The sequence below is a fragment of the Tursiops truncatus genome, chromosome 4 (assembly GCF_011762595.2).
Source record: "Tursiops truncatus isolate mTurTru1 chromosome 4, mTurTru1.mat.Y, whole genome shotgun sequence".
In the NCBI taxonomy this organism is placed as follows: domain Eukaryota; kingdom Metazoa; phylum Chordata; class Mammalia; order Artiodactyla; family Delphinidae; genus Tursiops; species Tursiops truncatus.
The window spans coordinates 69,508,495-69,580,583 of NC_047037.1; the positions used below are offsets into that span (position 1 = coordinate 69,508,495).

Sequence of the window (72,089 nt, forward strand, 5' to 3'; positions counted from 1 at the left end):
TCGTGTACATTGAGGGCAGCCAGCCATATACATTAAACCCAGAACCCACAGAGCATCTCATAAATCAGAACCCTGGCAGAAAACAGTAATGTGTGTCCAGTCTCAGAGCAGGAGGGGCTTTAATGATGGAATGACCATGTTGTTCTCATTTCAGAACCATTACAGTGGCTTACTGAAGGCTGTTGATAGAAGTCATTTCTGGGGACAGGAGGCAATCTGAAATGTGTGGCTTAGGGGCTGAGACACCATCATTTCTCGCATATGTTAATAGCTTCAGGAACAATGAGACAGAACATTTAAAATCTGGATGGTCTCAGGAATGCCTTAAAACCCCCTAAAACTGAATAAACATCAACCTCCCTGGTGTCCTGCTGCTTCCCACAGTGAACACTGTGACTGGCACGGAAAAACTCACAAGACAATACATTTTAAGCCACTAAAAAATCACGAGGCTTCACAGCAAATCTATTTCAAAAATTAAACATGTTGGGCTTCCCTGGTGGCGCAGTGGTTGAGAGTCCGCCTGCCAATGCAGGGGACACGGGTTCATGCCCCGGTCCGGGGAGATCCCACATGCTGCGGAGCGGCTGGGCCCATGAGCCATGGCCGCTGAGCCTGCGCGTCCGGAGCCTGTGCTCCGCAACAGAAGAGGCCACAACAGTAAGAAGCCCGCGTAACGCAAAAAAAAAAAAAAAAAATTAAACATGCTGAGTTTATATACTCTACAAAAGAAAGGGACACAGAAAAACAGCTAGAAATGTTGCAAGATGACGGTTAACATGAGTTGAAGCAACTTTAAAGGGAGCCGGGCTGTCTGATAATGGGAAGCCATGACTGGGGTAGGAGGGTGGGCAGAGCACATGACCCAGAGTGGGGACCTTGAAGCTGTGCTTCCGGGTCAGCTGATGAGCCCCCGAAGGCTTCCGAGAAGCGGCTTCGCTGGCCTTCGTTCCCAGCAAGTTCACCAAAAGTCAAGGGTAGGGTTCAGTCACATTCAACGTCCACCAAAGACAAGATGCAATGGAATGAACGTAGGTTTTGGAAACTGCAAACCAGCTCAGTTTCCCAGATGGGGTCCTCGTCAGGTTGGATAACCTCTCTGAGATTCATTCTTGTAGTCAAGTGAGAAGAGCCACTGAGGGGAATCAGGAGCTCCAAGTGATGCTCCCGGAGCATTTCTTCAAGACTGCCACCTCTCTCCTCATTTCTTAACTCCTGGTCCCTGTGAATGGGACCTTATTTAGAAGTAGGGTCTTTGCAGATGTTATCAACTTACGTTTCTCTTTTTAGAAAGACCCTCACTAGTCATTGGATTAGGACACCCCCCAATCTTTTCCAACCTCATCTTAACTTAAGGTGGACCCTAATTCAATATGACTGGTGTCCTTATAAGAAGAGAAAAAGGGCATGGGAAGACAGGGAGAATGCCAGGTGTGACAGAGACAGAGACTGCGGTGCCACAGGGCAAGTCAAAGATTGCCGGCCACCACCAGAAGTTCAGAAGAGCCAAGGAAGGCATCAACCCAGAGCCTTGGAGGGCACGTGGCCCTTGTTTTCAATCTCCTAGCCTCTAGAACTGGGAGAGAATAATGCCTGTTGTTTAAGCCATCAGTCTGTGGAACGCCGCACTGCAGCCACAGGAAACTGATACTGACCTCGGTGCTCCTCTTTGCTAACTTTATACTTGCTAAAACATTTACCCCAAACTGCGGAATGAAACACCCCCTGTAATAAGGTTTATGCTTCTATGTTTTATTTCTAAAAAGGTTTGTTATCGTTTGAACAGCTTCTCCTGAAATCCTCCTAAACTGCTTACAATCCGTCTTTGCTGTTGATGCTTCCGGAGCCACTGTAAGCAAGACATCTGTCTGGTCCTCCTGGGAAATAAATATTCTTGAACCAGAGGAAGAGGAAGCAGCATTCTGCAGAAGGGGTGAGCTGTGACAGATTAATGACACACTTTTGAGGGGCCTAAAGTGATTTGTCACTGCCCCCCTCCTTTAGCCTGGCAGAGAGTGGGTCCACAGAGCTTTCTTCCAGCTCCGTTCACCAACAGAAACTCAATCTACCTTGCCTGGTCCCTGCACTAAGCGGTGAGCACCTTGAGTCCATGGAATGAGCTGGGAACAGGAGTCCAGGACTCTGGGATCGGTTCCTGCTCTCACCACTCACCAGCCCTCCCAGACTTTCTTCATCTGTAAAATGGGTGTCCCACCTCCACCGCCCAGGGTGGTCCTGGGCAACATTGACGATATCGTGGAAGTGTATGGAAAATCGTGAAGTCCTGTGCAAAGACAAGGCGGTGAAATCATTATCACTCTCATCCTCCACCAGTTGTCAACGCCTATGGGGGCAGGGATCCTCCAAGCGGACCAGGAAGACTGGATCAAAGTGTCCAGTTGGTGAAAGAAGAGTCAGCTGTAGGGTCTGATCCTCTGGTATTAGCTACCCAGGGGGAGAGCGGTGAGATGAGCTCTCCTGGTGGGTGATAAAATGAGTCTACGAAGGGAGGAAGCAGGATGTATAAAGCCCAGGAGCCTGATCTGTTTCTAAGATCAAACAGAGCAGCATTGTACCGGGGTGTGGAGCTGATGTCAGCGTCTAGAATGCTGGTCGGAATCGCCCTGGTTACGCAGCTGGACCGGAATAAGGCAAGTCTGTATCTGAACTCATTAATTTTTACAACCAACTGAACTGTTCTGCCTTTTTTTGGGGAGCGGGGGGGCGGTGCGAGGGCATTGTGAGAGGCGGTGCAGGGGGAGAACAAGGGAAGGAAAGGAAAAGGGAGGGGTTAGTATGTATGGAACAAGGGGCTTCCCACCAGCAGACACTGTCTCATTATCCCCAGCAAAGCCCAGCTTCAACCCTCCAGCCCCCTGGACCATTAGGCAGAGCCTCTGCAGCAGGTCCTGCCCGAGGAGGGAGAGAAATGGCCAATGAAACGTAAGGATAATTAGAGAGGCACAAGCCGCTCGTTGGAGTTCAAGTTATGTCAATGTTTCCATTATATGCCTCACTTTTTGGGGGGTTTATAACATAGCTATAAAAGCTCACGCCAGCTGAGAATTTGGCAGGCCAGGTCGCAGCAAAGGAGGGACTGTTTTTTAATTCAACTCAGCTGCTCGTAACTTGGGGTGGGAGAGCACACTGTACATAACTCAAAGGGGCTGGTTGAAAGTACTGAGTACTGTACTGTTTTGCTCTCTGATCACCCCCTCCTCCTCCTGTCATTCCTTTGTGCTATCTCAAAAGGAACAACCTTATGGAAATGTACCCCGAGAAGCTTCCTGAGCCAGGAATCTACCTGCCCCTCTCCAAGTGTCAGCTAATCTGGCTTTGCTCCATTCCTAAGAAGCATGAAGGTCCACCCTTTCCAGAAAACGTGCAAACCATTTCACCCAAACCTCTACACAGAAGACGGTCGAGCCTCTGCAAGGGAGCTGTCTGGTACCAGAGCTTTTCCAGACAAATCTCAGTATTTGGGGTGGCCCTTTCCTACTGTAGAACAAGACCTGACCTGGTGGATAAGTATTACTCCCATCTCATAGATAGGCTTTTTGCCCTCTCGGGCACAGAGTGAAGAGAGCTTTCTCCACATTTTAGCCCATGGTCTCCTAAATACTTAATAAGGACAATCAGAAGCCAGGTGGCTGACAGCAGAGGTACAAGTAAAGCTCAGAATGGATAGGAACTTACCAATCCCTTCTTCCTTAATAGATGAGAAGACAGCACATCTGATTGATTCCTTACATTGTTATTGACAGTAACACTAAAGAAATGATGATGTGAGGTCAAAATCTCCAACAAGAAAATAGTAATAAGATGCAAGCAAGAGCATATATGTGCATATGCACATAACCATGTTAACGTATAATAGTAATAAAAAAATTAAACCACACGTGTACATGTTCTCATAACTATATTAACAAATATTTCTATGAACAATAGGCATATTTCATCAATATACACTGGCTTTGCTCTCCATTGTAAATCAATCCCCAGCCCCTAATGCTATGAAAGTGCTTTTGTAAACTGTGGATAAGTGACTGTATAAATGGATGACATCGTAAAAAAAAAAAAAAAAAAAAAAAAAAAAAAAAAATGGATGACATCGTTATCACTGTAGCACACATAACGTTCAATAAAAATTTGCCAAATGCATGAGTAAACTACTTAAGGTAATGTAACTGAGCTAAATAACAATATTTCTTCATATACTAAAGAAAATATTGTTAGCAATTGTAGTTAATTTAAGTTCCATCATATATACCCAGCTCTAATCTAAGAGCTAGTAATAAATGGGATTCCAGTCTTCCCTAGGGGTTCAGAGGGCTATGGGCCCATTGTCTCAACCAGGCAATGGGGGAATAAACATATGTGTCAGTGTGACTTGGAGGCTGGTCTCTTCAATACATTTGCACTAACCTTGACAGCTTGAGGTAGTAGAGCTGGGAGGGCCCAAGTATGATGAATGGGTGGGTGGGTTAAGAAGATATATCAAAGTCAGAGATGCAGGCTGGTTTACATAGTAGTCGGCATCCAATTGTGTTTTCTGGAAGATTACTAGTATTGCTCTATAATTTTTGTTTGAATAGAACTTCAAGGTCTTCAAAAATTTAGAAGTATAACTGAAGCCTATGTCTCAAAGTTAGGATACATTGACATATATACACTAATATGTATAAAATAGATAACTAATAAGAACCTGCTGTATAAAAAAAATAAAATGGGGCTTCCCTGGTGGCACAGTGCTTGAGAGTCCGCCTGCCGATGCAGGGGACACAGGTTCGTGCCCCGGTCCGGGAAGATCCCACATGCCGCGGAGTGGCTGGGCCCGTGAGCCATGGCCGCTGAGCCTGCGCGTCCGGAGCCTGTGCTCCGCAACGGGAGAGCCCACAACAGTGAGAGGCCCGCGTACCGGAAAAAATAAAAAAATTTAAAAAATAATAAAATAAAATGAAATTCAAAAAAATAAAAATAAATAAAAGTAAAAATCTTAGGACAGAAAAAAAATAAGAGTTAGGACACAAAGCTAATTTGAACTGCTTCTTTCTGTAAGGAACAAAATCTGAACAAAAGTAAGATTGTCCATTACAAAAAAGATCAAGTTCAAACGTTATATATAGTACATCTATATGTAAATGTGGAAGGAATTAATTATTTAGATAATTAATAAATAACAATCAGAAGTCAGATGGCTGAGAGCAGAGGCACAAGTAAAGCTCAGAACAGATAGGGAATTATCAATTTTTTCTTCCTTAATAGAAGGAAAAACAGAAATTTATTTATTTTTATTTATTTATATTAGTAGGAAGAAATAATTAGAATGGTTGAGCTATAGGTCAGTGGGAAAATGCCAAGAACTTTTAATCAGGAAGCTTGAGTTGGAATCTAAGCTCTACCACTATATATTATGTCATCTTCATTTTTCTGAACTTCAGTGTCTTCATCTATAAAAGAAGTCAATATTAATTATGCCATCAGAGAACTAGAACAGATTGTATCAGTCAGGAGTGTGTTTGGCTGCAAGTAACAAAAGAAGAGATTATGGTGACTTCAACAAATGAAAATGTATTTTTCTCACCGAGAACAAGTTGAGGTAGGAATCCAGGGCATGCAGCTCAATGATGCCTTTGGGATCCAGGCTCTTCCTGTATCTCTGCCCTAACGTCCTTGCCATGTTGGTTCTCTTCCTCGTGCTTGTCGTCTCTTGGTCCCAAGATGACTAGTGTAACTGCAGCAGTATATACACATTCAGGAAGAAGGTGCAAGGGGCAGAAGCCCTTCTCTTTGTGAGTTGTTGTCAGTTGATTCACCCTTACACCTCTTGAGACACTACATGGTACATTCAGATCAATCAATGGTCAAGGGAACTGAGATTACCGTGATTGGTTTAGACCCATCATCATCATCATCTTCTGGCACTGAGGTAGAAGCCTAACACTGAAATCAAAGAATCTTTCTATACTACCAGAACAACTCAGGGCTCTGTCAGCAGGGATGAGGGGATAGCTCTTGGGTAAGCAACTAACAGGGTCTACGCCAGGGCAAAACAAGATAAGGTCGGAGTTCTCAAAGTGCACTCCCCACATCAGCAGCATGTGGGAATGTGTTAGAAATGCAAATTCTCAGCCCCCCCGCCCCCACCAAACCTACTGAATCAGAAACTCTGGGGTGGGACCCAGCAATCCGTGATTTCACACAACCTGTAGGTGATTCTGATGACTGCTCTGGTTTGGGAACCACTGGGATAAAAATTGAGAAAAAAACTTAGCAACCAAGCTTGAGGACTCAGTGATCTTACTGAAATGTGTTGTTCATCAGAGCCTTCCTCTGGGAAGGGGAGGGGAAAAAGAGGAAGGGAAGGGAGGGAAAGAGAAGAGGCTAATCCTTATTGAGTACCTACTAAAGATGGACAAATGCCCTTGGTGGACATTTCACCTATGTCTTTTCACTTAATCTGCACAAACCCCATTTTCCCAGATGAGAAAACTGAGTGTCAGAAAGGTTAAATAACTTGTCCACAGTTATTCATCTGACACAGCTCAAATTCAGTGTGGTCTGATTCCCAGACAGCGCACTTCCAATTGTTACACCAAAAAGGGAGCAATCCCAGTAAACTTAGAATGACTCAATTTGTAAAAATGTGATTTAAACGTAAACTTATTGTTCCTTTGCTGGGTGTTCAGAACCCTCTGCAGTTTTACCCTCATCTATCTTCCATCCTTACCTTCACTACAGCACCCCCTCCCCCACTCCCATATGCACATCCTGGGTCAGAGCCACACCCGACTCCGACTCCGACTCCTCCTCATCTCTTGGGCAGGCCCTGTAGCCTCAAGGCTTCAACTAAACTCCTACTCCCTGGAGTGCCCTCCCTTCCCTTTTCTGCCTGTTGAACTTTATTCTTCTGTAAATTATTAACAACTAAAATTGGCCCTCTTGGAGTGTTCATGATATAAAGCATTCAATAATTGTCTGTGTAAAAAAATGAATGCAAGAATGCCTAGTTTTAATTCTTACTCTACCAAGAGGCGTAGCCAAGTTTTCCTTTCTAACACCACGGCATTTTGCTTGCATTTATAATTTCCCAATCTGTTTCATGATGAGATGATATATCTGCCCCTGTCTCCCAACAAACGTGTGAACTCCCAAAGACAAGGCAAGGTTGCACTCATCTGACTACCCTCCACAGCACCCAGTACAGGGTCTGATACTTAGTAAGGACTCAAAAATGACATACATAGACTTGAACTATATAACATGAAATGTATATGTGCACTTCCAAGAACTAGACTTTTCAATTAGTTGATGAAACCTACCATTTGTAATAAATAAAAGCCTATTTCATACTAATGCTGTCGATGTGGGAGCAAAGCTTTCCTTTGGATCGTTCTAGTGGATTTTACTTGCCCAGTGCTTAGCTAATCCAATTCTGAGAATACAGAGTCACTGCTGGATGTTGAAATGGAGCCATTTTGGGAAGCTGAGGGGAAAACCTCCCAGTAGGAGCTATTTACGCACCTGCTGGATTGCCTATAATAAACGATACTGGCCAACTCACAGCACAATCTCTTCGTTCACCCTGTACTCTGACCATGCCTTCCATGACTGAATTTATTGGGTGACTTCCAAGAAGGTTTGGAAATTAAACATATTTTGCAGCCTCCAAAAAGTACCAAGGGACAACTTTAAAAGTGACACTGAGCCATGGATAATTACATTTCTTTAAAAAAAAGTCTTTAAAAGAACACCTTTTTACAATAAATGTTGGGGGAATGGAGAGCAAGGGTTGGAAGGAGGGATCAGAGAGAAAATGTGAACATGGTTAATACAATCTGGCACTTTCTAAGCAGATAATACCACAGATTAAAAGAAATCTTATAAATAGCAAAGAAGGCAGTAATGACATATTTAATCACTCTATCACTCTCTTTTGTCTCCTCAGGTATTCTTCAGCATTTTCTGGACATTCATTCCAAATAACTAACCAACAAAGATTTATGGAATATCTTCCATACCGTGGACCCAGCCTATAAGAAGCAAAAAGAGGAAGAACATCAAGAGAATGGTTGCCATTTCTTACATTTTTTTTAGCTTTTAAGAACTTAAAAATGCTTTTAAATACTGTCCTTGATCTCATTCAATCCAAGGTATTACTCTTGTTTCGCAGATAAGTAAACTGAAGAGCATATGACCAGGATCCCATGGTTTACAAGTGACTAAGTTGGGGACTCAAGTTCTCTTATATCTCTGTTCCTCTGCCTACAAAGACTAAGGTTGTTTTTAATAAATTTATAGCATACGGTATATGCTCTCACAATATGAAAAATGTTAAACAATGTCTTTTACAGACTCCTGGGTAAAAAGGCATTGGAACTAATTGTTTAACGTCTTGCACACCAGATCTCCTCTGAAAGGACCCAGAGAAGAATTAAAAAAGAAGAAGCTTTGCAGGGAGGGAGGACCAGCACAGGAAAGCGTGCCTTCCGCAAGGTGGCAAGCCTGGGGCCATCCTGTTCAACGTGGTGCAGGTGGGCCCGGAGGAAGGAAGGCACTGAAAGCCATCTCACACCTCTGCTTCCTGAGAAACAGCAGGGGCTCCAGGAAGTAGGCGGCAGAGAGACTGAGACCCCACCAAACCTGACTGCCCTCCCCACTCCAGTGGTGAAGCTTTGAGGGCCAGAGGCAATGATGAAAAGGGTGATGCTCAGAGGAGGCAGAAAGTTATGAGTGAGTTAAGGAAACTTAAAAAGCAATAGCTAATTAAATTTTTCATTAAGAACAATAAAGAGTAGAATGGGCACAGCAAAAAGTCAAAATCGGAGGTACAGAAGAGAAACTCTACCATGGAATGAGGAGGAAAAAGACAAACTGATTGAAATAACAAGAGAAAAAATTGTTGGGTTTAAAGAACAGATAATACAGAAAATATAGATAAGAGATGTTCCTGGGGAAAACAAAAGAGAACAGAATAAACAAAACAAAATAACCAAAAATATAAGAGAAGAAAACTTTCCTGAGCTGATATAACCATAAGGATCAGAGTCAGCTGCCTGTGACAGAAATGAAGTTTAGCAACATTAAACTTCAAGGGAGTCTGGAAAATATGGGTTTTATTCCAAGCAGCTATGTGCCCATATGAAAATCAAGAATTAGTTTACTAAGAAGGAAAATGTGCATTTGGGGGAACCGCTACCAACCTCTGCCATAATTGAATAAAACTATATACTTCAGATCAAAAGATCCCACTGAGTACCTGGCAAATTACCTCAAAGATTTCAACTACTAGATATACTCAAGTTCAGAAGCGATAGAAGAATTTACAATTATCCAGGCAGATAGCCTCAGATAGCCCTATAACATTAAAGATCAGATGACAATACAGAAATATCTATAGTTTTGGGTACAAAAGATTGCCAGTTAAGACTTCTAAGCTCATCCAACTTGTCATTCATGTCTGAAAGAACTATAAGAAAATTTCTAGCTACTCAGAGACTCCTAAGTATATCACTCATATCCTTCTTGAGAAAAGTACTTAAGGTACACTCCAGCCAACTGAGAGATGAATCAAAACAAAGAATGGAGAAGTTCTGATGAAATGGAACTCATGTTGATTACTAAAACCATTTAAATATATCATCTAAATAATTTTAAAGCATGATTGTAAAAGAGTTTTTAAAGTACAAAACAATAATTGAAAGAGAAAATAATGTTAAAAAATAACATCTGGTATATATTTGTCAAAATTCAATGAAAATACACTTAAGATTTGTGTATTTCATTGTTTGTAAATTTTACCTCAAAGGGGTAAAAAAACTGCAAGCAAATATTAAATTCTAGTTAATAATATTCATGCTGAAATATTTAGAGTGAAGTATACTGATTTCTTCAATTTACTTTGAAATGCATTTTAAAAAAAGATGAGTTGGTGAATGGACAGAAGGATGGATAGATACATGACAAAGCAAGGAAAGTAAAATGGCAATAGTAGAAACTAGAGGCTGGGAGCACAAGCGTTCACTGTAAAATCTTTTCAACTTTTTTGTATGTTTGCATATTATCATAAAACAAAACACTGGGGGGCAAAAAGTACTATCTGAGTCTAAAATCCCAGATTAAATAAATAGAACAGGAAACTGAGTAAAGCAGGGAAGGGGGAAATAAAAGTGTGTTTATTTCATAACCTTACATAGGAAACAGTTGATAGGTAGAATTTTTTTTAATTATTAATTAGGAAAATAAAGTCCATATGTTTTTAAATTTTTCAGTGCAATCCAAATGGAATTTTGCAATAGGGCTTATATATTCCATCTCACTAGCAAAAAAAGGAAAACAAAGAAAAGAAAAAAAACCCCAAAATCAGAAAGCATAAGCAACTTTACTTACGTCAAATAAAAACTAACAGAGTAATTATGATAATACATGTAAATGACTTAAATTCCAATATTTGAAAAACTAAACCTATCCATATGCTATCCCAAGATATATACCTAAAACAAAGAAAGAAAAGTATCAGATTAAAGAAAGATAAACTAGCAAATACATCACACTCACAAATGTACAATCTATAAAAAAACCAGGATCACAATGTTTTTTATCCAAGTAGAATTAAAAGTGAAAAGCTTAAGTGAAATTTAGGTAAATATTGACAAAGCGAACATAAAGAAAACATAACTGTTATGAACCATTATATGCCACATAATATAGAATTTTAAAAAAATACAGCAAGAATTCTCAGAGATTCAGGGGGAAATCGATAGAAATCTAATAGTAATGGGAAACTTTCAGATAATGTCTTTGACAGTTCATACATGTGTATGCAGTACACATACAACAATATAATAGTCAAGAAGCACCCCAGGTGTGTTTCAATCAGTGCAAAGTTGATCAGGACAGTAACTCTGCTTGTTCTAGAGGGTGAATTGTTCCTAATGAAAGCGTATGTATGTGAACTTATTTGGCATCATACGACATGGATTTATACACGTAATTGGCTGACGCTATCAACAAACCCCATCTGCACACGTGCTGCTCACAAACCATTCTCCACCACATGTGAGATCCAACCAGGCCCATGAACTATAAAATCTAGAGACGTTTCATTATCGATTTAGAGGAAGAAGAAATAGCATGAGCTATAAGAACTGGAAAAGATTTCTTGTAACTATTAATATTGAGATATTTCAAAGCAACGGGTCCTAGTAGAAGATCAGATGACAGAATAAGGAGGTTTCAAATCTTCCAAGTCAGCTTTCATTCCCTAAGGCCAGATCCTCCTTCCACAAACAGAAATGAGGAAGATGGGAAGAGCAGTGAAGTTAAGGGAAAGATGATGGGTGTCCATGAGGACATTTTGAATTTGTTATAATGACAAGATAGCCCACTGGAGAAGCTTTGCAGACTGATGAAAATGCAGAACGGGATCTGGATTGGAGAGTGACCATCACAAAAGTGAATTAAAGCCACACAGTGCAAGTTACTTAGGAAGAGGATATAGGATTAGCAAAGCCTGCTAAAGCCAGGCAATGAGACACTTAAGTCCAGACAGAGAAGTCTGTGCATGACATGGTAGGCAATGTAAAGCCAGCCAAGGTTTTGAATCAGGGAAGTTGTTGTAATAGGAAATTCCAGTTTCTAAGCCTAATTTCACCTCCCTACGTGTCTCTCAGCTGATGCTTCTTCTGCCCTATGGGATAACACAGAATGCATCTGCTGCCGCGACAGCAGATGACACGTGACAATAGAGAGAAAAGCAGAAATAACATTTAGCTTTTGTGCGGTTCACAGGACTAGCAGGAAAAGCCTTTGGAGAAGGCACAACGCACTCTGAGAAAACCACATTAATCATCAACCCAGGAAACTGGAACACTCTACAAAACCATTGCTATAGATTCAATATTTACACAAAATCTGGAGGTTGAAGTTCTTGTCACTACAGGGAAGGAAAACAGGAAAAGCTGCCAGAAAGAGAACCCACTTGCAACCTGGACTCCCCAAATCCATCCTCAAGGGCAACATTCTCGTTTTACAGAGAAGGAAATGATTGCCAAAAGACAATGTGGCTTGACCAATAACATGTCTATGTACTTCGCTCTTCCCAATGGCCGTGCCCATTCTGAGTTGAGGAGACCGTAGCCTCAAGGGCACCATGACCTGCCCAATGTCACACAGCAAGTAAACATCCAAGCTAATAGTCCAACTCAGTCTGTCCTGCTACTCAGCCAGACAGAAAGAGAGAAAATTATCTGTGTTGTGTCTAAGGAAACAAACCCATTCAGAGCTCATTTGGTCTGTATTTTGGAAAGATGAAAACCCGTGGTTGATGGAGGAATCTGCATACACCCAACTGGGTTTGGGGTGAAGTCACTGGGACCCTCTTTACAATTTCTACCAAAAAAGTGAGCATCTGTGGACTTCCTGCAGGGGAACTACCCAGGGGCCTTACTACAGGCTGGTTTGGCTGGAGCCCAGCCCAGATTTCCTGGACCAGAATCTCAAGGTAGTGCCCTGGAACGTGAATTCCTAACGAGCCTCCCCAGTGGATCTTACACAAACCGAAGAACAAGAGCCACTGGGGTTTACATTCTTGACCAAAGAACACGGCAAGAGTGAAACCGGATCTTGTCCCCAAGCCTGGGGTCAGACTGAACAGGGATCATTGTCTTACCTTCAGTCCCAGGTCCTCACAGGCCCTTTGCGCCGCTGTTCACTGTTCAACTCAGCCCAGCCCAGCCCAGAATTAGTCCTTCTGAAGGATGTCCCTCTGCCATTTTAATTTCCCGAGCCTGTCATATAAGCAGCTCTTCTCTCCTAATGAGGTAATTGGTGCAATAATACCACGGGGAAGGTGGCCCTGGCGTGCGGCTCAATGAAGAGAGGTGTATTAAATGATTTACGTTTCTTTCTTTAGCTGCCGCACTAGTTCTAGACTTGCTAAGTAATAAAATGTTGTTAATGAGCCAGAGTATGGGGCTCATTTGATTCTATACTGTAGCTTTCTAAGTAATTGACGCATTGTTCTTCCCTACCCTATTGTCCAATTTTTCTTTTCCCGATGCCGGAAGCAGAGAGACAGAGACAGAGAAACGGAGAGAGGAAACCACTCAAGTGTCAGATGGCAAAAGGGAGAACATACGTAAAGACTGATTCTCAGCTAGATTGTGACAGACCGACATCGAGAATGCACCTGAAAAGTTATCTCTTAACATAGGGAGTTCTATCCCTCTGGGAGCCCTGGTCCGGAGGGTCTGGTTGCAGTGTTTCCCGTTCTGTGAGCTCTGCTGTTCTCTGGAGGAGCCGAGGGGACACCTTAGTTGGGATCGTCTAGCCGTGTTACGCACAGTGTCGTCCATTGACCAGCATCAGCACCATCGCCTGAGAGCTGTTTGGAAATGCTGACTTCCGTGTCCCACCCCAAAGCTACTGAACCAGAATCTGGATTCAACAAGACCCTCAAATGATCCTTATGCCCTTTGAAATTTGAGAAGCAGTGGTCTAGATCTTTCCAGTATCAACGAGAACTTCCCAGGCCTCCCTCAGAGAGATCCACCCAATAGAAACAAGCCCACGCCCACCCCAGTGGCAGCATTGCTCTTTTCTTAAATGTGGGACGCTACTCATGGGAGAAAAACCTTTTTTTTTTTTTTTTTTTTTTTGAGAAAAAACAAAACAAAGAAACCTAAAAGACCATGAAAGAGTTTCTGGACTTGAAAAGCCCATATTTCATCCCATAACCACTGATCTGTCCGGCATCATACCCAATGGCTACAGCTCCACTCTGCTAAGCCACAGCTGAACGAAAGGCCAGAGGGAAAACATTCTCTCTGACACGGGAGAGCCAGGAACGCCAATACAGAGACAAACCTTCTCACCTCACAAAACGACAGCGGCTGGGAGCAGGAAGGGGCCTTAGACGTCGTTTCCCACCCTTTCACCCCGCAGAACAAGTAACTGAGGCCCACGGGGGACAAGCGATTTGTTCAAGCAACCCAGGCCTGTTAGTGGCAGAGCTGGCCAGGATGGGGCCCGGGTTTCTTGTCTCAGGTTCTCTTTCCATGGTACCAGGAGCCCTTGGGAAATCTGTGCAAGGACTATCTCCAGGCCAGCTTGCAAAGGCCATTTGCACCACGCGAAACTGTATTCTTCTAAAGCAAATGTATCATTACTCCGTTGTAACCACTGCTGTGGAGAGGCAATCCCGAGGAACCAGTCTGGCGGCTGGTCTCAGAATATTAGGCAGAAAGTGAGAACGTAAGCCATTCTCAAAAATTTGAACTGAATTCAACAGATGAGGAAATGGAACCAACTTTCTTTTGACTTTTTCTTTTTCATTCATTCTCCCCCCACCCCGAGGCCCACACCCCGACCCCCCCTGGCAACCACCCATCTGTTCTCTCTGTTCCTACGTATTTGGTTTTTTAAGATTCCACGCATAAGCGAGATCGTACAGTATTTGCCTTTCTCTGTCTGACTTACTTCACTTCACTCTCTTGTTCCTAACAGGCTGTTCCGTTCTACCTTTGGCCCTTTCACAGTTATCTGTGTGAAAAGACTGGTACCACCAACCCATGGGGATATCTCCACAACGGACCGATGGCTTGGTTGTTCAAAGTCACCATTAAAAAAAACAATGGTGAAAAAAATCTTCAAATGCACACAAAACCGACTTGAGGACCAAGACATAATCACATAAATGTCCTTTAAAACCAAAGTCTCAACCGGCAACCCCATAACCTCGTAGACCCCAAGAAACTCAGATCCAAAAGGACCAAGTCACCGCAGTGGAAAAATCCACGTGAGAAGACCTATGGTGAAGAGAGCGCTTCCCAAACGCCGCTGAACCAACCTCAGTCCTCCAAGCCCTCTTCTTCCGCCACCTCCAGAAGCCAAACCATATGCCAGTCTCCGCCTCGCCTCCTGTCCCTCTAATCCCTAAACTGTCAAACGTCAGCCTCCTGCTTATTCTCTCCGTGAAAGTGACATTTCTAAATCCGGGGCTCCTGTAATCGATCCCCTCTTCTTTTGTGGGTTTTTTTCTTTTTGGTCTTTCTAGTTTTTTCTTTTGGTCCTGAGCACCCTGCCATTTTCCTAACATGGAGCCAAGGGGGTGCGGGGGAGAGAAGAAGCCAAGGCCCCTTCCCTGCAGGGATGTGAGTGACTGCTGTGTTTCCATGGCTCGCCTTCCACTGTTCTCCGTGACCCCTGCAGACTCCCCTTATGAGTGAATGTCCCGGAATGTCTCTTTATTAGGTGTCTGGAGAAGTAAAGCTGTCGTGATGCCAGCGCCCCCTCACTGAGGACTTTATTAGTTTTTTAATTTTCTGTCTGGGTGCTCCTGCGGCATCAAACTTTCCACAGCTGTTAGGAGCTATTAAGCAGCCTCATCGGGCCCTTTCCCCACCCCCATCCCCCTTCTTAATAACATGAGATATTTCTGGACATGCCACATGGAGCCTTTAAAAGAAAGATACTTTGTCTCTCGGATGAGAAATTGTTGGGGGTCTGGGTGGGGAGAGGATGCGCTGGCCTAAGAAAAGCTCCTTGTCTTGTCTCATCCGCATCCCGGCTTAGGGCAGGGCTGTTCAGGCGATGTGGGGAACCGACTTGGGCGGGGCCCGGGGGGTGGCGGTGTGAGGTGGGTGCAGAAGTGAGAACCCACTCTCTCAGCCTTTCTGCCCAGCGAGTAGGGAGCCAGAGGGGAGCTCTGACTGTTTTCAGAGCTGACTTGGCGTCCAGCCCAGAGCTTGATGCCTGGTTCAAAGCGTTCCCTTAAGTCTTAGAATGAGTGGACATTCTAAGACCTGCAGGGAAGAATAAAACAGAACGACTTGCAAACTTTCCCCTTGTAGGCACACAGCTGTGGCTCTGGACAAGAGGCCAGGACTATTGCTCGTGACCACCCCCCCCAGAAGGAAATCATGATCCCCACCATCCCCACGCTCTGCTCCTTGCCAGCACCCCTGAGTTGCCCCCAAGCCGGCCATCCACAAGACACCCTGTGTGTAAATCCAAAGATGGGAATACGCGCACCCACACTGACTCGCGCAAGTATGCACACGCATGCACAGAGCGATGCATTATTAGACCAAGCAAACTGGCCCTTTCCCACCACACTCATGGATCGGGAAGGTTATGACCACTTGGTGGGCAGAGGACAGACTAAGGGGCTGGAGAGCCCAGAGAATTCTCAGCATCCCTCCCGGCTCCAGGCTGCCCGGCAATTTGCTTTCCCGTGGCCGCCTTTAAGCCTCCCTTTGAGAAGACCTTATTTGCAGGGTGAATGTGAAAGCCTAGAGAGAAGAAAACCCTTTGGTGATGCCCGCCTCAGGAACAATTTTGCTTCTGAGAGCAAGTTGGTATTTGGGGTTAATCCCTCTGTGGAAACACTGGGTTGAAAGCCCAGAGGAGGTCAGGGGTCTGATTACAGCTTCTGTTTACATATAAACTTCCTGGTCCTAAGAGACAATAGCAAGGGTGGGGGAGGGGAGAGGGGAAGAAAAGAAAGAAACGGAGAATTTTTTTAATTAAATGGCCTTCTCTCTTAAAAATAAAGTCAACAAAATGAGGTGGAGCTTGTGTAATCAAGGTTTGATTTTAATGTCTAGGTACAAATATTTCTTTCAAGTTTTTCAGTCAGGATTTACATAATAGGGTTGAAGCATCTTTTGAAAAAAATTTGAAATGTGATACCGATATATATGCATATATTTATGTGCATAAATATATTTAAAAAAAATAAGACAGTAACCTTAGTCAGTTATCTCCTGAGAACCAGCGGGCCAGTTTTGCTGTGTTTTTGAGAGTGGGCTCTGATTTGATTTTTGTTTAGTTTGGTTTGGTTTGGTCAAGGAAAGTCATGAAGACTCTACAACAGACGAACGAGCTGAAACTGTGGTATTTAGGCCAATTAAAAACTGCTATAAACAGACACATACTAGGAAAGCCTAGATGACAGTATTAAAGCCACATAACCTCATTCTTTCAAGAGTTAAGGAGAAAACAATGCTTCCTCCACATGCTCAAAAACAGGCAAAGAAAACTATGCCCTTGGTGGGAGAAAGGGGGTGGGGGGAAAGGAAAAAAGGGCCAAAATGGTCACCAAAAAAGAGTGGATCTTATTTTTAAGATCCATAACTTGAGCAATTTTTTAAAGGATTAAATTTAAAATCAAAATAGTTACTTTTTTTTTTTTTTTTCTTTTGAGAAAGAGGCAAGGGTTTAAGAGTCTGTCCCGGACAACTAAGAACATGAAGCAAAAATCCATGAAGAAACCCTATCGCCTGGGACATTTACAACCAGATGAAACTCAGGTATGTAGGATTTAAATCCAACAACATCCCCTAATAAAAAAGAAATCCCAAATACTTGATCACTAGTTCCCTCTTGTATTTCTAACTGGTGAGATTTTTTGGAGGCTTTTGCAAATTTTAAAGATGTTTCTCACTTTTTACTTTATCAAATAAAAAGAAAGCATTTCTTCAGTAAATCCTCATCTTTCCACTTTGAGTCTCCACGTAAAGAATTTTGGAAAGCCAGACTCTACCACTCTGAAAATGAATTTGTCAACAAAAATATTTTTCAAAAAGCGAACAAAAGTTGACATCAAATCTTATAGGCCATTAATTGCCCCTCCAAAAGAATCAAGAAAATTTCTAATTCTTTCATTTTTCTCCATAAGTTCTGTGATCGCCCTAATTCATCAGCTACTGGGTTCCTGCCCTGTGTGCTTGGCCTTTTTCCTTTTATTCCTCTCATCCCCTAAATAAGAATGGTTTCTTGGTATTTTCTAACACGAATTCCTTCAGAGCATCTGACAGCAGGAAGGTGGCTGTTTCAGTAGCAGGAATAAAGAGGAGACAAGGGAAGGAGGAGAGAGAATGACACAGACAAACAGTCCAGAGACAGACCAGCAGACGCAGAGTCCAAAAGTTCATGGGCTGAGGCAGTCCAGAAATGCCACGACTGAAGGCCTGCATTGTGAAGGGACACCTAACACAAAAGGTCTGCGTTTCTTAGGGGCCCTGATTTTCTGTCGCTCTCCCTTGCAGAACCACTTTGGAGAAGGTGAGGCATTTTGCCAGGCTGAATATGGTGGTTGAATAAAGGGGAAAGAATTCGGGACCCACTGGCAAATATCAAAGGTTGTCAGAGAGCAAGTGGTGAGTCAAAGGGTGACATCAGACTGTGTTATGGGCAGAAGCCGAAGTAAGTCTAACAATAGCTGCCCTTTGGAGTCCAGAAGGCCAGTGGCTGGGCTCTGGACCCTGTAGTGGACTTACAGCCAGGGTGACCATATAATTCAGCCCTCAAACAGGGCACTTTGGAGAGTAAAAGTCGGGAGTCTATCTGAATTATGCTGGGGCAACGCATATAAAACGGACTGCTTGGGCTTCCCTGGTGGCGCAGTGGTTGAGAGTCCGCCTGCCGATGCAGGGGACACGGGTTCGTGCCCCGGTCTGCAAAGATCCCACGTGCCGCGGAGCGGCTGGGCCCGTGAGTCATGGCCGCTGGCGTCCGGAGCCTGTGCTCCGCAACGGGAGAGACCACAACAGTGAGAGGCCTGCGTACCGCAAAAAAAAAAAAAAAAAAAGACTGCTCCAGGCAAACTGGGGTGTTGCTGACCCTAATTAGAATCTCTCCAAAATCTAGGAGATAAAGTTTAGCTGCTCTCAGAATCTTCTCCACAAAGTTCAGCCCCCAGCTGAGTTCCTTTTCCCCAGAGGGAAAGCCTCTACGGTAACAAAGAAAGGGGCATGAGGAAGCGCCTTAGCCAAGTAAGTGTGGAAAATGGACTGTTCATATTCTTAACCACTCTGGGAGACTCACAGTATATATACAGTCATCCCGCATGATTGGTGTGGGATTGGTTCTAGGACCCCTGTGGATCCCCAAACCCAGGGATGCTCAACTCCTCCATATAAAATGGCATAGTAGGGCTTCCCTGGTGGTGCAGTGGTTAAGAATCTGCCTTCTAATGCAGGGGACATGGGTTTGAGTCCTGGTCCGGGAAGATCCCACATGCCGTGGAGCAACTAAGCCTGTGCGCCACAACTACTGAGCCTGCACCTAGAGTCCGTGCTCCGTAACGAGAGAAGCCACCACAATGAGAAGCTCGCTCAGCACAGCGAAGAGTAGCCCCCGCTCGCCACAACTAGAGAAAGCCCATGAGCAGCAATGAAGACCCAACGCAGCCAAAAAAAAAAAAAAAAAAGGCATAGTTCAATCCACCCTCCACTGGCTACAGAGGGCCAACTGTATTAGCACGTTGGAGATCTCGAGAAGGCCTGAAGTGAACTAAACTACTTAGCATTCTTCAACCCAGAGTCTTCCCAAAGGTTTTGGACCACCATGAGATCTTTTGTCTGCTGAACAGCTAGAACATTCAGGCAAACACTGCTCTAAACCTTGGGAGGCAAAGTATAGAGGGAAGGGCCAGGAGGACAGGCCTTCTTCTCCGGGAGATGGAAGCTGGCAGAGTCCCTGGGAGCTGCCAGGGCTCCTGAGGATGACACAAGCACATGTTCAGCTGGGTGATGTCATGCAAGAACTTCCCCCGGTTGCAGCCAAAAGGCCTGCAAAAACAGGTCTGAAGCCATCCCATGCCGTGAGCAGGAAGCCTTTGAGTTCACATGAATGTAGGCAGGCCTCCCCAGCCCACACAATCCTTTTCCTCAGACAGCCACGGGGACTGCATTGGATGTGAAGGAAATGGTGAGTCCAACCCAAACTCAGCTGAGACACAGAGAACTTCTGTTTTCCTGTAAGCGTTCCTCTGCGGGGCGGGGTGGGGGTGGGGGGCCGAGGCTACACCTTATCCATCCCACCATGTCTCTGGCCTGTGTGTCCTGGGGGGAGTGCCTGAGGGAGCTTTGGGGATGCAGCCCCAGTCAGGGGCCACCGTCAACAAGAGGATGAATTCTGGGAAGGGAGGTGATAGGTGACCACAGAGGTTGGGAAGCAAGCCAGAGGCAGCCTGAGCACCAGGGGAGGCACTGTCGCTGGACGTGGCGGGCAGTATGGACGTGCGGTCCGTGAGGCAGAGGCTGCCTGTCTTGTGGATGCTCCACGGTTCTCACCTGGATTATCCCAGAATCCTCCGAGGTCATCTGCTTGTGGCCAGTCTCCCACTACTCATGTTTGTCTTTCATTCTGCAGCCGGAAATACACACACTCACAGAGGCCTCTCTGAGCATCTCGCAGTGAGTTGGTGGGCAGGAAAACCCTCCTGAAAGGTCGTGGTGATTGGGGTGGGGGGCAGAGATCAATATGACTCCCATCACCAATATCCCAACTTCTTCACGTGGCGCCCAAGGTCCTTCATGAGCCCCCTCTAAGACACCTCCCCAATCTCCCACCCCGGCTTCCACCCGCGTCCACTACCTCTACTTACACCCAGCTGCTCTCTGATCCCTAAACATACAGCTCTTCTCATAATCCCTTGCTTTTCCTAATGCTGTTCCTTGCCCACAGAATCCTTGTCTTCCCAGCAAGATTTTCCTCAGGTACTTTAAGACCCACCTGAGATTTCATCTCTTTAGCTGAACAGCCTTCCCCTCTCTGCCCCTACACCATCTCCACTCAAGCAGAATTCAAGCCTTCCCCCTCGGTGCACCCACAGCACCTGGTCTGGCCCTCACCGTGGCCTAGGGGAGTCTCCTTGGCTGGACTCTGAGTGCCCGAGGGCAGGAAGCTGTCACACCAGTTCCTTTGTCCCCGTGCAGACCCCCAACACCTGTTGCACAGTCGTCAATAATGCCCAGTTGATGTGGGGTCATGCACCAACAAACAGAGCTCTGTGGACTCACATTCAAGACTCAGACAGTTTTCCTCAGCCTTTAACATTTTAAATTTGAAAATAAAAGGCACCAGACACCTGCCTTGATGTCGGAATCGGAAAAGAATGATCAAAATGATGAAAATGTGGAAATGGACGAGGACTTCACAAGCATGGCTGAGCAAAAGGATGTCTGCTGGAGATTAGCATCCTGTCAATTCAGTTCCCAAGAGAAACAATAGTCTGAATGGCTAAAGCCCTTTTAAAGGGAACTAAAGCCCACTCATCTTAACCTCCGCCCCAAATGCATGATCTCCATGAGTCCTTCAGGAAGCAGGTGTAAACACCTTTGCAGACAAGTACCTTCAGCTCAGAGGGGCTTCTAAGATGGAAGAAATATGGGGCATGGGGAGGCAGCAAGGGCTGAAGAGAGAAAAAAGGAAATCAAGGAGAAAGACGGTATCTGGGAGGTGAGAAGAGGACCAGAAGGCTTGACAATAAAAACACAGAGCTTCATGGAACCCATAGTCCTGTCAGAGGAGAAGGGATCCCGTCTAAGGACTAACTGTGGCCCAAGGACCCAGAAAACAGAAGCGGGAGGCGAGAAGTGCTCGTCATCGGGACGTGGAGCTGAATAAGCAAGCCTGCATTTTTGCAGTTCTCTGGTTAATTTCAAGCCATAAAAATATGGTCCGAGACTCTGTAAAAATATTCCTAAAACATTCCACATGCTTCTCAAGGCGGAGGGTAATTGTTATGAACAAATCTCCACAAATTCTAGCACCAAGAGCAACAAAATGAGAATAAAGAAGGAAGAAGAAACATGAAAAAGGGGGCTAGTCAGAACGCAGAACGACAATGCGGGCATCCTCCCCTCCCAGCAAAACCAGAGGGCAGTGGAACTTTACAGCACCTCGAAGGCCTACTGTGATGGAGAAAGGTCCAGCAATATAGTCCTAAAGGATATTCTCATCATGGAGAAAGCTCTGGAGCACTGCTGAGTGAACTTCCTGTAGGTCGGATCATAACTTTGCAAACTCAGTCCTTGAGATCTAGGACTTGGAGGGACATCAGCTAGGTCAACCCCACTGTGTCTCTGAGACCCTTCCACGTGGGCTGCTTCATGAGGTGAGTCGGTTTCTGCTTCACCACATTTAGGTATCTTGACTTATAGAAAGTTCTGACTTATAATGAGCCAAAGCTTGGAGAGTAGGGGAGGAGGAGGAAAGGTTGGGAGCTAACAGAGCCGGCTACCCTTCCCCAGGATGGGTCCTCAGGTATATGAAGGCAAGTTTCATGCTCCTCACTAAGCATCCCTTCACTTTCTGTGACACAAGTTTTATGTCACTCCCCTGAGGACATGCTCTAGCTGGAACCGAGTGCAGAACCCTGGGGGCCAGACCTCACTCCTGTCTACCATTGTGCAGCCATTAGTAGACTCTTCTGGTACAACAACAGCTATACCTTAATGCACAAAGAACAAGGGTGCCACTCCCTCCCCCCAAAAAAAGAATTGGCTGAAAAGTTTCTGTTGTTCCTGCCAAAAAATCTATGGTGAGCATATCAGAGCCAGCATAGCTGCCATTGGGCTATAGCATCACCCCCCTTTCCTCCTCCCTCTCTTCCTCTCCTTTTTGGTCCTTATGAGCTGAGATTTAGCCTTGTCGGGGCCTCCACTTCCCCCTCCCAAAGTAACCTTCATTCTGAAGGTGCCCTGCACTCCAATATGTACCCCTAACATAAAAGAGTTCCCAAAAGTACCACGGAAGACTGAGAGGCACTAAGAAAACCTGCATTACCCCCTTTAGTAAAATGAGAGCCCAACCCACTGAAGCTGGAAATGGAGGGAGGCTTCCAGACAGAACAGGCATGGCTAATCCCATAGCCTCCAACACCGGCTTCCTGAGACTGTCTTTCCTCTTGGAGCTCCTTGCTGGCCTCTCAGGTCAGGAATCGAGCCACTTCTCTTAATAAAATCAAACTCCAGCCCTCCAAGCTGGCCATGGTCAGAGACTCAAAAAAACAGGAGGGGGCTTCCCGGGTGGCGCAGTGGTTGAGAGTCTGCCTGCTGATGCAGGGGACACGGGTTCGTGCCCCGGTCCGGGAAGATCCCACATGCCGTGGAGCGGCTGGGCCCGTGAGCCATGGCCGCTGAGCCTGCGCGTCCGGAGCCTGTGCTCCACAACGGGAGAGGCCACAGCAGTGAGAGGCCCGCGTACCGCAAAAAAAAAAAAAAACCAGGAGGATCACTAGGAACCAGGGCAGGAAGATTCACCTGCAGGAGAAGAAATGGCTCTTTGCTTTCAGGCAGCACTGGCTGCTTAGTGACCATTTTTATATTCATCATCCCGTCTGGTTCTCAGCCGAATCCAGGGATACAGGTAGGGCAGGAGTTATATTAATTTTCCAGATGAGGAAACTGAGGCCTAGAGGAGAGAAAGTGATCTTTCCAAATAGACAACACATAAGAGAAAGAGTTGATTCTAGAACCGAGGTCTCTAGTCTCTGATGGTCACAGATGTACTGATACACTAACAGGCTTCACATGTCTCCATCTTAAGCACCTTATGCATACAGCAGCAGCCCAGTGAAAAGTTCTAAAAGTTGACTTTCTGAGGACCTAATGGGGCTCAAATCAAGCAGCTTCCGTCCTGCAGCTCTAGCCCTCAACCCACGATGGCGCAGTGATATCCTTTGAAATAAATGCTATCTGTGAGGGGCCCAAAGGAACACACAGCCACACCCTGGGGCACTGCAGGCCCCGCTGAGTCAGGAGGAGCATTCCCACGGGTGACCACAGCCAGCTCTAGGCTGTTGCCCTGGGAGACCAGAGAATCAGCAAGCAAAGAGCTGCCCGCCCTGCTCAGCCTCTCTGGGGCAATAGCTTAGCCCCAAAGCTGGCAAGCGCCCACCACTTGGGTGTGACTCGGCTGGGAGCCCGGCCCTGCAAGCCCGTTCAGGCCTCAGTTCCTGGTAACATGCTCATGCTTCGCCCTCTTGCATATGGGAGAAGAGTCATTAATCTGGCAGAAGCCCAACTCAGCAGCTGATTGGAATAGGCAACAGCACAAATGTTCACCAGACCAACCTTTCTTCCATGAGGTTATTCAAATGTGAGTTTTAAAGCTACTATTTTAAAGGACTGAATATCAGGTTCATATGATGTGTCTCTTCTCTAAATGAGCACATTTTCTTATTCACAACAGGAATACATTTAGTGCTCTTCTAACTAGCAACCTGGAAAGACACTCCTGTAGATGTTATTCAGCGAGTATTTCCCAGGCGTGCAGTCGCACAAACACGCAATGAGGGGATGGCCACGTGCAAAGTGGGATGTAAACATACCAGCGTACTAACTTCCTCAGTTCAAATCCCACTTCACCTATGTAATAGCTTTGTGACCCTGGACACGTTACTCAACTTCTCTGTGCCTCAGTTTTCTTATCTGCAAAATGGGGATGCTAGCACCTAGCACACAGATTTATGTGAATTAAATAAGATGGTCATACCTAAAGCACTTAAAACAGTGCTCTGAATATAGTAAGCCCTTGATAAATATTAGCCTTTATTATAGGGATGGTTTTACTTAATCCTTTCACCCAAAGAGATGGGAACTGTTACTACCCTTACGAGGCAAGTTTCCCAAGGTCATACTGCTAATAAGAGGCAAACTCAACACCCTAAACAGGTTTATCTGGATCCAACCCCATGTTCTTATACACTGCACTGAACAGCACAAATGCCTCCCAAGAACTCATGGTCTAATAAGACATCAGGGGATTAGTATTTGTTTTGTGCTATTTAAGTACCAGACACTTTGTTGGCGCTTTACGTACATTAACCTAAGTAAACAAATAACCCTGGTTCAAATCAAAATGTGTTTAGGGCCTCACCAAGTGCCACTGAAAGTCAGGGGATGGCAAGTGTCACACGGCCAGTCTCTCCAGGCCCCTTGTCTCTCCTCTGCCCCATGACGTCTCTATGGCAACCTCCTGGCTCCCAGAAGTGGCTCCTGCAGGCAGCCATAGCTTTTTTCCTTTGCACTCTTCTGATTTCACCAAATATCAGACTTGTAAGAACGAGCTACACACAAATCAGAGTTTATTCAGATTTCATCCCCCCAACCCCAGCCCCCCCCAGATTTCCAACTGTTTGGGGTCAGCTGTATTTTGGTTCTATCCTGAACAACCAGTATGGACTGAAAAATTGTTTTTTTCTTGCCCATCTCATGGGGGCAACTCAATGGGTAAAACAAACTATAACTCTAGGCACTGAACGTAAATAATATTAGTCAGGGTATTAAGTACTCAGAAGAGATAAGAGATTTCAAGGAAAAGTTGCCTTCACTAAAACCTAAACACATGGATTTGAACAACCATATTTAATATGAAGACTGAAGAAATCCATTTGAATGCTTCTATATAAAAATTGGGGAGACAATAAAGTGTAAAGAAGTTTGAAATGTTCTTTTTTGCATAATATAAACCTGCATGTTCAGCCTTATTCAATTTTGTTTCATATATATATATATATATATATATATATATATATATATATATATGCATACACACAGGAGCCTACACACCAAAAGCAAGAAATCCAACAAGATGTTAATAGCGGTTACCTCCGGAGCATGGGTTAATGGTAACTTTATTTCCTTCTTTATACATTTCTGTATTTTACAAGTTGTACAGTAAGTCCCATACATGGGAACCTTCTAGTTGCGAACTTTCGAAGATGCGAACGTGCATTCCATCAACGTCAGGTGTGAGTGAAATTGCAGCTTGCCCTCCATCCCCTATTGCTGACGATCCTTCAGCCCTACCACCTCCTACCTCCTTTCCCTCCTCCCATCAGTAACTCTCCTTGCCTGTTCACTGATGCCAGCCCCTGTATGCCAGCTGTTGTACTGGACTAATGTACTTTTCAAAGTACTGTACTGTAAGATTAAAAACGTTTTCTTTATTTTTTGTGTTTGTTTGTATGTATTATTTGTGTGAAAAGTATTATAAACCTGTTAGAGTATAGTACTATATAGCCAGTTGTGTTAGTTGGGTACCTAGGCTAACTTCGTTGGACTTACGAACAAATTGGACTTAAGAACGTGCTCTCAGAACAGAACTCGTTCATATGTAGGAGACTTACTGTATATAGTGAGGCTATGTTATTTTTATAATGTAGAAAGATACCAAAATGATTATTTCAGTTTTAAATTTGTGCAAAGGAAAACAGATATGTTCATATTAGCAATTAGTATTTTAAACTATGAGAAAGTCTAAGAAGTCAACTGTAATAGGAAAAGTAATAATTAAGAAAAACCAAGAAATAAGTTAATGAATATGAAGACAGAGTAGTATACAATTTATATTTATAAACTAACTCAGATTTTGCAACAAAGTACTAATGATACATGCTAACAAACTCTGGCCATTTGTATCCATTTACAAAAGGTATAATACTTGCAAATTTATCTCTAGTTTGAAGCAATGGTGTTTTATCTTGAGGAAGGGGAGTCATAGGTCCATTTGAGAATCAAAGAAGAGCTGCAAACAATAAACCTTTCCCCATAATGAGGATAGAAACACACACACACACACACACCCCGCGAAGTTTGGCGTATACATTTCGAAGCTTCCTGGTCCCTGAAGCTCATCTACCTCTTCCCCCAGAGCCCATGAAACATAGGTCAAGAAGCTCTGCTTTAAGAATTTTCCTTTCCCAATCCCCCCCAAGATTTCTATTAAGAATAATTTCAAGTACAGAAAAAAGTTGAAAGAATAGAGCAATGAACATTCACATACCTCCCACGTAGACTTAGCAATTCTTAACATTTTTGTGATATCAGGTTTATCTACATTTTCACCGAAATATTGGAAACTGTCAACATTAGTAACACCCCCATAAATACTTCAGTATGTGCTTTTTAAGAATAAAGACGTTCTGGGGCTTCCCTGTTGGCGCAGTGGTTGAGAGTCCACCTGCCGATGCAGGGGATACGGGTTCCTACCCCGGTCCGGGAAGATCCCACATGCCGCGGAGCAGCTGGGCCCGTGAGCCATGGCCGCTGAGCCTGCGCGTCCGGAGCTTGTGCTCCGCGGTGGGAGGGGCCACAGCAGTGAGAGGCCCGCGTACCGCAAAAAAAAAAAAAAAAAAAAGAATAAAGATGTTCTTCTTCATAACAAGTGTATTACACCCAAGCATATTAACAATAATTCCACAATATCTATTACCAAGAATTTTTTTAATAATCACAAAGAAGGTGAAGTCCCAGGAGAGCACAGAGACCTGGAGGTGATAATCTGCAAAGATTGTAAAAACGCTGTCCCCAAAAGAGAAATGTGCAAACCATCTCTATTTTGGTCCCCAGCACGTCTAGAGGCAGTAGCTGCCCTCCTCCACCGTGCCAGGCCCAGGCAGATCATTTGGCCCAAGGCCTTGGAGAGAAGAAGACCTCAGTGGAGCACCTGCCTTGGCCTGTGGCATCCCCCCACCAGGGCCCACATGCTCTGACTTGGGCTGGGCGGCAGACACAGATGCCCCTCTTTTCCTTCTCCACCACAGAGAAAGCCAATAACCCATTTCATGGTGTCTTACTCCTCACCTGCCAGCAACGTAGCCATCAACAATCCCAACCAATTCCTGGGCTTCGTCTTTCCCTCGTTCTCCTGCCCGCTCTCCCAAACCTCCAGACAGCCAGCAGGGTTGGCTGAACTCAGCCAGACCCAAAAGACCTGGCTCTGCTGCTATTAATCCTCTCCATTCAGACTGGACTTATTTTATAGTGATCTCTAGATGCCAGAAAATTGTAGAGTTCAAAAGTTAAAAAACAAAAACAAAACCACTCCCTCCGTGCCCCACTATAACCTCCACATCAACTCCCAGTACAAACGCGTAAGATCCCCTCAGCCCATGGAACACAGCTCTGTCTGTGGTTATCCTTTTGACATGGTTATATAACTAGTGCCTCCCCCACTAGACTGAGCTCCTTGAGAAAAACAACCCTGTCCTTTTCAACTTTGTATCCTCTGTATAGTGGGTTGAATGGTGGCCCTCCAAAAGATATGGCCATGTCCTAACCCCATCAGTACCTATGAATGAGACCTTACTTGGAAAAACAAGGGTCTTTGCAAATATAATTAAAGATCTCCAGATGAGATCAGCCTGAATTATCCAGGTCTGTGGACCCTAAGTCCAATGACAAGTGAGTGTCCTTATAAGAAACACGTAAAGGAGAGACACACAGAAGGAGGAGAAAGCCACATGAAGCTGGAGGCAGAGCTTAGAGTGATGCAGCCACAAGCCAGGGAATGCAAGGACCACCAAGCTGGACAACACAAGGAAAGATTCTCCTCTAGAGCCTTTGAAGGGAGAGCAGCTCTGACAATGCCTTGATTTCAGGCTTTTGGCCTCCACGACTATGAGGGAATAAATTCCTGTTGTTTAAAGCCCCCAGGTTTAGGACTTCCCTGGTGGCGCAGTGGTTACGAATCCTCCTGCCAGTGCAGGGGACACGGGTTTGATCCCTGGTCCGGGAAGATCCCACATGCCGCGGAGCAACTAAGCCCGCGCACCTAGAGCCCACCGTGCCACAACTACTGAAGCCCTCACGCCTAGAGCCCATTCTCCACAACAAGAGAAGCCACCGCAGTGAGAAGCCCATGCACCGCAACAAAGAGTAGCCCCTGCTCGCCACAACTAGAGAAAGCCTGCATGCAGCAATGAAGACCCAACACAGCCAAAAATAAAATTAAATTTAAGAAAAAAAAAAAAGCCCTCCAGTTTATAGTAATTTGTTACAGCAGCCCTAGGGAACCCATATATCCTAGTAGCACTGTCCCTGATAGATAGTTTGAATAAAGCGTATTTGTTGAAGAATTGAAAAAGCTGAGGATGTGGTTTTATACCTTTTTTCATATCGTATAGACAAGGAAGCATCTCTGAAGGCCACTGGAGTCTGGCTAACAAAGACCAAAGCATCGTTATTCTGGGGTCCACTGAACGATTTGTCCCTTAATGAGGTGTTTTAATCTCACTTTATATTCATTGTTCTGCCCTCCTTGATTTTACTGTAAGTGACTGAACTGACTTCTGATGTATTGCCAGCACACCATAAATTGTGAGCCTCTTTCTTTAAGGCTGGGGATGGGAGGAACTAACTCTATTTCCCTGTTCAGTTATTTCAGGCAAGGGTGGGAGCAGCTTTTCTGTGCCAGCAGCATCCTGATTGTGATTCAGGATGTACGGCCTAAGGCAAACAGTTCCTCTTCAGATTCAATCAAATAGGAAGGAGCAAAGGCCCAAACAAGAAAAGCTGGGTTCTCTTTGTGTGCACAGCCAAGGGGTCCTGGGAAGCTTGCGAGGGATGACGCCCTATCTCAGGCTTAGCGCGACTGAACTGAAATGGTACTCAGGAAACTTCTGCACATATTCAGAACATGTTTCCAGTCCCCCCTTACATAATCACATTCTGGACAATCTGAAAATCCACTGCAGTGGAAGTTAGTTGCAGGCTATAAGGACACAGGCTAACCAGAATTAAAACCTTGCTTTTATATCTCTATGCCTTGGAAAAAATTCTGCATGCAACTACTTCCATGCTGTTGATTGTGGTTTGTAAGAACCGAAGGATGGCTTCTGTGGACATTCTGTTTGTTGACACATGGTGCAACTCAGAACTGATTTTTCACTCAGTAAGTCATGACCCTTTCAAGGATTGAGAAATCGGTTTCGTGAGAGGTACCAGCAATTTTGCTCAAATGAAACAGAAGAGAATAGAAAATACCAGCATGTATCCTGCATAGTAAGGGTAAGCATTGTCCCATGAAATTTTGCTTCGGTTTCATAGATATGTATATGTCACTGGCTTATGAGAGAAAAGGTACTCCTTGCTGTGAGTCATAATCCAAAAGAGTATGAAAGCCACTGTCTTAGAGGATCTGCTGCACCAAACCAGAAAGCACTCTTTCCCGTCTTCTACGTCCCAGTTCTTGAGAGCACTGTTTGCAGTTATGCTGGGAACTTGATTAAGAGAACAATTCATCACACAGCTCATGAGAAAGGAGCATCCATTCCCCTATTGCTGTGCCTTCTGCCTTCAAGCCCCAGCATTCCCGAAGCCCAGCTCCCTGCTCCTGGGTCCTCCTTTCTACACCGTGATAGAGCCTCACCTGGCTCAATTCCATCTTCCTGGGGCCAACTCTTCTTCTCCCATCGTCCTAGAAACTCCACAGCTTTTCACAATTATTCTGAAACAGACTCAAACGTGGAGCCCCTAGAGTCTTTGAGGAAGAAGAGAAACCACCTTGATTCCTTCTCTAACCATCCCTTGTCTTTCTATACCAGTGTGTCCAATTTTCCCTTTTGCCCTTTTGCCAGAAAGATGGTCACTCTGACCCCCATTAAAGATTCTCTCTCCTTCACGAATTTGCTGACTCTCCTGGACCATGGTCCAATACTTCGTCAGATGTCCCAACACTGTGCCCAGTTTCCTACAGCACCTGCCTCATAGATCTGATACAAGCTTTCTGATCACGTATAAAGGCTGTAACTAGAGCTTTCTGATCACATGTAATTAAGAACTATAACTAACTAGCTTAGCGGAGTAGTATAAACTGGAACTGGTACTTTGGCATCAGCAGAACTGGGTCCAAGTTTTGGTGTCGTTGCTCTGCTGGCTGTTGACCTTGAGCAAATTGCTTAATTTCTCTAAGCCTCTTCTGTAAGTAAAATCAAGATAATACTAACACCTATCTCAAGGGAGTTGTTGAAGCCTGTTTTTTTGTTTTTTTTTAAGATTGATTGAAGTTTGTGTGATGAATTCCTCTTGCGCATCTTATGAATGGATTTCAAAAAATGTCTTTATTTTTTCAATGCTTTCAGGAATTTATATTACCTGAGGGAAATGTAAAAAATGGAGACTTTCTGAAAAATATGTACCGTCTAACGAGTCAAGCCATTCCTGACGCCTTACAATTACAAAAAAGTAAAAAGAAAGGAACAAGGAAGGAAAGAAGGCAGAGGTAGAAAATTCTCCGTATGGTCCAACATCTTGCGTCTGTACCACAGGGATCTTCTTGCATTAACACCAGACCAGGCTCATCTTTCTGCCAGCGGCATCCTCTGGTTTGGTGGGTCTGTAAATCTGTTTCAGTACAAAAGATCCACTTAATGGAAAGCAAGTGTGTTGAGGAAAAAACTGCACTCACATTTTCTTGTGCATTCTTTATGCAAAGAAGGAATGATTCAATAACCCAAAATAACCGAAGGAACTGCTCTTTGTGTCTGGAATTGGTCTTTCTTCTAAGGTGGCCGTTGATGATGTGGCATAAAAAAATAAAAAAATATTCAGTTGATTTTAAAATGGTTTTTAAAACCTTTAGTAATGCATCTGTAGCACACCAATAGGAAAAATACTAACACTTCATTTTTTTAAATGGTCAAAAACATCAACAGATAATTCAGAGAAGAAATAATGTTTCTCATAAATATATTAAAGTGTTTAAGCTCACTAATGATCAAAGAAACATGGAAAGGCAAAACTGAAACTCATCTGCGCTAATCAAATTTGTAAATGTTGAAAAAGGATAATTAATTTTAGTGTAGGAATAATAAACCAGGCATTCTTCTCTGCTGATGGGATAGAAAGGATAATCCTTTCTGACAACAATCTGGTAATACAAACCAATAACTAGAAGTTCTGTACCCTTTGAATAGTAATTTAAATTCCATGAACACATTGAAGGGAAATAATCAGAGATGTAGGCATGAAGACATGTAGACATATGTACAAAAAGTTCTCATTACAATAAGTTCTGTAATAGTGGAAAACTTGACGGCAGCCTACGTGTCTAATAAGGAAATTGATAAATTAGACGGCTCATCAGTATAATGGAATCTTATACAGCATTATGTTTTCAAAATTTGTAATGGCGTGGGAAAATGTGAAGTGTAAAACTTTGCACATAGATGGTTCCTTATTTGATAAATACATAGATAAAAGAAGGTTAAAATAAAATGTACTAAAATATTAATAGAAGTTATCACTGGATGGTAGGATTCTAAGTAAATTTATATTTTATATATTCCCAAACTCTTTAGACTGGGTATGTATAACTTTTATACTTATGTGTTTGACTCACCACTATGTTATACCAGAGCTGTAGCCAGGGGGAGTTGACCTAAGCATGGACATTTAACTGTCAACTCCAATGTGCTGGATGGTTGGAGGATGCATGTATCACAAGTGATCCCATTGCGTAAGGGGTACAACGCATATAGAGATGAACAATCTGTAAATGATGAATCAAGCAATACGGGATTCTGATCAGAGCAAAGCCTTCTACATGGTAAGTACTCAGTAGACTACTGAATTCAGCTTCAGTAACAGATAAACAGAACAAGCAGTAAATGCTACTGGAATCTGATGGACAAGAATCCTGTGGCCTGAAGAAGAAAAAAGAACACAGTCAGGGAAGGGGCTGTGGTAGGACTGGTTCTTGCATTGGAGCTGCAAGGAGGCGTAACTGTGCAAGTGTGGAGGAGGGGGAGGGGTGATCTCTGGGAGAGACTGGCATTTCTCCTGGGCATCCCAGAGACAGGGCCCAGGCCCTCACTGGTCTATCAGTTTCCACCTGCTCATTTCAGTCATGTTAGAGCCTCCTTAATGTTCATCTTTTTCCTGGATCGGGAAGGAACAAATGGAGGCCCAAGACTGCTGGGTCATCAGTCAGTAGCCATCGCTGTACCAGGCAAGGTGATGGCCTCTGCGTGTCCCACCCCTTGGTCCTGGTTTAACTGAGTGCTGGTTAGGGAGGACCCCAAGGAACCAGTCATCTGCACCACACTTTACAGAGTAGCCAGCTCTTCCAACAGAGAGTCTTTCCCTTAATCTCCCACTGGCCTGGGTAGGGCTCTCAGTTTACAGTTAAGGAAATGGAGGCTCCCTGAAGTGAAAGGATCTGTTTAAGTTCAGAACTAGCTAGTGATAAAACCAGGGCTTTAATTTAGTCCGGTGCTTTCCCCCTGTACTACAGGACTAAGTTGTGATAACGTTCCTGGAGAAATACTCTTGGGGTAGAAGGCGTTGACTACCTCTCCCCCCTTTGCATGAGAACAAAGAAACCCTTCCAACGCTTGTCAGCACCTCCTCTGTTTCTTAAAGTCCTGGGTGCGTGAGCACTGGGGGCACCAGAAAGTAACACAAATAAAATGTAAAATATGGTAGGGGAAGAGTTCCAAAGGGAATGATCAGAATCCACTCTCTGCCTATGTTTTGTGGGCAGATAGGAACGCTTCCTGAGGGATTCCTCTTTGCTTCCATCAAATTCCCATAGAGATCTGTGAACCCAGAAAGACTGAGAATTACCGAAAGATCATTGCAACAGAACCTGGGTGGGATTCTATGGACACTAAATTCAGCTCTGAGCTTCCTGGTCACCAGGGGAAAATCAGCAAAGTAATGATAAGGCAAGGACTTTCTACTACAAAAGAACTTTTTCACCACCAAACTATAAACACACACACACACACACACACACACACACACACACACACATACACACACACACACACACACACACACACACTCTAAGACAAACCAAAAGCCAAAATAGAACTCACCTGTCATGCTGTCCACCTCATGGAGTTACAAGGCAAGGACTGGTCAGGAGTCAAAGGCAGTTCTTTTGAATAGAGGGGTTTAATTGTTTGGGTGAAATTTAAGAATCCGCATTAATACAGTCACAAAAATTCACAAGACTGTCCAAGATATTGTAAATACTCAAAGATGGAAAACTTGAAGCCGGGGGAAAAGAGACTTGCCCCAAATACATTTGGAAAACCGTAGCTTAGTATCTACACCAACATGCTAGAGGTATTTATCAAGTGTTGCCCCAAAAATGGTCCTACATGATTCACTTTTATAAACAGACATAGATTTCATATTAACATTCAAATAATGCTAGAAAGCTGAGGAAGATGTCTTAGCCCTATGAAGGCTCCGGCTGCCGGGCTTGGTTTACTCTGTTGATCTGTCTACGGTACCTTCCTTCAGAGCTAGTGCTGTGGGGAGGGCCTGCCTCCTTCCCAGGTCTATTTTTCCAAATTCAAAATTAACAGGATCCTAATAAATAAAGAGTTTGTGAGTAGAATTGGGTTTTTGGTTTTTGAGGGGTTTGGGATTTTTTTGTTTGTCAGTTTATTTTTTGTTTTTTGTTTTTTAACCCAGGCATTCTCTTTTCCTCATTTTATTTAACCCTGGAGAAAAGAAGTTAAAACACATTCCTGGAGAAGGCGGCTAAACCACAAAACCTCCCCCAAGGCCTAAATCCCTCCTCTGCGTTGGTTGGTTTAGAGTGAAGGGGCTCTTTCCTCTGGGGCCTTTGAAATAGCCATAATTAACACTTCAGTGAGGTTTATGACACAATGGTATCATGTACAGCAAGAGTCAGCAAACTATGTCCTGCGGGGAATTCATTGTTGCAACAGAGACCATAGGTCCCACAAAGCCAAAAATATGTACCACGGGCCCCTTTCAGAGGAGGTCTGCCAACCCCTCCACACCCTCTCAACTCCATCCCCAGCACCGCCCACCAAGAAGCAGCCTTGAGTTTTGATGGTCACGTGGGCCTTGGTGAGAACAAGGGCTTGAGATTTCTTCTAGAATACTGCCTGCAAAGAATACCAACCTACCGAAGTAGACTGTAGGGACAAGGGTTAGAAAGGTGACCAAAAAGAAAAAATGAGGCAAACAGAGAAAAACTCCCAGTATCAGAGCACTCCCACCGTATAAGATGCTGTGACTGCTGCTCCTTCTGTCCTCCCCTCCCCTTCCCTGAACCTCCTGGGCAACTGCTGGGTCTGGTCCCAGGTCCCTCTGCAGTCCCATCACATTGGTAGTGTGAGATCAGCCATGATAGGAGTATTTATACCATAAGAATCAACAGAGGCTACAAATCGGAAAACCCCTACACACACACCAGCCCCCATCTCCCCAAGAGCTGATGATTAAACATTCCCCAGCATAAGTATGCATTGATACATATCATTTTACATAAATGGTACCATGCATGCCTTGTGAGGGATGCTGGGGGCTACGCCCATCCCAGCCCCCAGCTGAAGGAGTGTTGGCTGCCGACAGCTCACAGCTAAGTCTCTCTCTCTCCAGGAATTGCCTGAAGCTGAAAGAAGCTGCCAAACCCCAGGTCTGCTCCCTTCCCGGGGGCACCCTCTATGCAACTACTAGGGTGAAAAAGCCAGATCCGTCCCAACTCAGAACAATCCCAGCTCCAAAATTCCCCTTGGGTTGAGCAGAGGCCTCTGTTGCAACTGCCTCAGAAAGAGAGGAAAAGACAGAGACAAAGAGACAGAGAGACGGAGACAGAGAGATTGTGAGGTCCAATTGCCCACCACCAGATTCTCTCTTCTTCACCTTCTCTTGTCTTGAGTGATCTGCTTCAGTTCATTTGTTCATTTGCTTACGGTTCTTTCTAGAGTATTTTTCCCAGACCGTTGCCTGGATATCTGGGTGATATTTTTATTTATTTATTTATTTACCCTGACCAGCAAGAAGTATTTTGGCTTGCTCCAGTGTTTTGTAGATGTCTTCAAGTTCCCATTATGGTAAGTGAGAAACATGACACCCACCTCTTTTCTTTTCTTTTCTTTTGTAATTAATGTTTTCCTCTTTGTAGTGAAGGGGGCAAGAGGTTCTCTTTACACCTGCTGTTCAAGAATTTTATCTGGATGGGCTTAGGTGTGTGGCTTTCAGTCCTAGTGACCCCATGAGTTCTTTTTAAACCAAAGACTCAGACCCGAGTCTTTTTCACTTGGGGAAGTAATCATCTGTCATTTGTCTAATTATTCCCTCTCCTTCATGTGTTTATTTTTCTCCTCCTCCCAGAATTCCTATTACTGACATCTTAGTCTCCTGGGTCCAGCCTTCAGGTTTCTGATTTTGCCCTCATGATTTCCATCTCTTTGTATTTTTGTTCTGGACATAGGATGCTCTTGCATTTGATCTGTCAAGTCCATCTCCTGATTTAATTCATCCAGTTAGGAGTTTCATTCAAAATATGTTTAGTTCCAGGAAGTCTTTGTTTTCCTTTTCTACTGTGTTTCAAGGTCCTTGTTACTTCTGCTCAGGCTGACATTCTAGCTGTTTGGTGGGTTCCTCTCCCTCTGTGCCCCCTGATCCCTCTTAGATGCACACTTATTTTTTTTCTATCTGTTCTTTGAAACTCAGGGCCAGCTCTGTGAATTCCTTAGGTGACATTAGTCCTGTGAGTAGTTGCATATAGGGAGTCGGTCTCAATCATGGCACCAGGAGGGAGCAAACCTCTCAGTTCCACTGTGTCTCCAGGTTCAGCTTATCCTCAGCAACCTGGCGGGAGGGGGGTCAGTCATGAGTGCTGATGTAGCCCAGGACCCACCTCAATTAGAGCCTCATCCCCAATCTCTCCATCCACTGGCTCAAAGGGGAGAAAGCCTTGCCCTGACTCCCTTCCCCAAGTCTCTAACAGAGCCTCACCTGCCCTTGCTCCTCCAGGCTCCGCCCCCGTCATTCCCATTGGCTGCCTCATCAGGAGAGCACCAAGTTGGAACTGAGAGTCGAAGGCAGCCAGGGCACCATCATATGAAAATTTCCATCCCATGTCTTAATGTAAAAACAGGAAAAATTTGATCTGCTATCCCTGGCAAGTGCCTCATTTACTTCTAAGACGATTAAGCTCTTTGTTCTTGCTGGATTTTGGGGGGGAAGTCCTTCAAAGTTGTGTGCATTAATTAAATATTTTTGAATAATTGGATTTACTTTAAAATTGCACTCATTGGGAAAGTGAGTGAAAAAGGCAGATTCCAAAGTACATACATATGTGTATGTATGTGTGTATGTATCTCCCTCATCTGTAGAAATAGGAAATACATCCAGAAAAAAAGTTTGCATGAGGGCTTCCCTGGTGGCACAGTGGTTGAGAGTCCGCCTGCCGATGCAGGGGACACGGGTTCGTGCCCCCGTCCGGGAAGATCCCACATGCCGCAGAGCGGCTGGGCCCGTGAGCCATGGCCTCTGAGCCTGTGCATCCAAAAAAAAAAATTTGCATGAACAAACGCTAAATTGTTGTCCCTAGATGGTGAATTTATAATTTTTATTATCTTCTTTTTTCCTATCCAGATTGTCTAATATTTCTCTCTTATGAAAGGTTAAAGAATTATTCTGTTCAATTGTTAATTCAGCGAAATACATCATAAAATGTTTGATGCTTACAAGCAATTTTAGAGTGTAAGGAGGGAGATGGCAAGCAGTCCTTGGCCTCTCTCCACCTCTATGTCTGTACAATGAGAGCCCCTCTTGGGAACTCCATGCTCTCAGCGGACCCACCAGGCTATTAGTAACCTGTGGGGGCAAAGCAGAACCACAGACAGAAGCTTCTCACCAAGAGTCACCCAGGATGGTCCCCACCTAAGATACACTCAGGCCAGGAATGGGCTTCAGAAGCAAAGCTCAGCCACCCCTGATTCCCCTGGTCTCCCTGATTACCTAGTTCTGGCCCCAATGGACTGGACAGTCTCTCAGAGCAGAACCACTTCCAGATAACTGTCGCATCTCCAGTTCCAGGAACACTGTCTGGCTCTTACTGACCACTCAGTAATACGAACCAGAACGTCCATACCAGCTAGACATCAGCCCTGATCTAAAACAACTTCTGAACAGGGCTGACCCTCTGGCAGAGGCTGCAACCCCATTGCTCCAAGCCACATTTTATGGAGTTCTTTTAATAGTCTCTCATGTAACCCATAGCCATATCATAAAACTAAACACCCCATTCTGTACATCAAGTCCACTGACTTCTTGAGCCCTAATTAGCACTGGGCTTTTCCCTCTGAGGGTTGTATTACGGTAATATTATAACCGACAGAAATGGAATCTTTGCTGGGGGCAGTCAAATCCTTCAGACTAACTGAGCTTATGCTGTAGTCACAGTGTCACGGTGTGTCACCCTTTCTCTGAAGTCCCTTTGCCAGCTTCCTATGAATCTCCCTCTTCATCTTTCCTTCCTACCCCTCCCCCTCTCTCCCCAGGGGTCCCTTCCCCTTCCCAAGCTCCTTTCATCTCTTTCAATGACATACAGCCTTGAGGGCTTAGATGTTTACCTGGAGTCACTGGACAGGATAGCCCCAACTCACCTCTGAGAATAAATTTAGCCTGTGGGTGATATCCCAGATGGAGAGGTTATCTTTAGCCTGGCAGAGGAGGGGAGTCAGTCTGGGCCATGATGAGAAACAGCAGAGGTGGAGAGAGGTGGGCAGGGGGAAGGAACAGAAACTAATACTCAAGGGTGGACAATAGCGAAGCTCAAGTGTACTCAAGTGGTGGAGGATGAAAAGGTGAAAAGTCGTGGTATGCCTCCTGAAATATGAGGCTCCTCCAGGAACACCCTGGATTAATGGTCTGTTTCATTCCGTCCATGAACTAGGAACCACTTTAACAGCAGAAAATATGGATGGGCAGGCAGTATAAAACCACAAGCACTCATGTTCTTTAGAAAAAGCAACAAACTCAGCAGGATCGGTGGTTTTCAAGTTTCCCCGTTCATATCTGTTTACTACTTGTTCATTAGTTTTGTTGCCTGCAGGTGCTAAAGGTTTAAGACGTAAGAAAAATGCATGGAAAAAAATTTACATGGAGAAATTACATTACCTGAATTAGGGGAAAAGCCACTATTATTCGATTTTAAAGGTCTTGGCTAGGAAAGAACTAGGACTCCTCTTCCTGAACAACTCAAGAAAGACTGCAGACTTTTCCCTAGAGAGATTGAAATAACTTTCCTTCCTATCATCCTGATATAAGAAATCCTCCCTTTTCACTCTCTAAAATCTTTCCTGCCATCGTTTATATCCACAGCCTCTTATCTGACCTTCCTTATAGAACAATCAGCAGAATCTTTCATCAGAACAACCAAGCACTTGCTAGTTATTATTAGGGGGAATCTAGGTCCTAGTTTGCGCCTGAGCTGGAGTCTGATGTGTCCAAGCACATCTGACAACTGCATGAGGGACCAAGGGGCTCCTGGGAGGGAGGGCGTTCTGGGGCAAAGGAGACCTGAGGGGGCCCGGGTTGACCCTGGAGGACACTCTTGTTCATTGGAAGCAATTCATCCCAAGTACGCCTTGGTTAAACACGTTTTCGACTCATATCTGAGTTTTATCAAGAGCATCAGGACCAGAAGGGAAAATGGAAAAGACAATTTTGTTGGAGTTTTATGGGAACAGAGTGCAGACGGTAGAGCTTTGGGGCCACGCTACTGGAATGTCACACGTAGGGGAGATGAGCAAAGAGCCTTCTTCCTCATTCCCCAGAACTCTGGCTGCAGCGTGCCTAGGGGCAGCCATCAGGAGCAGGCCTTGGGGCTCTTGGGCTGTGCAGAGAGCCGGAGATCCCTTGCCCTAGGTACCTTAGGGTAGAGCACCACTAAGAAGTCACACTCAGGCAGTGAGGCCTGGGGCGGTCAGCTTCCTTTACCAGGTACTTATATAATTGTCACCTTCTGTCCTTTTCTTGTCTAGATTAAAGGATGCCAGTTCTGTCAACCAGTCTATGGAGGGCATCTTTATTTTAATGTCATATGAGTGCATTCTGGTCCTCGTTATTTAACTAGAAGTTACCTTATTCACTTCTGTGACTCTCCCTCCTACCAGTCTATAACAGAGTACAAATAACAGGAGATTTGCAAATACTTTAATGAGAACCTACTAGTAAATAATTTGCTGGTTTCCATCAGTTATACTCCTTAGGATCCACCCTGATTGACAGCATACTGGTACTTGCTAGAGATGGCCTAACACTTCCTGCCCTGTGGCCAACCATGCCTCTTTGGATCCTTTCTCCACTACCCATGGGCCAGATCAATCTTCTTCCGTATAGTATTTGAGATATCTACATTTTGCTACTACACAGTTTTTTTTGTTTGTTTGTTTTTTGTTTTGTTTGCGGTACGCGGGCCTCTCACTGTTGTGGCCTCTCCCGTTGCGGAGCACAGGCTCCGGACGCGCAGGCCCAGTGGCCATGGCTCACGGGCCCAGCCACTCCGCGGCATGTGGGATCTTCCCAGACCGGGGCAGGAACCCGTGTCCCCTGCATCGGCAGGCGGACTCTCAACCACTGCGCCACCAGGGAAGCCCTACTACACAGCTTTTATTACTCAACATCACTCAGAATGGACAAGACTAGTTCTCCAGTTCTCAAGCTCAGTGGACATTAAACTTCTTTTCCAGGGTGTCAACAACCGTACCAACATCACCAACACCTGCAAGTGCACTGAGTATGTCCACAATAACCTCATTAAGTCATCATGAAAAAATACAAAAATATTGTATATATGTGCACACAGCATCTTGGGAAAAGAAACTCTTAACGATGGCTGCCCCTGGGGAGGGAGGTGATGAGTTGAGGAGTCTATGCTGGAGGCAGAATTTTCATTGTATACCCTTTTGAATCACTTCAAATTTAAATCATGTGCATGTGGTACTTTTCCAATTAAATTTTTAAAAAGCTGGTTCTAAACAAACAAAACTACAACAAAGAACGAGAGGCAGCCCTGACTCCCTTAGCAGTGGTGCTGACAGGTGCCCGTAGTTATGCCTTACCCTTTGGAGTCAAATGTCCACCACCATGCCACTGGCCCCATGGAAAACCTCACTGAAATCAAGACGGATTATGCAATGAAGTGCCTGGCTCCGGTCCCTCACAGCCCTTTCCCCATAACTGGGGCAACAAGACTTCCTGCTATGCCCAGGCTCCAGGACTCATCCTACTCCCAGTCTGGAGGGATTTTAAGGGACTCGGGGTTTGGGTGACTCTGCCTTTGTGTTCTTTTGGCAGAGTTGGTCCAGACCTTCTCTGGTGGGGACACATATCTCCATTTTTAGCTTGCTTGATTATGAAATCCATCGAGGGGTAAATGAGACACCTATGAGATCAGACGCTTTCTCTCTCTCCCTCATTTATTCACCAAATGCAGTTAGTAAGCACCTCGTATGTGCAGGATAGTAAACCAGGCCTGGGGCAGAAGCAGGTGAGAAGGGGAGGAATATCCCAGTGCCCTCCAGGAGTTCACAGTCTAGTAAGAAGGACAGATGGAGGCCAAACTCCCGAGCTTTACTGCATACAGGCAAGCGTGAGAGACAGGAGGAGGAAGGATTGCTTTCAGTCATTGGCAGGAAAATAAGGAGCTGCCTGGAGAGCTTTCAGGAGGGGATGACACTGTTCAGACTTGAAAACTGTTAGGATTACAGCAGTTGCAGATAGAGCCTTCCAGATCAAGGAAATGGCCTGGGAAGGTGACCTTCTTTTCACGCAGTATGAAGGTTCTGCACTACTGCTCTCCCATTCCTTGGAGAAAATACAAAATGGAAGGTGAAAGGAGCTGGGCCTGGAGAACTCAGGACGGCAGAAGAAGTTCTTTCCGTTTAAAACTGCCTTCCTCTGGCCATCATGCCTGTCTTGTGAAAACCTACTATTTGAGCCCAACCCTCATGATGCCCGCCCCACCTGCAGACAGTCCACTGTCCACCGTCTTTCCCAGGAAGGATAGGCCATCAGGCTGCTGCACTCTCGTTGCTCCCTATCTATTCTAGAGCGTCAGGGAGATTTCGAGGTTAGGTGCCCAGGCTCCGGGGCCTTTCTGCCTGGGTTCAAATCCCGGCTCAGCCACTGACTTCTGAGTCATCTCAAGCAAGCCACTGGCCCTCTCTGGGCCATAGTTTTACCTTATGTAAAATAGCATAATAATGGCAGCTCCCTCCTAAAGTCGCTCTGACCCGGTAAACAAGTTAATGCCGCCAAGGCGTTAGAGCGGCACCTGCCTTCCTGCCGGCCTCAGTGTCTGCTACGTATAGTCCCAGGGCTGCTGTTACACTTTACTGGACTGTCTGTCCCTGTGGACATGAGAACTTTGAGGGACAGGACCGCCCTCTTCATATTTGAATCTCCCCCCACGCCAAAACCCCCATGCTTAGAGGGGTCCTGCAAAGTAGGTGTTCAATAACTACCTTGAAGGGACGAACAAAATATGCTCATGAAAAGGAAAAGAAAAGTTGAAGTCCAAATGCAAAGACAAAACAACGTAGGTGAAATGATGGAGAAGGATCTCAAAAAGTAAGCGCAGGGGATGAGAATACACCACACTTCCAGGGGAGAAAAATCCCCATCATCCCTCTTCTACCTCTTAACACGGGGATTGCGCATTTTTATTTGAATGGTATTTTTCTCTTCCTTGCCAGCATCCCTGGCCAGGGCGCTCCCTTTCCTCCTCCCGCGCGGGGCGGTTCTCCCCTCCCCCGCCCGGGCCGGGCCGCGGCCGCAACCCTGACCTCGGCTCCCACGCGGGGCAGCAGCCGGGCAGCCGGCGGGCGGGCGGGGCAGGAAGGGGGAGACGCGGCTCCGGGCACCCGAGATCCTTAACTACAGCTTCCAAAGCCCTGCTCGATCCTAATCAGTGTGGGAAAGGAGCGCGGGCCGGGCCGCCGGCCGGAGCCGCCGCCTCTTTTCATAAACTTTATCGCCGCGCGCAGCCGCTGATAAACCACCGTAAATAAACGAGCGCGGGGTGTGCGGCTGCCCCAGGCTGCCTGCGCCCGCCCGCCCGGCCCCGCGGCCCCGGGGGAAATGAATCACACGCCGCCCGCCGAGCTGGACAGAGTTCCCTGCTCTCCTCCTCTGCACACCAGCGCCATAAATCATCGGACGTTCCTCCCCTCCCCAGAACCCCTTCACCTTTTGTTTTATGGATTCAATAAAAAGTCCAGGAGTTTTCTTTCCGGCTGCCGGGCCACCCCTCCTCGTCTGGGGAGCTGAGTGTGTTGTCCTGGGTTATCCTCTTGCTTCAGGTCAAGTTCCTCAGGCCTGGGTTGGGCTTGGGCCTGTGCCTGTTTGCACAAATCCCCTTTGGCTCCTGCACGACCGGAGAGGGGCTGGAGCAGGGGAAGGGAGAGTGGGGAGGTGTCATCTGAAGTCTCCGGAGGCAGACGTGATGAGAACGGGTTCCCACACAAGTGGCCTTGGACACGTGTGTGGATGGATAGCTGGCTTCGGCCATGTCCTAGTAGGATCCCTGGGCTCTGGGCTTGTAGAGGATGTAGAAGCAGAAGGACTAGGGTCTGTGCACTATCCTGATTGCAAGGACGGGATGCAGCCCTCTCCACTCAATGAGAGTGTGTTCAAAAGTCCCTTAGATGCTATTCGGCAAATCTTTTTTTTTTTTTTTTTTTTTGTGGTAAGCGGGCCTCTCACTGCTGTGGCCTCTCCCGTTGCGGAGCACAGGCTCCCGACGCGCAGGCTCAGCGGCCATGGCTCACGGGCCCAGCCGCTCCGCCGCATGTGGGATCCTCCCGGACCGGGGCACGAACCCGCGCCCCCTGCATCGGCAGGCAGACTCTCAACCACTGCGCCACCAGGGTAGCCCTCGGCAAATCTTTTGATCTGCATTCTTTAGTTCTTGAAATTTGCCTTGGGGTCCCACAAATGAACCATCGGTACAATTTGGAGATTGAAGTTTAAGGAAGACTGTCTGAGTAGGAAGGAAGACAGAAAGTTGTGATGTGGAGAGCAGCCTGAAGCACACAGCTCAGTCACAAGACCCAAGTCTCCCGCCCAGCGCTGCTACCTCCTGGCTCTGGGCCCTCAGGAAGCTGCCCCTTTCTGGTTTCCTCATCTGTCTGTCTAATGAGTGAATAATATCTTAAAGCATCCTCCAACTTTCCTAGTCTGTAGGAAATAACATCTTTCTTATGAATCACTACATTTCTGAAGTGTCTTATCAAAGGTCTCTCTGAAGAAACACTGTTAGGTCCGCTTGGAAGACACCGGGGCATGGCCAGTTTCTGTGACTGACGGCTCGCTAGTGACATTAACACCAGACTTTACCCCTCATGGAGGTTAGAGAGGTCCAGGGTCCCTCCAGCCAGAACAAAGTTTGCCTCTGGGGCAGAAAGACATTTAAATATCTTTAAAGATCAAACCCGGCACACTTCAACAGCATCAGCTCACGGCCTCTCTGGTCCCCTGACCTGACCATGGTTCTGCTTCTCACGGGAGGGACTATTTGACTCGGAACATTTAACCTGGAAAAGTCAACGTTTCCCTCAGTGGGAAGCAAGGCTGGGGAGGAAAGGAGGTTCTGATGGCAGCTCTGGGAGAGCAGAACCTATCGGGCGTCCTGAGGAGATGCACTTTGGTTTAACGCTCTGCTCCCTCTCCGAGGTGGGGAAGTGGGTCGGGAGCCACGCCTCCAGCTGTGGCCAAGAGAAGGGGCTCACTCACGAAACAGAAATGGACAAGGGCCTCCTTCCAGAACTCCTTTCTGACACCACAATGTGTCCCAAGGGAGCGTGTAGCCCCAGACAGGCTTCACTTCCTACTCCCTGGACAGAAGGCCACTCAGTCTCCTTTGCCTCATTTACATAATGTCAAGAAAAATGAATCTTATTGAATTGGCATTTGTTTAAAAATATTGGCAAGGGGTTTCCAACTGAGATGGGAGCTGATTTCGCAGAAAGGAATGAACGTTCACTTGATCACTGATTTATTATGTGAGTGTGATTAAGCCTCAGTTCTAAGCTTCAGTTTTCCCATCCATGAATCCTGATGATTTTTAAGGTTTCTTTCCACTCTGTCTTTGGGACTCTAACATACGTGGGATGATCATGGGTAGAAGTAAGAGTTTAAACTTTCCGGAAGAGAGGTAGGTAAGGGAAACTTATCTAAATATGACTCGTCCACGATTGTTCTTGCTTTCTAGTTTTTTCACTGTCGTGGAGGTCAGCAACCAAAGGGGGAGAAAAACTCACAAAGATAGGGCTGCACGTTAAGATTAGGCTAATCTGCCAGTTATTTTACGAGAATAGAAGCCCTAGGGGAGTGGTTTTGAACTTTGTACAGTCACAGAACTTTGTAGAATTTGATGAAAATCTCACGCTCCTCCCTCTCCCCTCCCCTCCCAAATGCGCATACAAATTTATTCTTGTCTTTGCAGGTCATTTCAGGGGTTCACAGACCCCTGAAGTCCCATCCAAGGACCCTGTTAAGAATCTCTGCTCCAAGAGGCTAATAAAATATTGACCCTGTGTTTCCTTATCTGTAAAAAGGAAATACTATTCACATCCAACTAGCTTCATAAAGGAGAATAAATAACCTGTGCTGTGAAAACATTGGTTCTTTGGCTGGCAAGCATATAATATTGATGCAATCCTATTATCGTCATCTGCCACAGTCATTCCCTATTCTGCGTCGTGGGGTGTAAATTTCCTTACAAGAGAGAAGCTGCCCTGTCTGTGAAATTCCCAAAACAAGGCCTTCTGGTAAGCCAGCACTGTAAGTCTTCCCACTTGGCTATTAGAAACCTAATGAGTCCCCATGGAGACTAAAGGGAAGGCTGGAGGGAGCTCTGCAGGCACTCGAAGGGCAATAATTGCTGGGGTAGGAATGCACCAAAGGATACCATCCCGGCTTTGGAAGTCAGTGTAACTTTCCAAAGACTATTTCTTTCTCCCAGAGTAGGTTGTGATACTAGAGAAATGAGCTCACTGAAACAAAACCAACGTATAGGGAAAAGGCTTTTGAGGAAGTTAGCTAATACATTAGAATCAATCCATTTGGTACATGGTTGAGATTCCATGGTTCTTAATCTTCCTGGATTCACAGATTCTTTGAGGATCAGATGTAAGCTATGATTCCTGGCCCCAGAAAATACACAGCCACTGGACATATACTCTCCCTCAGTTATACTTACAATTTAAGAAACTTACAGAACCTTGCAGTTCATCTACAGACCATTAGATTCACGGAAGCTGCACTCCACCTCTTTAAGACCTATTCCGCCTTAATTGTTGAAGACTTTTGGGATCCGTAGATGATTCCATCTTGACTTCAGGGCCAAGCCTTTGACCATTTCCTCAGAGCCTCTGCAAACAGAGGAAGGAGCAAAGTGTTCTTCCCACAGCTGCTGTGAAAATAACTAGACTGGAGACACTCAATGTAGGTTGTGTTTGGAAAGTATAGTCCCAACAGCAGCTCTACCAGAAAATGGCATGAAACTATAACCCGATGGTTTTTTCCTGGGGGATGGGGAATGAGCCGGGATGGGAGGCCTGCATAGTACAGGATAACGAGTAGGGTATACTCAAAAACTGCAGATAGCACAGTCCCTGGAGAATTGAATGCTAAGGGTTTCAAGAAAACCTGGATGAGCAGCAATCTTCCCTGGGTGAGAAATGGTAGAGGAAGCTATGCATCTTTTCAGCAGACAGAGGGGCTGTTCCTGTAGCACCTGTGGTTTGCCTTACTGTGGTTCATAAACATTCACTGCCCTTCCCTGGGAAAAGCTGATCTTTCTCTTCCTCATTGCCATTGACCTTGGCCATGTGATTTGCCCTGGCCAGTGAAATGAGCAGGAAAGGCACCCATCACTTCCAGGCAGAAGATTCTAGAGCCAGCTCGAGGTTTATCATGCACTCTTCTCCATCTGCCACAAGACTGGCCATATTCCCAGTCTACCACTCCATAATCCTGGTCCCAGAGTAAAAGTGACCTGGAGCAGTCCTGCTGCCAACCTATCAGAGACGTAAGGCAAGTGAATGAAAAATGCTTGTATGAACCATTGAGATTCTGGTGTTGTTTGTGACTGCAGCAGAGCCAAGCCTAACTTACTGATACAGCACCCTCCTTTGGAAAGGAGGAGAGACGGGTGCTCAGAATGGCCCTCACTAAACTGCAGGACTGCTGATGACAGCACTAGCCAAGGTCAACAGGGGTCATGTGCACACTCCTCACTCTTTCCATCCTTCCCTCTCCCTGACGCTGTTCACAGCACCCTCTCTATCCACCATCACTGACACTCTAGAGCTCATCTAAGAGCCAGTAGCCCAACATTCATGCCCCCTGCAGTGGGTTGAATGGTAGCCCCAAGAGATATGTCAATATCCAATCTCCCAGAACTTGTGAGTGTGACCTCATTTGGAAAAAGGAAACTTGCAGATGTAATTAAGTAAGGATCTCTAGATAAGGTCATCACCCAAGTGCTCTCTAAATCCAATGACAAGTGCCCTTATAAAGATGAAGAGGAGAAGACAGAGGCAGAAATTGGAGCGATGTACCCACAAACCAAAGAACATTTGGGGTCACCAGAAACTAAAAGAAGCAAGGGTGGACTCTCACCTAGAGCTTTTGGAGGGAGCCTAAAGCCTGCTAACATCTTGAGTTCAGACTTCTGGCCTCCAGAACTGTGAGAAAATAAATCACAGTTGTTTTAAGCCACCCAGTTTGTGGTAATTTGTTACAGCAACCATGGAAAACTAATACTCCACCTTAGCAAAATATCCTCCTTTTGATATAATTGTCAAGGGCAAGGACTACAAACCCGTATACGTATGGATCAAGAAGAAAGCCTTTCCTTCTCTCAGCCCAGTCCCTAGGGCGGGGACGCAATTATGTTTAAAGAGGGGAGAACGCCAGCTCACAAAGCCCAACGGGTCTACTTCCTCTCTGAAGGAGACACCAGCAGCGGGAGAAGTTGAATCCTTGATTATGGGCTATGCAGAACCTGATGTTCAAAATAAATAGCTCCTGGAATCAAAGCTCAGAGGATGGTACATAGAATTTTAGAGTCTCGAGGATGGAGAGCGATCATGGAGTCCAGCATCTTCAGACAGAGGGTTTTTTTTTTTTTTTCCGCTTGTTTGTTTGTTTTTATTGAGCTATAGTGAATTTACAGTGTTGTGTTAGTTTCAAGTGTACTGCAAAGTGATTCAGTTATACATATATATATATATATATATAGTTATACATATACATATTCTTTTTCAGATTCTTTTCCATTATAGGTTATTACAAGATACTGAGTATAGTTCCCTGTGCTATACAGTAGGTCCTCGTTGTTTACCTATTTTATATATAGTCATGTGTATATGTTAATCCAAAACTCCTAATTTAGCTCTCCCCCACCCCGCCTTCCCCGCCACCCCGCCATCCCCTTTGGTAACTATACATTTGTTTTCTATGTCTGTCACAGACAGTTCTTAGAGGTGTAAGAGAGCTTAAAGGATTTTTGCATATTTGCTTGTATTTTGGTTTTATTGAGGACTGTGAGCCCCAGAGAGGGGCGCAGTCTACTCAGGGTCACAGACTAATTAGGGATTGATTCCCACTCCACCATCCAGCACAGGAAGGCACTTACTGCTCCCAAAACTCTAGCTGTCCAGCCTCTGTGGTTGGAACAGGAACAGGGGACTCACTCCCCAACTGTTCTGCCTGGCTTACGTCCTTCACAAGCCCTCAACTCTCCTAGTTCGAGGGTCCCACTCCACATCATTTTAAACATCTTAAAATGTACATTCATCCCACATCAAATATCATTTCTATTTAAAATTTTTTTCAGGGCTTCCCTGGTGGCACGTGGTTGAGAGTCCACATGCCGATGCAGGGGACACGTGTTCGTGCCCTGGTCTGGGAAGATCCCACATGCCGCGAAGCGGCTGGGCCCGTGAGCCGTGGCCGCTGAGCCTGCGCGTCCGGAGCCTGTGCTCCGCAACGGGAGGGGCCACAACAGTGAGAGGCCCGTGTACCACAAAAAAAAAATTTTTCTTTTCATGGTTCTTTTATAATTTTTGCTTTTGAAAGTAATTGCCTATAAGTAACCTGTTTCATTTTCTACAATGTTCTCAACAATCCTGACAGACCCAGGAAAATCTAACCCTAGATAGTTTTCAAATGCAATGAAATTTTTATGAATACTACATTTCATGATTAGTAAGATCAATATCATGTTTCCTTTTATACAGATTTAATTCAATCAATATAGATATTAAAGATAATACAGGTATTGATTACCCCCATTTACAGAATACAGAAGGGCTACTTTCCCAAGGATACCCAACTGGGAATGAAAGAAGTCAAGAAGACTTCAACCCAGGTCTTCAGACTCTAAGAACAGCCCCCTTTCCACTGAGCCCAGCAGAGCTACCATTCAAAAGACTCACAGCCTTTCAAAGAATGAGGATATATAAAAAGACACAGAAGTCAGCCTCAAAGCACTCTCACTGGTCAAATCTGGGGCAATTTATGTATCAAAATAAATAATGATATTAATATATTATAATCATTAAGATAAAAATCTGTAAGTCCATACTGATAGAACTAAAGAAAGAGAGGAGAAAAAACTTTTTCTTACAGTAAAACACCAACTAATAAATGGAGAAATGATGGAATTAGAAAATTTGTCATTTAGCAACCATCACGGTAATAATTAAATCATCTAAGAAACATCAGTAGTTGTTAAAACTAATAGGTGAAAGTTTAAGAAATGGGAGATTTGCATAGTTTCAGAGTACTTCCACACAAAATTCTTATTAATTACAAAGAGAAAAAGAGCAACTTTACAATGAACTCAGGAGGAAATATCAAATGGCAAACGCAAATTGAGGGACATCCCACAAAATAATCAGAATGTGATATTCAATAGTATCAAAGTTATAAAATCAAGGAAAGATTGAGGAAGTATTCTAAGTGAAGGAACTGAAGAGATATGACAACTAAATGCAGCAGGTCCGCTTGAACTGGATCCATCTGCTATAACAATCATTCTTTGATTGTCAAAACTTGAATGGCATCTGAGGATTAGATGGTAGTAATGTGTCAATGTTAATTTCCTTATTTTAATGATTGCATTATAATTATGTAAGGGAATTTGTAAAAATTACACACTAAAGTATTCAAGCTCAGAAAAAAAGGTGTGGTTTTTTTTGCAATTTTTGTGTAAGTATGAAATTATTCTAAAATTAAAAATTTAAAGAAGAAATTCAGGCACAAACAAGTCAAAGTAGAGAATATTAAACATATTTTTGTCACTTCTTCCAGGAAGTAGGCTCCCTCCCTCAAGGACAGTGTAGTAACCTGTCAGTTGCGGCAGCCTGGTGCAGGGATAGAAAGGATTACGTGCAATGTCTATAAACCAGTCCTATCTCCTCACTCTTTTTTAAAAAATTTTATTGAAGTATAGTTGATTTACAATGTTGTGTTAATTTCTGCTCTACAGCAAACTGATTCAGTTATACATATATATATATATATATATATATATATATATATATATCCTTTTTCATATTCTTTTCCATTGTGGCTTATCACAGGCTATTGAATATACTTCCCTGTGCTACACTGTAGGACCTTATTGTTTATCCATCCTATATATACCAGTTTGCATCTGCTAATCCCACACTCCCAAACCTTCCCTCCCCTCGCTAGTTTAAATTCATGATGGCTGGTAGTCATTTACAGTCAACTTTTAGTTAGCAAGCATTCTTTCATTTTACCTTTAAATTGGACCCATTCAATGCAAAAAAAATGTTCTGAAAAACAAAACACTTAAGGCTATTGAGATGGTTCCCATCTAAAAGAATACTTTAAGGTTTGGGGGTTTTTTTAAGTCTGATTTTGTAATGTGAATACTGGTTTTCTTCAAAAGGAGGACCACCAGAAATGAATGTGCTCTCATCAGAGTGTGGGATGAATGAAAGCCACACCAGCTCACCACCACACAGAACAATACCTTCCTGTGTTGGATTCTTCTGTGCTCTCTACTGCCTTCCCACTAAATGATCAACTTCCAATGAAATATCATACAGTGTATGTCTCTTCTTGTCTAAGGATGACTGGCTTGCCCGCCCCCCTCCTTCCTCCCTCCCTTCCTTCCTTCCTTCCTTCATTGTCTTAATGCACTTCAGCATTGTCTGGGTTGATCAGTAAGTCTATTTTCCTTGCAGACTTTAGGAAATCTACAACACCTAGTGAACCTATCATTTAGCTTAATATAACCTGGGGAAGGCAGAAGAGAAAGAAAATTAAGGCTGGAAATGAGAGGAGACATGCAGTCAGCACATACCCATTTCCTTTGTGAAGAGAGAATGAAGTCTGCTGACGTCCAGAGCTCTGTGTGTGTGCTGGGGCAAACTCCAGCTTAGCTGTTTCTACTCTTCTTTTTCAAAGAAGTGACATGCCTGGGGAATGTTTGGAGTATTTCTACAGCATTCCATAGGAAGCTGCACTGACTCTCCATTCTCTCCCAGTGGAACAGGTTGCCCCCAAGTCGCGATCCTGCTCTGTTCCAAAATTTTTTAAAAATTATTATTTAGAACGTGGAAATCATGTTACAAATGATAGTTTGATTTCTAGATTAGCCACAAAGCTCCCCATAATTATTGTATAAAGTAACCAACACCTGCACACACACACACAAAACCCCAAACTTTATCATGCGAACTGCTAAGGTGGCATCTTCAGGTAATGGCTGAGTCACGTGTTCAATGTTCAGACACTACCTTGATGTGAGTGATCCATGTTGACAAACTGCTCTTTCACTTAGAATTCTGATGTGAACAAGAACAGAGTGAGGGGTTCATGCTAGGCCATCCTCTCACTCACCCCCACAGGTATAGATCCCAAGAGCTACATTGAGTTTTCTACTCTGATCACAGTCTTGCTGTAATTTTCATTCCAGCCCTCACGGGTAACGTTCCTTCTTCTCTCTCTTTCTTTCTCTCTCTTTATCTCTCCCTCCCTCCCCCTCTCTGGCATAATCTGTTTTACTAAGCCCTGAGAATAGGATATTTGGGGAGAAAATGAGGTCTGAAAGGAAATTTAGGAAAGCACATCTCATTCATCATTTTACCCCTGAATATGTATTTCATTTAAGATGGGCATCTATAGATACTTGGCAGAATTCTCTTGTTTAACACATCTTTTGAATATTCCATTTACCACGATAATGAGGAAAAGCAACAGGAAGAGGAGAAGGAAGACCCAAGTAACTATTGGTATCACCTTATTTTGTGACCGCACTTGGTTATAAATTTATTAGATGTGACATGATTTAAGTTTCAAACAATGATAAGACCATCATCAGGATGATTTCACTGAAAGTACCAATGGCCCTGAAATTCTTATTCTGTGACAAAAAATGAGGGCAAATCTGTCTGGTATTCTCTCTACGTGTTCTTCCTCAAGACGAAGTTTCTAAAATCATCTCAGACATAGTGTAACATTTGCCAGACAGCTGTTCTAGGGAATGCCAAGAAGATAATCCTTGGGTTTATCATAGTCTTTTGTGTTTTTTCTCCCTTCAGTGAATTCTGGGTCCAGGCCAGTTTATTGACGCATGTTCTGAATGTTCAAAAAGTCCCCCTAAGGAGACTTCATGGTCCTTGAGGTCTTTTACGCCTAGTCTACTGACCTAGTTGAGAAGGTAGTTTGTTGACCTCTTGGCAAAGGGATTGACCTTAACTCTGTTTCTAGAGGGCAAATGTCTATGAAGATGAAGCTTCCACTGAAGATGTATCTGGTCTGCATGGTCTCTCTCCATCCCTGAGACAGCTCCCCTCCAGCCTGGATAAAACCCTGGGACAGGGAATTACAGACTCGATCTTAGAGCTGGAAGGAAATGCTAAAGGTGACTTGGCCCAGTATTCTCCTTTCTGAACTGTTGGTTACCCCCACTGTCTAACAGAAGTAAGTTTTCTAGAAAATGAAATTTAAAATTTTTTAAATTTAATTTTTATTTTATATTGGAGTATAGTTGATTCACCATGTTGTGTTAATTTCAGGTGTATAGCAAAGTGATTCAGTCTTACATGTACATATCTCCATTCTTCTTTTTTTTTTCAGTACGCGGGCCTCTCACTGTTGTGGCCTCTCCCGTTGCAGAACACAGGCTCTGGATGCACAGGCTCAGCGGCCACGGCTCACGGGCCCAGCCGCTCCGCAGCATGTGGGATCCTCCCGGACCGGGGCACGAACCCGTGTCCCCTGCATCAGCAGGCGGACTCTCAACCACTGCGCCACCGGGGAAGCCCTCCATTCTTTTTTAGATTCTTTTCCCATATAGGCCATTACAGAGTGTTGAGTAGAGTTCCCTGTGGAAAATGAAATTCTTTTTACTGATAAACATGTTCAGAATCTCATGGATATTTTCATACACATGACTTCATCTTTCAGTCAAATGAGTTTATGGAAAGAATTTTAGATAGGGGAGGAAAGGATTTTGTGTGTTTACATAGACCTAGATATGAAAACTTGAGGTCAGCCCTTCTCTCAAATCTTCAAAATGCCAGTGTTCTTTGACTCTGCTGCTTCTTAAATCATCATCATCTGTCAGACAACAAAAAGGACAGTTAGTAGAAGAGGAAATAGGGGCATACAGTATGGACAGGGGACTGGGAAACATGCTGAACTCAGGCAGAGGCAACACGAGGGAGGAACGGTCACCACTCTCTTTGAGGTCCTGACAGATCGTTGCAGGAAGTCATTAAAAAAAAAAAAAAATGAGGGACTTCTCTGGTGACGCAGTGGTTGAGAATCCGCCTGCCAGTGCAGGGGACATGGGTTCGAGCCCTGGTCCGGGAAGATCCCACATGCTGTGGAGCAACTAAGCCCGTGTGCCCCAATTACTGAGCCTGTGCTCTAGAGCCTGCGCACCACAACTACTGAGCCTACGTGCCACAACTTCGGAAGCCCGTGTGCCTAGAGCCCGTGCTTTGTAACAAGAGAAGCCACCGCAATGAGAAGCCCACGCACCACGATGAAAAGTAGCCCCCACTTGCCGCAACTAGAGAAAGCCCGCGTGCAGCAACAAATACCCAATGCAGCCAAAAATAAATTAATTAATTACTTAATTTAAAAAAAATGAAATCTTGCCATTTGGGGCAATGTGGATGGATCTAGAGGGTATTATGCTCAGTGAATTAAGTCAGAGAAAGGCAAAGACCTTGTGATCTACTTAAATGTGGAATCTAAAAAACAAAACAAGCAAAACAAAATGAAAACAGACTCATAGATACAGAGAACAAATGAGTGGTTACCAGAGGGGAGGGGGTGGGGCTTGGGCCAAATAGGTGAAGGGGATAAAGAGGGAAAAATCTCCAGTTATAAAATAAATAAGCCACGGGGATGTCATGTACAGCCTGAGGAATATGGTCAATAACATTGTAACAACTTTGCATGGGGATAGATGGTTGCTAGACTTACCGTGGTGATCATTTCATGATGGATGCAAATGTCAAATCGCTATGTACTATACCTGAAACTAACATAATATTGTATGTCAACTATATTTCAATAAAAAAGAGTTAATATAAAACTACACTTTAATGAACCCAATATATTCAATAAATCATCATTTTAATATGTAACCAATATTTTTAAATTGTTCATGAGATATTTTACGTTCCTATTTTTGTTAAGTCCTCAAGCTCTGTTAACTGTTTTGCACTTACAGTGCATGTCCATATGGACCAACCACATTCCTAGTGCTCAATACGCACCCGTGGCTAGTGGATGCCATACTGGACAGTACAGATCATACAGTGGTCAGGTCCACAGTGGTGCAGGAAACTGACCTGTCTTATGCTCCAAACAGAAGTCTGAGGGTTTAATGAATGAGCAGAATGGGCTGCAAAATAAGGAGATTTTCAGCCGCTTCAAGAGTAGTCAGTGCCTTCTGGACTTCCTAGAGTTGCCTTAAGGACTTGTGAGCAAGGTCCTGTCAGACGGTGCTTTTCCAAACTCAAGACTTTATGGGTTAACCAAGGGCATGACTGAAATGCAGAGCAGCCCAAGAGGGACACTGGCCTTCCTCACGCCACTCAGCTCTGACTTGGTAAATAGGACAAAGATGGGAACTCAGCTCAGCCTTCTATTCTGCCAGCAACTAGCTAGAATTTTGGCCAGATCATCTAAGCCCATGCCCAACAGGAATCAAATAGGCCTAATAAGAAATGTTATATTACCTGCCCTTGGAGGATTTTTCCTTCAGACTAGCAGGGATATTATGATTATGTAATATAAGGAAATATTGGTTGAGACAGAAAAATGGGGAAGCAATGAATGTTTGGTGAAAAATTCTGGAAGCCAAATGGCCTTGGAGGATTACTGACTTAGAAAACTGTATGGGAAGTGAAGCATTCCAACTCCCCAAAGGGTTTTAAAGGTTTACTCATGCCCAGGGATAAAGTAAGTAGCCTAAAGGCTGCTTTCCCACTGTAATAACACAGGCTGTCTCCTATGAGAGATGTCATTTGAGTGTGTTGTTAGAAAGAATTCCATGGTTATCTACAAAGCTAAGGTTTGCCCTACCAGCACATTCCTTATGTTCCTAATAGTGACATCTGTTTACATATGACATCCATAATGTATATGAAGTCATTGGACCCTAACAACGTCCCTGTGAGGTGGGACAGAACACTGAGGTTCCCAGAGTTGGCAAAGTTAATGGGTTGTAGTGGATTTTAAAACCAATCTTCTAACTTAAAATCTACATAACTAGTACACAGGGTCCCTGACATGTAATGTATACTTGGCATGTAGTCAATAAACACTTAATAAAAGTTGGTTGATTGAATTAATAGATGAATGAAAGAATGAATGAAAAATAAGAAACTGAGTCTCTTGAAATTCCTCTTGAAATTCCATTTCCAAATTTAAGTATGAGCTCACACATCCTCAGGAAGTGTCCTCAGGAAAGTGTTTTGCTTGATTAATATTTTTTAGGACCAGCAAAAAATATCTTTTAGTCTAGATTTAGTCTAGATTTCCGTATCAGATCATTATATAGTAGTTTGAGAACACCGATCTCTGTTGCTCCATGCCTTGTGCAGATGTCTCAGCAGTGAGCTGAACCTTAGGCAAAGTAGCCTTCACTGGGAAATGTGTTGTCCACAGATGACCTTGATCAGCTGCAGAGACAGAGGCAGCTGGGTGGAGAAGGTGCTGGTCAAGTCAGCCTCTGCCAATGCCTGTACTTTCCTGGCTTACCTGGAGGTGGAAGTTTCCAGGGAAGAAGATGCTGAAAGGGGGCCAAAGGAACTCAATAGACATACTGGGTAGAAGGAACAAACCAGTTAAGAGAGAAAATTGTCTGCCTATAGACTATTTTGTCCTTCAAATTCAAATTCACTTTCTCTATTTCTGGGGGGAAACGATATTTCTTTATTTCAAAGGATCTCAGACTCCAGGTATTCCAGCTGGAATAAATTGAGAGATAATAATAACAAAAATAACTAACATCTGCATATCCCAGGTGTGATCCAAACGCTTTACCTGTATTAACTCATTTAATCCGCCAGTAGGTACTATCATCCCCCTCTGCAGTAATCCCATAGTGTACAATCCTGGGTTCCACTGCTGACATTGTCTTTGAGAACTCCAAGAGAATGGCACCCGCTGAAGTTCTGCAACCCTGCAGCCTTGCCCGTGTTACAGTGGAAGAGACATCACATATCCAGCACTTGCATTTTACTGATGGAGAAACTAATATTCAGTAACTCACCACACAGCAGGTAATTGACAGAGCTGATTCCAGAATCCTGACTCACTGGTTTTGAGGCTGGTGCCTGTGCAATCCGACATGTACTCCATTTTGGAAGCTGTGAGTGACTTCAGTATCCCTCCCTTTAAAGAGCTCACGACTAATAGTGGAGGCACAGGTCACATAAGTATGTAAAAACCAGCACATCTTCACATTCAGGTTCTGGTTAATGGTTCCATCATCTTCTGGTTGTACATGATTTCTTTTTCCTCAGGTCCCCAAGTCACCAATAGGTCTCCACATTCTTACATCTCAACAGAGCATAGTAGTTGCAGACATGTGCTCTGAAGTCACACCACTGTATGACCTTGGGCAAGTTTCTGTGCCTCAGTTCCCCTCTCCAGAATGTGGAGAAAATAACAGAACTTATTCCTAGCGTTGTTATGAGAATTAAATGAGTTAATTTTCTAAAGCAACAAACATAGTTCATGGCATGTAGTAAGCATAGTATGTGTTTCATAAAATGCTAGATTATTAAACAGCCTTCTAGCTTCATTTTTTTCCTACAATATCAAAATACTCTTGCTAAAACCCAAGTCTGCTTACCATCCTCCCGGCTCCACATTATCTAGTAGCTCTCAAGCGTTTGCACAAGAATCCCCTGGGGTGCTTGCAGAAAAAGGCAAACTTCTGAGCCACTCCCGGGATTCTGGTTTAGAAAGTCTGGGTGGAGCTCAGGAATCTTCATTTTCACCACATACCCACAAGGGATTCTGATGTAGGTGGTCTGATAGCACAGTTGGAGAGGGAAAACCTCCCAAATACAGTCCACTTTTAGCAGGGCTCTCAGTGACCCTGGTCATCTGGCCCTTGTCCACCATTCCAGCCTCACTGCTCAAAACCCTGCCCCTAATCCTGCCAGACAGACCTGTGTCAGGAAAAATGAAAAGCCATGTTAAAGTCAAGCCCAATTGCATTTCTCCATATGACTGCTGTGTTATATGAGATTAGGAAAAAAATAGCTGAGTTGACACCCAGCAAAGTCTCTGTGGGCCATGCCGATGGGTCACCATGGGAACCACGTCTCTGTGACTTAGTCCAGAGTGAGCATAAAAGCTGAGAGGGACAAAACATATGGTGCTTCTGAGTTCCTGTTCTCTTTCTCAACCTCCCTTAGAGACCAGGCCCCTTGTTTTCTTCTCTTAAAGTAACTCAAGGGATTGTCAGTTCTAAATTTGGGAAAAGGAAGGTGAGAAGGGGCAGAATGGAGACAAAAGCAGGCCTGAAGCCAAGGGACAACTCGTGGAGATAAATGGCATGTTGAGGTCTAGGAATGCCCTGCTCCAGACTGGGAACTCATCCAAAGAAAAAACTATTTTTTTCCTTCATAGCAAAGCTGCTTAAACTGACTTGATGTTCAACTCCCTAAAAACTAAGTCTTGACAGACTAGTCCAAGAACTTGACAATACCTGTTTTGTCCAGTTATATAATCTAAGCACTTTTAAAAGGTGTTTAGATGGAAAACAAAAGTCCCTGAGCTTCCTTCTTAATGAATTCCAGGTCAAACCCATTAGTTATTTTGTATTTAAAGTTGACTTCATCAACCATCAGAAAAGCAAACTCCCTTCTCTGCCTGGACTGGGTTGAATGGTGTCCCCCAAAATGCATGTCTATGTGAAATCTGTGAAGGTGATCTTATTTGGAAATAGGGTCTGTGCAGATCTAATTAAAATGGAAGTGAAGATGAGGTCATACTGGTTTTCTGTCTTCCTTCACTTGGGTTGCTATAACAAAAATACCACAGGCTGGGTGGCTTATGAACAATAAAAATTTGTTTCTCACAGGTCTGGAGGCTGGAAGTCCAAGATTGGGTGCCAGCATGGTTGAGCTCTGCTGAAGGTCCTCTTCCCAGTTGCAGACTGCCAACTTCTCACTGTGTCCTCGTGTGGTAGAAGGGGCTAGAATGCTCTCTGTAGCCTCTTGTATAAGGGCACTAATCTCGTTCATGAGGGCTCCACCCTCATGACCTAAGCACCTCCCAAAGGCTCCTAGCTACTAATACCATCACATTGGGGGGTAGGATTTCAACATGTGAATTTGAGAGAACACAAACATTCAGAACATAGCAGGTGAGGTCATACTGGATTAGAAAGGGAACTAAATCCAGTCACTGATGTCCTTTAAGAAGAGAAGACACACAAAGAAGAAAACACCATGTGAAGGCAGACACACAGGGAAGAAAACCATGTGACAAAAGAGGCAGAGATTGGAGTGATGTTGGAAGAGGCCAAGGAATGCCAAGGATTGCTGGTTACCACCAGAAGCTGGAAGAAGGAAAGAAGGATTCTCCCCTAGAGCCTTTGGAGGAGCATGGCCCTGCTGACACCTTGATTTCAGACTTCTGACCTCCAGAACTGTAAGAGAATAAATTTCTGTTGTGTTAAACCACCCAGTTTATGGTGTAGAGTTATGGCAGCCTTGGGACCCTGCCCGACAGATCCCATTCTTGACGATAGAAAATTCATACTCTGCTGGCTTTCAGATTGATCATTGGATAATCATCAGGTCAGTTGAGCATGAAAACATCACTAGACTAAGCTCAGATCACAGAAAACAGTAAAAAGCAGGTTTTTATTTTTATTTATTTATTTACTTATAATTTTTGGCTGCGTTGGGTCTTCGTTGCTGCGCGTGGGCTTTCTCTAGTTGCGGTGAGCCGGGGCTACTCTTTGTTGGGGTGTGCGGGCTTCTCATTGCGGTGGCTTCTCTTGTGGCAGAGCATGGGCTCTAGGCACGTGGGCTTCGGTAGCTGTGGCCCACGGGCTTGGTTGCCCTGTGGCATGGGGGACCTTCCTGGACCAGGACTCGAACCCCTGTCCCCTGCATTGGCAGGAGGATTTTTAACCACTGCACCACCACAGAAGTCCCAAAGCAGCTTTATTTTTGAATCAGGAAATTTCCTTAAGCAAAGCCAGTGTGGGGTGGAGTTAGAGTTCCCTGCTGGACTCAAGTCCTTTGACAACAGCATTCCAGTTTCCTTTAGGGTCTGTCCTCTGCCCTCCGTGTATGCAGTTTGCATGCAATCTGTCAAAATGCCTTGACATCCCCTTACAAGGAGCTGCCGTCTCAGCCATGCGTTACTTCTTGAACTCACTTCTGGGATTTTTGAGCCAAGTACAACGACTCAGGAAAGAAGAGCTGCACTCCCTTGTCCATCCAGCTGCTGAGCCCCAAGGGACTGTCCACCAGCCTGGACACCAGGAGGTAATCAAGACTGGTTCTACTATCGCCAGAAGCAGTTTTTATTGCCTGCAACCCACAACTATATGGAGACACCTGCCTGTATCTAACCCCTAAACACCCTTGTCCTCTCATGGAGAGTGAGGACAGAAAGGATTCCTGGGAGGGTCTGATGAAATGTCACAATTGCCCCCCCCACATACACACACAACTGCATCTGTTGCCTGAGTACAGCTAAAAATATAGTCATCATGTTCTTCAAAGAGCCTCATATACAGATCTTTGACATAAATTTATTTCAGAAATCAATACAGTGCTTGCAGAGTTAAAGCTACTGCCGATCTTAATGACTGTATTAGTTTGCAACTTGAGGTACATTTTTCCCTCCTCTTTTCTGTTGTTTTTGATCTTTGATGCTCGTTTCAAATATTTATTATAAAACTCTCCAGTCTCAAGTGGAAATAGGTGAGATATAAATCATAAATAAATAGACACACAGGGAGATCAAAATCTCCATGAATCTTATCAAGCGAGATTCATAAGTGATCTAAATTTAGCTTCCAGAAGCATGGCATTTCTTCCCCAAACGTAGTCTAATTGGGAAGAAGACAGATTGGATCACAAAATAAAACATGCCCCACCCCGTCTCCCTGGATGTTACTGACGTTTTCATGTTAACCCCAAACTCAGACACCATTACCTTCAAAGACCTGCCTTAGATCCTGAAATATGTTCTGCCAAGCGTTCAGCAGCATCATGAAATAAAGCAAATTCTTAAACCACCAGTCAGAGGTCCCAGGGGGAAAGGGGACCTCTCACCAGAAACTTGTGAAGAGGACAGGTCACACTGGTCTTGTTTTGTTCTGTTTTCATATTTTTTAACTGAATCGGTGTGCTCACCTGACAGGGCTGGCCCATCCGGAAGGGATTTCACTGGGTGACCATTTGGACAGAGAAAAGCCATCTTTGTTTTCCAGCCCCCATCCTGTCCCCGGGGCCTGAAAATAACACCAACACCAACTTCTCTCAAATCTGAGGAGCTATTGTGCGAACTTGAATAAGTCAGTTACTCTTTCTTTGCCTTGGGGAGGAGGAAAAAAACAAAACAAAACACAGACGGGACTCTTCGCAAAAACCAGACCAAAGGACTGAAAAGAGTAATATTTTCCACATTCGGATGAAAGATGGTATGTAAATGCAAAATGGGTCGCTGTACTTTATTAAATTTCGATTACACTTGAATTAGTTATAGGGTGACATTTTGACTGTTTCCTCCTTGTAATTCTCATAACTCCACCTGTCTGACATTTCCTTCCTCTCCGGGGCCCATGGAGAACAGGTCCCACTTTGTGGGAAGGAGACCACCCTGCAGAATTTCAAGAACACATTCCCGGGAAGGCTGTCACTGAGGCACACACAGGAAATTTCAAACAGTCTCAGATATCAAGAGGTTCATCGTTCCCCCCGGGGAGCTGATCATTCAAGAACTACTCATGGAAGAACAGAGAAAGTTCTTCATAAAAAAAAGAGAAAGAATTCCAAATGCTTTCCCCTCCTAATAGCCCTTGGGGACAAAAACTAATTGAGTAACCAAAGAGACACTTCCCTCCTGATCTGAGTGGGCACTCAGAGAAAAAAATCACAAAGATGAAAAGCATAACACCCATTGTCCAGAAGAAATGCAGAGGGCAGTAAGTGGACTGGGAGAGGGGAAATAGGATACCAAGAACTGAGATTTATGAAAAAAGAAAAGACAAAAGGCAATGACCTTGAACAAACATAACCTTTACAGAGGCAAATGAGAGGCAGGGTGTTTATGAGGTGCCCACGCCCCATCCCCACCCCCGCTTTTTCCTTGGTTCACAGCCAGGCGTTCAAATGGCATCACATATGAGATTCAGCAGACTCTAGCCCCTACCTCACTTTGAGAAAACTCGTTCAAGCACAGATTCACTCTAATGCATATTCTTCTGTTTTGGATAAAATCCAAGGGGCATTGCCTGCCAAGTCCCTGAAGGATCTCGTTATATGTGGTGAGGGGAGGATGAGCCTTGCCCCCTAACCTGGCTCTGTGGTATTATGGGGTCATAAAAGAGTGGTGTTAGCACCTAGCCCCGAAGCACAAGCATTAGTGACCCTGCCATTTGAAGCCAGTGCTTTTCATTTCTCCCTAAAGTATCCCAAATAGGAGAGGAAAATGAAATCATATCCCCAAAGGCTGGCCCGCAAGGGTCCTGCGTATTCTATACACTCCCCTCCAAACTCCTCCCACCTACACTCAAGCCCAAACGTTCCCTAAAGCCTGTGGTTAAGCTTAAAAATTCCTGCAGGATTTGTATCCCACTACTCCATAATATATCTTGTCTTACTATAAAAATATTTCAAATTACTGCAAAGTGAACTTACATCCCATGAGGATATGCCAATTTTATCCTGTCAATTAAAGGATTTTGCTGAGTCACCACCCCAACAGGAAACCTGGCACCCCACTTTGAGGAGCATGCTCTTAAACAATCACTTCTCTTGGAGAGGCAGAATCTGGCCACTCTGGACACACATTTGGGCAGCTGCCCTATTTCACTTTCAGTTGTCACCAAGAAAAGCTTTTTATAGGTGAGCAGCATTCCTATAACCGGAGGCCAAGGGGGACGCTTCTCCAGTGGTGGTGTGCCTGCCGCTCTTTCCTCAGAGCCCTCTCTGGGGGAGCTGCAGAAACGTGATCTGTTCATGCTTAATCTCTCAAATCTTAAAATGACCTGCAAAGCTCTACATGAACTGCCTCCCCACCCCATCTCTCCAACCTCATCTCACAGTGCTGTCTTCCCCTCAATCACTGCCTTCTAGCTTTGATCCCACTGGGCCTTCATTCTAAAAGTAGCACCTGCCTTGCTGCAAATTCCCTTACTTCGGAAGGAAGGAAATGGTCCCACCCTTGGTCCACATGAGTCCAAGGCTCTTCTCCAATAGCCTGCCCAGGTCCCCGGCTCATCTAGGACTTGCTCTCTCTGGGATCTTCCTGCCACCAGTCCTTAATCTTCTGGACACTCTAGCTGGCCCCCTCACACCCATTCCACACTTCCTCTGCAACAGTCAGTCCTATACAACTGGTCCCAACCTAGCTCCAAGATCTAAATCAGGCACAGTGACCCTCTTCCTCTTTCCACGGTTCAGGAGTGGGCATATGACTTCAGATCATTCAATGACGAAAGCTGAGGACCTTTGTTTGATGGTTCGAGGGGAAACAATCTTTACTATCTTTCTTTCTCTGCACATGGAAAGAAAGGAGGTATCCTGGGGGCTCTTAGTAGATACTGTATAAGCAGAATAAGAGCTTGTTTTAGGATGAAGCTGACACACAGAAGGCAAAGAAGAGGGAGAAAAAGAAACTAGATCCTTGGTTACATCCCTGAGCCACTGAATTAAAGCAGTATTGAGGCCTACCCCCTAGAATGTTTATTTTCAAGAGCCAATACACATCTTCATTATTTAAGGCAGTTTGATTGGAGATTATGGTAAATAAGTTTCTTGCCTTGGGGGAGTTAACAGTCCAATCAAGAAGAGAAGAAATGCATAACATAATGAATATTAACACTGGAGGAGGAAAAGGGTACTGAGAGGCATAGAGCTGGGTCACCTACTTCAAGCTTGGAGTCCAAACTTGGAAAAACCGACCAAGATTAGATGGGTGGATAAAATTAGGCAGGCAAGGTGAGGGCAAGAAGGAAAAGAAGAGGGAGGGTATAGAGTTCCACACAGAGACAAGAAAAGGCTTAAAGTGAGAAAGAACTTGGTGCTTTCATGAAACCAAAAATGGTCCCAAGATGTAGTCCTGTCTTAAAAAACAGTCACTGAGAGTGTGGTTACTTTAGATTCTACCAGGGATCCTGCCATCCCTTTTAAATTAGTTGTAGCCTGATGACCTTGGTGCCTTCTTCAGACAAAAGGCATCCTTGAACGAGCAGTGCAAGTAGAGGCAGCAGGTACTGACCCACCACGTCTTTGAGAGCCACTCACACCATCTCCCTGCACATCCCACACCTCACACTCCTCCCCTTCCCCCACACCCCCACCCCCACCCCCCACCCCCACCCCCCCACCCGCATATACTCCCAGTACTAGCCCTACGCCTTCCTCTGTTCATCTGATCCCAATCCTCCTTATCAGCCAGGCTACGCATATCAGAATACCAGGTCAGGGGACTCTGGTGGTATCCAGCTATGGTCTATTCTCATCATTTGCAGATTCACTTATTTATAATCCCAAAGTCAATACTCAGGGCACTTTGGTGGTCATTCATGGATGTTTGTAGAGGGATGAAAATTTTGCATTTTTGATGCCCACATTCCCAGCTGATACACACCCTGTGCCTTCTTGTTTCAGCTCTCATACTGTAATGGGGTGGTATTTAGTGCCACTTTTTTTGCATTTTTGTGTGGGTTTTTGTTTTGTTTTGTTTTTTAGTGATTTCATTGTTTAAAACAATCCCCAAGGATAACACTGAAGTTCTGTCTAGCGTTCCTTAGTGCAGGAAGGCTGTGATGTGCCTTATGGAACAAATAATATGCATGTTAGGTAAGTTTCATGCAGCTGTGAGTTGTAGTGCTGTGGGCTGCCAGTTCATTTCTTATATATATATATATATATATATATATATATATATATATATATATATATATATAGTTAATATATATTGTTAATATATATATAATGTAATATATATTGTTTATATATATATATTTAAATCAGGTGTCTTTAAACAGAAACACGCAAAAAACAAGATTTGTATTGATCAGTCATCAAAAATGTTGTGACCAGAGGCTCACAGGAAACTAACCCTGAGTTCCCCCCAGGAGCGATGGTTCAGTATTTCCTAATTCAGTAATCACAGCAACTCTATAGAATACACTTACCATGAATTACAAGAATAGACTGTGTCGGATTATAGATTGCAAGGACTAGAGGCTGTGTCTCTGGCTCAAATGTTTGTTCCTATATGGGTTAGTATAAGTGCACTGCTCTAGCATATGGATACCCAAGTTCAGAACAGTTCAAATGCAACAGTTGTTTAGTTCTTATTCACACATCAGTTTTGAGTGGGTGAGTGAGTCAACCCAGTGTGTGACCCTCCTCCACTTGGCTCTGTAGGAATCTCAAAATCTGCAGGGCTAGATGGACACAGACATTATAATATGTGGTTTTCAAGGTACCTGGGCATTATCCTCATTTGGCCCAAAGGAACATGTGGGAGTGCACCTGAAATGTTTTGATGGGCCAGACAGGAAGTGGCACTCATCACTCCTGCTCACTTTCCATTGGCTAGAACTCAGTCACATGGCCATACTTAGCCACAAGGGAGTCTGGGAAATGTAGTCTGGCTGATGACCAGGAAGAAGAGAACAAGATTTCCTTGACTGCTTGGAGTCCCTGACACGGTTGGTTTGTTTTAGGGACTCATATGAAGTTGGGTTCATACCAAGACCCGTGACTGCCCCAGGAAGATTAATAATTTGCTCCTTCCCCTTCAGTTCTTCTTTAAATATTTGCTCAAAGTTTATTTTGAGGCAAAACCAAGATCTGTGTAGAGACGGGGAGGAAGAGAGCTGTACCTTGACCTTAGGAAATCCTGCCCAAACCCTTGCTTTGGTTCCTGAGCCAACTCCAGGGCTGATGAAGATTCCCAGTCCCACTCTAGGGCTGCCTGAAAGTGTAGCCTCTTCCTAACCCTCGTTGGAATCGGAGCCCTTGGGTGTCATGCAGCCCAAAGGCTGAGGGAGGGTCCTGAAGCCCTTAATGAGGAGGCACTTCCAGGGCCAGGAATCCCCCAGAGGAACCACACAGGCCCAGCAAGCCCCCGGCCTCAGAGACAGGGTGGCCACAGAGGATACTGGCACTAGGTAGGGAGGCCGAGACCCTGGCCACTCCCAGGGGCAAGTGAGAGGTCACACCAGCCAGGCAGGGCCTGAGCTGGACCCGACTTTAGCCGACTGAGCCCCTTCCCACACTGTGAGGCCAACTGTAAGGAACCTGATAGGAATGCGACAGTGTGAGAGGGACTTTGGGAGGAGCCTGAGTCAGACCACCCTTCAGCCCAGGTCCTAGGGAGGAGGAAGGCCCTTTTGTGTTTTGGAAGCATTTGTAAGTGACCAGGGAGCTGCAGACCACCTATGAGGCCTCCTCACCTTATTGCTCCCAAAGTCAAAAGCAACGCGGACAGGTAATGCCCACAAAAAGGCACGCTAGCCTCTGTCCTCCCTCTTTGGTAGCTCTCCTGGGTGTCAAAAGAAAGACTCCCATTCTATAAACCAGCAGAATCATGGGGTCTGGAGACAACCCCTGAAAGAAAATTTTTTTTAAATCCCTGAAAAAAACAGTTCCCCTGAAAGAAAAAAGTCATAATAATAATTTTCTGTTGAGTGGCAGGCCCTGTGGTACACATTTGACATGTGTTGTTGTACTGAATTCTCACGATGACCTGTGAGGTAGGTATTCTAACCCCTGTCCTACTAATAAGGAAACTAGGTGGGCAAGACACTTGCCCACATTCACACAGCCAGAAAGAGGTGGAGTCAGGCCCTTCTGTCTGACTGCTAAGCCGGTCTTTTTAAGCTCTGAGCCCTGAGGCTCTGACGCAGTTGGTCACTTGCAGTGTGGAGGCAGGGGAAGCCCTACCCGCAACCTTCCTGCACCTGCACCTCCCCCTCCTCCACAGCTGAGGCCTGTCTCCCCACCTAGAACCATCCTCACGCTGACCACCTAACAGAACGGCCCCGTCACCGCCATGCATTCACTGGACTCGGCCCTTTCTCTCTGATGGGCTTTCAGGCCTCTCCCTGGCATGAATGCCATCCTGGTGCATCCGTCACTTCCCAGGTGCTCTGCTGACATTTGCTCACCAGCTACCTGAGCTCCACTGTTGAAAGGGGGTGTCTCTAGGATGCTCAAGGGAGCCTCAGGGGGCAGAGCTAAGCATAGGAATGTTCTCTCCTCCTTGGTCACCTCCCTTCAGGTGGCTCTTGAAGAGACTTGGCACTGTACCCACATCTCAGGACCTATGACTTCCCCTAGCCTCCCCACGGGAGTTCAGAAGATAGCATGATCCATCAGTCAAAGAAGTTCGATATTAGGCCAGTATGGGGCAAGGATCTGGCCCATGCTTTCCCCTGGCTGGCTGCCATCAGTGGCTTCTTGAGCAACACAGAGATGCAGCCTTGATCTCCACCTGTGCAAACAGCACACAGGATGGAGCTGAGCCCTCGACCGGCAGGAAAGCGCTGGGGATTCTCTGGGCCCTGCCACTATCACCCTGCCACTTGACCTTGGACAACACGTCTCCTTTTCCGAACAAGATAAACTGGGGTTCTTTCTGTGGATTTCCATGGGCGGCCTGAACTGATGCAGTTGGCGGCGTTTACTTGGCCCATTCTCTCTGGAGGCAGTCACCACCTCTGGCCTCCTTTCAATCTTTTTTCCTCCTTTTCTTTTAAAATAGATCCCGTGGATTAGTGTGGGATGAAACCAAAGAAGATTTTGTGACGGATCATCATTTAGGATGTTTCTGCTTTACACTCTTCCTAGGGTTTGGGGGAGGGGCCGGGGCATTGCTCAGGCCAAGCCTTTATTGGGGTGTTGCTAAGCCATGTCCAATTCTCCCCAACCTTTCTCCCCAACCAGGTCTTCTTTCCAAGGCTGTAGAGGAGTTGGCAGAGAAAGGCCAATCGGGTGCCACAGCTGTGTTCCCAGGAGTCTGGGTCGTGTCTGGCTTCCCAGATGCATTGGACTGAGTAACAGTGTGGTTAAGAGAGTTGCCAAACACCACAGAGCTGGGGAAGGCCCTCCCAGAGGGCAGGGATATTAAGAGCAGGCCAAAGGGCCCAGAGTCAAGTCCCAAGGAGGAAGCTTCTGGGGAGCCACGGAGGGTGCCTGGGGCTGGGGATGGCAAGCTTGCTCCGGGCCCGACTGCTGACAGCTCCCTGGAGAACACGTCACCCTGCCTCCCAGGGCCTCGGTCTCTTCCTCTGGAAAGCCAGCAGGTCAGGCCGTCTGAGGCAGTTACTAAATTGGTCTGAGCTCCCTTCCAACTCTGGGATTCTTCCACTACTTTACAATCTAGGGGTCCAGAAATGCACTCCATTTGCTTGGAGCGCCGGGGCCACACCAAACCTCAGGTGCAGCCCTGCAGCTCTCCCTCTGCTCTCGCTCCCTGGCAGCCCTTGCCAGGGAAATGGGATTCAGACCGTTCCCATCCACTTACCTTAAAGGCAGCCAAACGATGGCCTTGTGAAGAGGATAGATGCCTCCAAAGCCAGGCTGAGCCTTCTGGGTGGGCGACTTTTATGACTTCTCTCCCTCCTTGGGACCAGAAAGCTGCATTTGACCAACACTCAAGCCTCAAAACTTGCAGTTTGCCTGGAGCAACCCCAGGCATCTTAACCTTAGGGAACAACCTGCTCAGCCTCCACCAGACACTTGGAAGGTGAGGGGGGGGGGTGGACACGTCACACCCGCTGCCCTGTGACATTCTCATCCCCTCCCCCCTTCCCCCCAACCCCTGGCGGGGAGAGCTGGTCCCAGCCAGTGTCAAAGGGTCAAAACAAAGCTCCTTTTGCATGTGCATTTTCTTCCTCTATGGCTTAGACTGTAAAGTCATCAGGAAGCATGGTCTAGTGCCCCAAGCTCCAGACAGACGGCCTGACCTCTGTCCTGGCTCCCAGGACTGGCCTGAGCCAGACAGCGCACCCCCAGGACTGTCTCCTCCGCAAAGCAGCTCGGGCCTCCGAAGGCGGCATCACCTCTCAGTGCAAAACACAGCCCCTCCCTCCTCCGGCAGCAGCCGGACTTAGGACCAGCCTACCTCTTGGGAGAGAGAATCACTGGGGAGGGCTGTGGAAGAACAGAGCAGAGTAAGAAAGGCTTCATTGTACTGGGGGCGGTGGGGGAGGGGACGAAGACTTCAGGGACCGTCTCTCTCATCTTCACTGTCTTCACTTCTCCACTCTCCCGGCCCTGAGGTCGAGGGTCCCTGCTCTGGGCTCCCCTGCACTTGGGCTGACTTCCTTTGTAGGGGAACAGCCCAAAATGCGGATAAACAGAGGGGCTCATTGTAGACGGCTGTTGGGCGTCTCTGGGGATCAGTAACACCTTCATCAGAGAGGTGCTTATGTAAGCATTCGCTTCCCTTCCCCGCGCCCACCCCTTAAATAAGCAGGCTACTTCCTCCCCTCCACCCCTCCCCTTGCAGCTGGGTCATTTTGCCTTCCTCAGGCTCGAGCCCGACTTCACATCCAGTCTCAGCCCTCAGCTGCCCCTGGTGCGTGCTGTGTCCTGCTCCTTATTTTTTTTCAATTGAAGTATGTTTGATTTACAATGTCGTGTTATTTTCAGGTGCACAGCAAAGTGATTCAGTTATACATATATTCTTTTCCATATTCTTTTCCATTATGGTTTATTACAGCATATTAAATACAGTCCCTGTGCTGTACAGTAGGACCTTGTTGTTTATCTGTTTTATATACAGTAGTTTGTATCTGCTAATCCCAAACTCCTAATTGATCCCTCCCTCACCCTCTTTCCCCTTTGGTAACCATACGTTTGTTTTCTATGTCTGTGAGTCTGTTTCTGTTCTGTAAATAAATTCATTTGTATCATATTTTAGATTCCACATATAAGTGATATCATCTAATATTTGTCCTTCTCTGTCTGACTTACTTCACTTAGTCTGATAATCTCTAGGTTGCTGCAAATGGCATTATTGCATTCTTTTCACGGCTCAGTAATATTCCATTGTGTGTGTATATATATATATATATATATATATATATATATATATACCACATCTTTTTTATCCATTCATCTGTCGATGGACATTTTGGTTGCTTTTGTGTCTTCCGTGTTCTTCTGCTCCTCATGAGTTCTCTTTTCACACCTGCCTTTAAATGAGCCCCTGACCTGGCTGTGAAGGAACGCTTATGTCCCTGTCTGTGCTGGTGTGACAAGGTTTTTAGGAGCTGAGACACATAAGGTGAGGCCTCAAGGTTGCTGAAGAATGGGTCCCTTCAGTGGCCCTCTGCCAGGACTCTGGTGAGGATTTTCATCTGATCCTTAATCCTCCTTCTGCCCCAGTGGACAAACACACCCAACCCGGCTACCTACCGCTCAAAATCCCTGGCCATCCTGCTACCAAACAAGGAAATTTTGTGTGCCCTTCATCACTGACATGAGGTGTGCGTTTTCTTGGGGAGAAAAAGTTAGCAGGTGCCGGGGCAGAGAAGTCCACGAATTTGAAGAGGCAGGCCTCCTTGCTCCCAAAAGTAAACCACTAGACACAGTTTCATGGCCCTTAGATAAGACCTACAAGAGTGGTTCTCAACCCTGTCTACATGTTAGAATCCAGGCCGCCTCCCAGATCCATTAAAAGGAAATCTCTAGTGGTGGGATCAGGCATTGGCCAACTTTGAGAGCCACTGATCCGAAACAATGCCCCAAATGGCAGTTTGGGAAACAGCAGCTCAGACAGGGCAAGTGACCTGCCCAAAGTTAAACAGCCAGTTGGGACAGAGCCCTGAACAGAAACTGGGTCTCTTAACTGTAAATTCATCTCTCTTCCTGTCACGGTTTCCCCTCTGGTTGCCTTAGGAGAGAAGGACTCAATTTCGGGTATGCGTTAAAATGATCTGGGGAACTTTTGAAATATACGCTGACAGGCTTCATCCTGGAATTCTCATTTAATTGCTCTGGAGTATGGCCTGGGTATACATTTTTTTTTTTTGAGTGATTCTAATAGATAAGCATGATCGGAAGAAGCCCTGCTTTAAAGGTAAAACTCAGAAATCTCAGACAGAAGGGGAGGGAGAGAGAGAAGGGAAAAAAATAACGCTACAGAGGTCAGGGAAGGGAAGAATGTTCCTGGAGGTGGCGTCTTTGGGATCTGCCAAAATGCATGATGTTTGAGCTGGATCTGGAAGGAGAAATGGATTTAGATACATGGAAGTGGTCAAGGGCTTTCCAAGGCAGGGGACAGTATGAGCAGAGTCCCACAGGAAGGGATATGGGAGATGTGAGAGCTGAAAAGTGGACAAACAGGTCAATGGGGACTGGAGTGTGAAAGACCACACTCCAGTTCGTGTGAAAGACCACGAACGCCACGCTCGGGAGCGTGCACTAAATTGTCCAGGCCACATAGCAGAAGCGCCTGGAGGGCTTGTTAAAGCAGAGTACCCGGCCCCAGCCTCAGAGCTCAGATTCAGTGGGTCTGTGCTGGGGCCTGAGAACGTGCATCCCTGACAAGTTCCCAAGTGACGCTGATGCTGCTGGTCCTTGGAAGACACTTTAAGGACCACTTGGCTGGGTCAAGGGAAATCACGGGAGGTTTTGGCTCCTGGAGACTGCGTTTGAGAGAGGGAGAGAGAGAAAGGAAGAGACTTGCTGTCAGAAAGAGAAAGACAAATACCATACGATATCACTTAAAACATGACACAAATGAACCTATCTATGAAACAGAAACAGACTCATTGACATAGAGCACAGATCTGTGGTTGCCAAGGGGGAGGGGGTGAGGGAGGGATGGCTTGGGAGTATGGGATTAGCAGATGTGAACCATTATATATAGGATGGATAAACAACAAGGTCCTACTGTGTAGCACAGGGAACTATATTCAATATCCTGTGATAAACCATAATGGAAAAGAATATGAAAAAGAATGTATATCTATGTATAAATGAATCACTTTGTTGTTCAGCAGAAAGGGACACAACATTGTAAATCAACTCTACTTGAATAAAGTAAATTTTAAAAAAGAAAGGAAGAGACTTACTAAGATAGGAACATGATCTGATGCAGAAAGAGAAAACAGGAAGTCCAGAGCAGGGGCTTCTGGTAGAAGTAACAAGGGGGGACCTGAGGAGGGCCTGGGCGGGCAGCTGGGGAGGAAGGGCATCTAGAGGATGTTAGTGGGGGAAGGCACAGAATATGGTGGCCAACTGCATGTGGAGGGAAATCGAGGCAGAGTCCAGGTGAGTGAACTGGGGAGACCAAACAGCCACGACGATGACGGGAAAATTCTCTGAGCTGAGGAGGCAGGAGAAGTAACAGGCATGGGGCAGCACCCGGGGCTCAGCTGGAATACAAACACTGAACCCTTGCCTCAAGCTGCCGGCGAGCCCATGACCTCTGACTTAGGCCCGGGGCACGCCAAAGTAAAGAAGGCTTGGCCCTGCTCCCCTAAACATCACTGCTTCTACCTTAAAACTCCTACCCTCTTGGAGGGCGGAGGTGGGCTGAGCCAGTGTGATCCTCACCCACCCCACAGAGCTTCGGGCCTGGAGGGAGGGGGAGAAAAGGGTGTGTCTCTTTCAGGTCAAATCAGGGAGGCAACTTTAGCAAGCGTGGGCGTGTTACTCATGCTAAAACTCATTTTGCTCCGAACCCTTACTGTTCATCTGCCTACATGTTTACAGAATGTGCTTGTTCCCTAAAGCAGGGATTCTCAGTCTTGGCCACATGTTAGAATCATCTGGGGAAATTTTAAAATGCCGTGTACCTGGCCTGCATCCCACGCCAATTAGAACAGAATCTCTGGAGTGAGACCCAGGCACCAGTATATTTTCAAGCTCCCTGAGTCATTCAAAAGTGCAAACAGGATTGAGAACTGTGCCCTGTAGGGTGTGTGTAGGTAGCCTTCAAATAGCGTATTTATGAAAATGCCACTTCCTCCCTAAGGAAATGGTTTGAATG

At 45.2% G+C, this 72,089-nt stretch overlaps 1 long non-coding RNA gene across 1 annotated transcript; it reads right to left on the reverse strand.

The window, feature by feature from the left end:
* Positions 1-25,352: 25,352 nt before the first annotated feature.
* Positions 25,353-42,694, reverse strand: LOC141278570 (uncharacterized). The gene is made up of 3 exons (XR_012331441.1): positions 42,546-42,694; positions 33,395-36,155; positions 25,353-30,917 (listed from the first exon to the last, which is right to left on the reverse strand). It is a non-coding gene; the product is annotated as an uncharacterized lncRNA (long non-coding RNA).
* Between the last annotated feature and the right edge of the window lie 29,395 nt (positions 42,695-72,089).